At 38.4% G+C, this 60,948-nt stretch overlaps 1 protein-coding gene and 1 long non-coding RNA gene across 2 annotated transcripts; both read left to right on the plus strand.

The window, feature by feature from the left end:
- The first annotated feature begins 6,728 nt into the window (after positions 1-6,728).
- LOC117591264 (flightin) lies at positions 6,729-9,754 on the plus strand. The gene is made up of 4 exons (XM_034284454.1): positions 6,729-6,821; positions 7,863-8,129; positions 8,610-8,765; positions 9,543-9,754. The coding sequence occupies exons 2-4, from the start codon at positions 7,867-7,869 to the stop codon at positions 9,676-9,678; spliced, it is 555 nt and encodes a 184-aa protein (XP_034140345.1). The 5' UTR covers positions 6,729-6,821; positions 7,863-7,866; the 3' UTR covers positions 9,679-9,754.
- A 21,402-nt stretch (positions 9,755-31,156) lies between these two features.
- Positions 31,157-56,704, plus strand: LOC117591247. Its single transcript, XR_004574368.1, has 3 exons — positions 31,157-31,255; positions 50,582-50,588; positions 56,692-56,704. It is a non-coding gene; the product is annotated as an uncharacterized LOC117591247 (long non-coding RNA).
- Positions 56,705-60,948: the final 4,244 nt, after the last annotated feature.

Consider the following 60,948-nt stretch of genomic DNA (forward strand, 5'->3'; position numbering starts at 1 on the left):
GAGTGACTTACGATTATAAATATCGAGTCATGCCGCGAACTAAACCTGGAATGCAGATTTCAGTTGTAGATGGGTTGCCCCACTTCCTTTCCCTTCCGTTCCCTTAACCACTGCAATACGATCTTATAATTTATTCCTACCTAAAGGCTCCTTAGTTATTTTTTAATTTATCTACATATATCTCTTTATTTTGATTTTGTTTTCTTGTGATTTTTTTCTAATATTTTTTTTTGTAATATTGCTTTCTTATTGGTTTATTTCTATTATTGAGTATATAACTTTTTGTGTTATCGATATGGTGGATACGGGGAAGCATTGTCAAATTTGTACAGAAGTTATTGTTTATTAGGCAAAATTATTATCGGCAAGTTGTGGGCATAGTTTTCATAGAGCGTGCTTCACCTCCAAAGTATCTAATAAAAAGGAGTGTCCTACTTGGCCACAAGACCTGAAGATCATATCAGCTTCTACTTCCAGCTCCCGGATTCCCTCTGTTCTTCAGTCTCTCCAGACTAGAAGCCAAAGGAAAAAATCGGAAGCTACCAGTCATACCGAGATGTCCAATTTGAAGGATGCCAATATGTCTCAAATCTCTGGCGAAACTCAACAGAGCCAGCCAACAATGGCCGAAGCCATCCAGCAGTCTATCGCTGAAGCAATTAAAGTAGCTATAGTAGAACAGTCTCGAATTCTGGCGACCAGCATGGCTGATCAAACTAATCGGCTAGTTCAAGCCATCTCTGATGGACTCCGATCTACTCCCTCCGTTCCGTCAACAACCATAAACACAGCTCGGAGACCACCAGTCCACCAGTGGCCAGATACCAGTTTCGGGGCATAATCCGTCGGGAACTAATTTGTCACCGATCATACCCGGACTCTCGACCTTGGGGCAAACTAGCAATGTTTGTTCAGGAGTTTCTTCAGCTTCGACAGCTTCATCTCTACGTGTAGATCGTGTTAGCCAGATAATGTCTAATTGGAAACTGAGATTTACGGGAAAGGCTAGTATGTCCATTAAAGACTTTATTTATCGTATTGAGGCATTGACAAAGCAAACTTTGGACGGAAATTTCGAGATAACAGCTCGGTACGCTAGTAACCTTTTTGGTGGAAGCGCCAGCGAATGGTTTTGGCGCTATCATAAAAGTGTCCCTGAAGTCCGATGGTTGGAGTTATGCGAAGCGCTGCGTGGTCAATTTAAAGATGACCGAACTGATAGAAACATCCGAACGGAGATAGAATTAAGGAAGCAGCGACCTAACGAATCCTTTGATGATTTTTATGGAGCTATTGCCGCTTTAGCAGACAAACTCTCTGAGCCTATATCTGAGGCAGCCTTGGTTGAGACACTGCGAGCAAATCTGTTGGCTGATATTCAGCATGAGATTTTGTATGAGTCGGATGCGAATGTTAAATCCTTGCGTCATCTTGTCCGAACACGAGAAATATTCATGCAGTCCGTAGCGAAACCAAAGATTCCCCTTGCTGCTCCCGTGCTTTACCACGCCGCCAAGTTAACGCTATATCAGACGAATCAATAACCACCGATAATGAAGAATTATCTGCAGAAGAGGATCTTGAGGTTTCCGCTGTAGAGTTTATCAGTTGGAATTGCGCTGGCAAGGCCATCGCTATCAAGAATGCCTAGAAGAACGTAGAATATTCTGCTACGATTGCGGCAGGGCCGATACGTATAAACCCAGCTGTAGAAAGTTCAACCCCAGCACTGCAAAAAACTCGCTGTTGCGTGCACCACCGAAAAGTGCACGCAAACTGATAAGACCTCTAGGCCGATCTCAGCGCCGAAGAACCGAATTTAAAAGAAAATGTAAACTTGAACGAAATTTGCTTCTATCTTCTGTAGTTGGAAATCCTTATGACTTACGACCTCATGCTCAGATTATGCTTTTTGGTAAACCAGTAGTAGGTTTGATGGATACTGGAGCTTCAGTCAGCTGCATCGGAGGAAATTGTGCTTCAGATGTTCTTCGATGCAATATTAAATATAAGCCCCTTTTTCTGAAGGTAAAAACTGCAGACGGCAAAAGCCAAAGTATAATTGGTAAGGTTTATACAAAAGTAACGTACAGAGACGTATCGAAGGAACTTTGCTTCTATATTCCCTGATTAGTTATCTTTATCAAGGAATTGATTTTTGGACAATCTTTGACCTTTTACCCTTGCATCTTATGACAAAGAATTTGAATATTGAAACTTTGGAAGACCCCACAATGGTGACTCTCCTACTTTCCCAACAAATATTACTCCAGGAGGTAGTAAATTTGTTTCCATCCTACTCCAAGAAAGGTTTGGGAAAGACTACTATTATCACTCATGCGATAGATGTGGCCGATGCAAAGCCTACCAAACAAAGACACTATGCAGTGTCACCTGCCCCTGAAAAATGAATGTACGGAGAATTAGACCGCATGATCAAACTTGGCGCAATACAAGAATCAACAAGCTCGTGGTCTTCGCCAGTTGTGTTGGTTAAGAAGCCTGGAAAAGTTAGGCTGTGTATCGACCGCAGGAAGGTAAACTCAGTTACCGTAAAGGATGCTTATCCAATGCCTCTTATAGATGGAATCCTGAGCCGACTACCGAAAGCTGAATTCGGCACTAGCTTTGATCTAAAGGACGCTTTTTGACCTCTAGATCCAGGTAGTCGAGACAAGACAGCCTTCACGGTGCCAGGCCGTCCTTTATATGAATTTGTAGTTATGCCATTCGGTCTCACCAACGCTCCCTGTACCATGTCGCGACTTATGGATAAACTTATTCCAGCTCATCTAAGGAATGAAATCTTTATATATTTAGATGATATATCTATATATTTGCCGAAAAGAGGTTAAATACTTAGGGCACGTTATTGGAGGTGGAAACATTAGCACCGATCCCGACAAAATAGACTCCGTTAGGAACTTCCCGGTACCCCAGTCGATAGTTCGAAGGTTTCTCGGAATGACGGGCTGGTACAAAAAGTTCATTCACAATTATGCAGCTATCAGTGCACCAATATCAGATACTTTGAGATCTAAAAGCAAGTTCAACTGGACTGACGGTAAACAATTTGATGGTAAACAATTTTTCTTATAATTTTCTCTTTATATACATACATACCCATATATTCGGAATGAACTCTCATTATTTATAATAAATATATCATTAATTTGTTGAAAATTAATTGCTAGAGATTTTTGTATTAAGGAGCCATGCAACGTTCACCGTGTGGAATATAGAATAACCATGACTAAAAAGGGATCATTCGAAACTAATATATCTCTTGGAATTTTTAGGATGATTATGGTTGGGTGGGCAAGGACTGCCGCAACAAGACCAGCGCAGCCGTCAATCATGGTGGATATGTATTTCGGTGGTTAAGTTTTCCCCTTCCGGTTACTTCACCTTTTCCTAAGTCATCCCCCTATCCCCCTCATTCCCTTCCCTACGGTCTAGCATAGGTCTGCACGCGAAAAAAATGAATAAGAAATAGCATCAATGCGAGCACGTAACAATAAGCAATTATCGGAAAGCCCCCTTCTACCGATCATACAGCCGGAGTCAGCGCGTGCACCCTCCTTATTGGTTACACCTCCGACCAGCTCGAGTGGCACAGCTACAACAACTATTGTTATAGGTGACATGCTACAGTATTTTTAGAGGTAGCGGTTGTTTTTTTCACAGAACTTAGGTACATCTTACATCTGTTTGTAATGAACCTAACCATTCTATAAAGCTGATGAATGCATCTTTAATGTATCCCCAACCCCGTTTGAGGTTTTGGCTTACAACATTTTGACATTAAAAAGTCGAAAATATATATATCCTGCATCCTCCTCTTGGTTTTTAGGTGCATTTATTCGGCGATTTAAATATAAAGTAATGCTCGGCTGAGTTAAAATTGCGCAACCAACCGCAAAACAATGAAAAATGTCAAAAAAGTACCTGTTGGAGGTTTGTGCGCCCAACCGCCAGAGTATTTCTGGCTTTAGTACTTGAAAAAATTAGTACAAAATACTAAAATTATTGAAAAAGCACGTGTGAGGCGGTATACCCGGTACTCATTGGTACACCTGTACCACAGCAGTTTTTTTAAATTTTAAATTTTACATTTAACACCTTTTCTACGTCTGTCATCTACATCATCTACGCCCCTCCCCTAGAGCCATAAACCATAAACACGAAGAAGAGTGTTTATGTAAGAATGTGCAAAAAATAAATTTAAAAAACCCCTCGACAGGGTTGGTTTTGCCACTTCAAATTAATTTCTTCATTCTGGCTATAATTATGGGCCTCCCATATTGAATGGCGTTTTTAGTTTTCTTTTATCTTCAAAATTGTGAACACATCAGATTTTCGCGGTTTGCGTGTGAGCATACAGAAGTCTGGATGCAATATTTGCTGGCTCTAGCTTTTATAGTCTCTGAGATCCAGGCGCTCAGCAAGACGGACGGACGGACAGAGGGACGGACAGACAAACATGGCTATATCGACTCGGCTATTGATGCTGATCAAGAATATATATACTTTGTGGGATCGGAAACGTTTCCTTCTCTGCCTTACATACATTACTGGGTGTTGAAAGTAGCAGCAGCGAGTTAGCAGCGGACTGTTGCTAACAGCTAACAGTTGCGCTCTCGCTCTCGCTCTCCCTCTTTTCTGCTCGCTCTCGAGCCGTTTTCACTGCAATAAGAACCCCACCAGCGAATTGTGGACGATCCATTATATAAGTGGTGAACTTGTGGACGAAAATTTCATTATCGGATTTCTGATATTGAATGGAGAAATGGTTCCTTAGTTTTCTGAAATCTTAGGGACAGTAACTCAAGGATTCTGGGTATAATCTCAAGGCAGAAATTCATGCATAATAGTGTACTCAGGCCATGCAGACGGTTCTAAAGCTTTGGATTCAAGAGAATCGGGAAGAAGAATTTTGCAAGATGAGATATTACGCTTATGTGTATAATTAAATGTAGTTAAAATAAAGTTATCAGGCGGCGATTGAAGATAAGAGCTTAGATGTAGTTTGACATCATCCGGTGTGGCTTCGGGAATAAGACGGAGACAAAGATTGCTTTGCGGGGAACTCCCGAATACCGAGCTGGTGCAGCTACTCCTAAAAGTCTCAGTGCGGGAGCTGAGGAGCTAGAAGAGGCTAGAAGAGACCGGAAAAACATTTGCAAGCTGGAAGCTGGTTGCTGTTGTGGATGCCAGCACTGGCAATGGAGTTAAATTGACAGGGGTATGGATTTTTGAGGCACTACTATGTTTTAAGGCGTGAGAAAGGCTGGATCCTTCCATGGCGGATGGACAATCGGTGAAGGTTGGCCACTAGGAGTTTCTACTCCTCCATGACTTGGAGAAATGGAGAAAAGCCGCCGCTCTTGGAAAGGAGATTTGAGTAACTCCGAGTCGGATCTCAGATAGGGTACGTCTGAGGTAGACCATCGACAACTTAAACTTTTCCACGTCTGTGTCGGAGAGATGGTTGTCGGTTATATTGTAGAGTAAAGTACGTTTTTTATTATACCCGGTACTCAAAGAGTAAATAGGGTATATTGTATTTGTGCGAATAACGGTTGTATGGAACGCACGGAAGGAAACGTTTCCGACCCCATAAAGTATCTATATTCTTGATAAGCATCAATAGCCGAGTCGATTGAGCCATTTCTGTCTGTCCGCCTGTCCGTCCGTCCGTCTTGTTTGTCGGCTAGTTCTCAGAGACTATAAGAGCTATAGATTGGTATTAGCCCCGCCCCCCTTACGCCAGCGCAAAACGGCGAAAACCTCCCAAATCTACAATTTTAAAGATAACAGAAAACTGTTAAACGCCATTCTGTAGGCAATGACCATATCTATCAGATCACCAAATAGGGATCCGAATCATTCCGATCATTATTATAGCCACAATGAAGAAATTAAATGAAAATAAATTTCAGTGGATAAACCCACCCCGTCCGTCAGCTTATATTTGTTTTTTCAAATTCTCTCATTCACACTCTGCTTCTCGCAGTGTGCGGCATCTGCCGTTCCTATGCCTCTGCCTCAGCCTTCGCTAAACCCATGAAGAACTATATAAGGAGGTCTCGTCGGCTAAGATAAGGGAGGCTAACAATGCTGTCAATAAGTGAGAGGAAAGGGCTCTCGCTGTAAGTGTGAGTGAAACGACAATGGAATGAGTGCCCAATCTTCCGCGTCGGCAAGCAAATTTTAGGAAATAAGACGAGAAACGCTGACGCCGACGAGACCGCCTTATAGTTGCTTCATGGCTTAACCCACCCCGTCCCGCCGCTTATATTTGTTTTTTTTTCACATTCTCCCATTCACACTCTGCTTCTGCAGTGTGCCTCTGCCTCTAGCGTTCCTATGCCTCTGCCGGGACCCTGCAGTGTGTGGCTCTAGGAAAGGGGGCGAGCTAAAGGAGCGTGTTGGCGTGAGAAGTGTTGTAGATGTAGATGACGGATGAAGAAAAAATGTAAAATTGTACAAAAAAAAACGCTAAGGTACAGATGTAGTACTAAGTGCCGGGTATGAAAGTTGTGACGCGCAAGAAGTGTCTCACACGGCCCTTCTCGTTTTAATTAATTTCAGTTTCAAAGACAATATGTGGACAAACTATGCGACATTTTATGGAGACGGAATAATATAGGTGTTAATAATATTGGCAACATATAGAATTTGTGTGTAAGCAAGTATATATGTTCCACTTTTCTTTGTATATTTAGATTGTTAGATAGTTTCTTAATGCCTTATATCCAAACAGCAAGAAAATAATTTAGTCTTTTTTCTTTTATATTAGTATAAACACTATAGTAAAGGTATTTAACTAACTTCTTTATTCACTAATAATCCTAGTCATGTTGACCTGATTGTACCTACCTAGTTTTATTTTTGTGAATATGCAGAATCGGATACTAAAAATGATTATGTTACCCCATTTACTCTTCGAGTACCGGGTATAACAATACAAAATTACAAAAAAATCGAATTCTTTTAACTCAACGGTAAGTTGAGTCAACTGTATGTACAAAATGCACACTGCAAGGGGTGTCAGAAGGGATCCACATCAAATCAATATCTTCGTTCTTGCTATGACATTAATCCAAACTGACCCCAATCTAACCAGGATTGACATGGCCATTCTTTACGGAAGCTTTAAGCTACAGCAACAGATTTTTTAGATTTCGGATCCGCCCCTTCCGACCACGCAAACGGAGAAAATCTGTGGCATCTACAATTTTAAAGATGCGATAAAAAACAAAAACCGCCGTAGAGAATGGCCATTTCAATCAGATTTAGGATCGGATCGGATCATTATGAGCATTGTAGCCACAACTACAAAATTAATTTGCTGTGGTTACCCCCCACGCGGTCCAGCAACTCGACCTATGCTTGCTAATTTTCTTTCACTTTCTTTTGCCTTGTGCTGTGTGCTGCTCTGTCGAATTGGGAGCGAGCTATAGAAGCGGTTTGGTGTGAAAGGTGATGGATATGTAGATGGAAGATGTAGAAGAAATGAAAATTTAAATTTATAAGGTTACATCATAAGGTTACATGAATACATAAGTATGTATGTATTCACTTACTGAGTACCGGATATTAAAGCTGTGACGCGTACTAATGCGTCTTACAGCGTTCCTCCTCGCTTAAAGTAAATATTTTTATAAAAACCATCTAAGCAAAATTATTAATTTGGAATTTTAACAAATACTGGACGATGAAGCTTGAATACGTTTAGGTACAAATCATAATCATCGTTATTGTTTTAGATTTCTTAAATCGTCAGTGCTTATAGTATATAGTATTATAAATAAACATTCATGCAGAATATTTATAAAACCACAACAACAATATTTCAGCAATATGGCAGACGAAGAAGATCCATGGGGAGATGACGCTGGTGGTGATACGGAGGAAGTACCAGTAGCTACTCCAGCCACTGAAGCTGCACCTTCGAAAGCAGGGAGTGTGATTTCTGATCATAAATCAGAGAGTATTGTTTTAGCAGAGACCCCAGCAAACGAAGCAAGCATTGTCGAGGACGAAATAGAGTTAAAAGCCCCCCCACTTCCGCCAGAAGATGATGGTTACAGGAAACCAGTTCAGTTGTATCGACATTGGGTGAGGTAAGTCTTATTGTTTTGGTTACACGACCCCATCAAGTATTATGAAGGATATATATAAGTCAGTCGATATAGCCGTCAGTCCTTCTGCGCGTCCGGCACGGTGAGCATCTAGATCTCAGAGATTATAAGCTAGAGCAAAAATATTTTGCTTCCAGAATGCTGTTAAAAGTGTATTCCAAATAACCCCACCGATCCCACAATTTTGAAGTTACGAGAAGAAGAACCAGAAACTCATTTACATAGAGAATGGCCATATCTATCAGATTTTTGAATCGCAATCAGATCCGATTATTACTATAGCCAGAATGAAGAAATTAATACGCATTGGCCAGTCGTGTTCGTCTCTGGAGGAGACGAGCTAAAACTGCGAGTTGGTGTGAGAAGAGATGAAGATTTAAATGACAGATGTAGCAAAAATGTAGCAAATGTACCTCCGCATTTTTGTTTCAAAATAATTTATTGTAATTTTTACTGTTGCAGGCCAAAGTTTTTACAATACAAATATATGTATAACTACAGAACCAATTATTATGATGATGTAATTGACTATATTGATAAGAAGCAAGTTGGAGTGGCACGTGACATACCAAGACCACAGACATGGGCGGAACGTGTTCTTCGTACACGAAATATCAGGTATGAATCGCTTGAATAGTTTTAATGTGTTTGCAAATATACGCCGACCGGCGATGCAATTTGTGTAATTGTGGTGGTCTCGTCGGCAAAAGTAGTTAACTATCTATATTGTTAATAGGCGCGAGTGAAAGGGTTCTGCGTAGTCAGTGATAATATAATTAGCTTATTAGTTCGATTTTTAATAGTACTTAAAAGTAGTCGTTATTTTTGTTTTTGAATATTAATTATTTATTTTATATATATATTAACATGTATAATTCAGTTATATTTCAACACATCCAATATCAGCTTGTTACCTTCCATTTTTGAGTATGCGTGTGTCTTCTGTTGACAGGAGATAGAAACATTATTTTTTTCGCATCACGATGCTCGTATTTAATCAGCTGGTTTTTTGGTATATTTTGCGCTGATCTGAGTACTCAAATGCAAAAAGTTGGCTGGGAAAAGAAAAAAAGGGATGATTTCTTATCGTTTGCATAGGAATTTCATCCCTGATTCGGAAGACAGAAAATTAAGCTAGGTTTTTAAAAGACTAGCATTATTATTTACGAGTTTGAGTTTTGCTTGGCATGAGAGACAAAGAGATAGGGTTGCACCAAACCAAAAATACGCGAAGTGTAACGAGGAAGATCAAAACTCGGAAATAGGTTTAAATGTTTCATGGTTTTTACAAACAAATAAAAACAATAAAATTTTACAAACATCGTTTATCTGTAAGTTCTATCTGATAGTTGTATATCTATATGTAAAATCGCTAACATTTATATATTTTTTTAGTGGCAGCGGGATTGATTCATTTGAACCATCTACAAAGAGGGACAAACAATTAATTCAAACATTGGCGGCCTCAATAAGAACCTACAATTACCATACCAAAGCTTATATTAACCAAAAGTATGCTAGTGTTCTCTAGTGGGCGTAACCTTCGCTTCTATAGTATACACATGGAAATATTATAAAAGATTAGTTCACCTCATTTCATACACAAATACAAACTTCTAGAAAGACGTTTGGCGTTTGTATGCTTGCGCATGTTTATAATTCCTGTTACCACTACAGGCGTACAGCTTTTCAAGCAAATACCTTGAATAATCAAATTTTAAATTTTGTATATTATTTTTAAAAGTGTAATTTCTGTTAATATATATTAGAGTACATATGTATAGGTATATTTATTTATATATAATGTCTACATACATATATTAACAAAACTTACCTTCTTATAATACAGAGATATAATACTTAATAATTGTAAGACTATTTAAATTATTTTTAGAGAGGAATATTAATCAATTTATATTTTAAAGCTGAAATAGAGTACTGTGCAATAAATATAAACATCCAAAAAACGAAAACCAAATTGAACATCTAAACTTTTTATTTTACACAAAACAGGTAAAAAGAGAATTACGTGGTGGCCTAGTTATACCCTCTACTCGAAGAGTTAAAGGGGAACATACAATTGTAAGCCTAGTACTCAGATCGAAAAAAAACTTGCTAAAAAAATGCACAATATTTTTTCCTAGAAGCAGAGTGTGACCAGAGGTGAAAACTGCATTCCGTACGGTTACACTTCTCAGGCAGCTGTGTTGTTTTGTTTACCTTTTTGAAAATGTGTAAAAATTGAATAAGAGGTTAATAAAACAATGAATGCAAAATGGATCCATGCAGGAAATTACTTTTAGTGGGATAGGCGGCTCTTGCATTACCGGAGGAGCAGAACACTCAACGAAATAAGCCACGACAACTTTGATTAAACCCATATCTGCAGGAAAGAAACCAGAACGGTCGTTTTTCTGTACATTATATTATAACTCATATAAATGTGTGTACATTTATGGAAACCCATGAAACGATACCCTTTGCATATGGCTGGGAATAACATCTACAGACTTCTTTGATTGGTAGAGCAGCAAGGCCTTTGTAAAAATCAAAGTTGTAAAACGGCGCCCTTCCTATTCAAAATTGAATAGTTTTGAGTCCAAATCGCCGCCTTCGCCCCTTGGCACGACCCTGTGGAGCAGTACTTAGTCCAAAAGGAAATCAACTTAAAAGATTTTGTTAACAGTCCAGCCGGGACTGTGTCTTGGCAACATAAATAAATTAAACAAATTAGAAATGCAAATAAATTCAATATAATCTCATTAATCTATAATAATTGTTTCCTTTTTTGCCGTTTGATGGCCTGAAGCTCTTTTAGAAGCACGGTGGTCATTTATCTTTCAACATCCACTGTTGCCTCCATTTCATTGAGACTATACTCTCTTTTTGCTAGGAACCCTCTCGGAAATTAAAACAGATCTTTATTTTTCGAGCTGCTAGCAACATACCAACGAATACCACACAAATACTATCGATACCAAAAAGTACTATCGTCTGACTTTCTATATTATTTCGGCCCCTTTTTTCGATCCTCAGATCGAATTGTGAGTACTATTCTTTATGGTTGAAACGTTTGTGACCCTGGAAATGCCACAGATATGGGTCAGAAATGGTCTGATGACAATTCTTTTCTGCGCAGTACTTTTTTTTAAAGAATTTTTTAAATCAGGTAGGGTTTTTTTTCAGTTTATTCGGTCCGCTGGCTAACTCGCTGCTGCTACTTTCAACAAAAATATTTTTAGTGTCCACCATTTACATTCCTATTAAGAAATAAATTCTTATAGGATCTGTTACTTCATGTTAAAACACATACTTTAAGAATATTTATTAACATTACATTTTGAATATATGTAAATGATTTCAGGGTCTAATATTTAGCCAATCATTTGGAAATATTATGTAAAATCGTGGTTTTTAAATGGCTACATGGATGATTGCATGGTAAGAGCTCACATCAAGAATGAAGTCGTAAAGGATGAGAAGACAAAAATTAATCAATTCGACTTATGGTAAATATACTACACTCCTATATCGAATGCTACTTTGTTGCGAGTCTAACCAATGCGGTCAAGATGTGAACTAACGTTGTCAAAAAATCCATGATCAATAATCCATCAAATCCATCAAACTACTATCCCTCTCTCTGCTTATGTGATTGGTTCCCTGCAACGAATCAAACATCCCTCAAGCAAGTGTCTCATCCCGTCCCTTTAAAATGAATCTGCGCCACTATTTTATTTTGGGATCGTTTATCTCTTTTGGTTTTATGGTTTAATGGTGCTAATGGTTTTTTCTGTAAATTTTATATATATAATATATAATAAATACAATATAAATTTAAAACAATATTTATTTATTTATTATTATTATTATTATATTTATTATTAAATTTCACTCCACCAAGAGACTCATAGGATTCGTTTCCAACATGCTTTTTTCTAAGGGAGGATTACACAAAAAGAATAAGTAGATTTTAGGTAGAATGCTGGTACTATTGAATGTATTGTTTGAATTTCACCATATTTCACCAGTGAAATGTACATATTTATTTTATTTCTTAATATTTTATTCATTGTGTAATTGTTTTGAATATTCGTTATGCTTTGATAAAACATGCGTATTGAAGTCAAATCTCAGACAAAACTTTATAGCGCCGGGACATAAGTAACATTGGTAAAATTATGATTTTGATTTTTAATAACTGAAGTTATGAATTTTTAATACGTGATGTTTCAGTCCATTGCGGGACCTAAAACTACTTTTCATATAACACAACTCGCAATGAAATTCACTCATTTCGAATAGCAAATAAAGTAAAGTATCTTAAGAGTTAGATGTTTTTATAGAGCATATATAATGTTTTCATTTGAATGGTATATGTACATACGTATACATGTATGTATGTATATAAAGACAGAAAATATAATATTTGAAATCCTATTCTCACATCTTTTACATGATTACAACTATATACCTACCGCAAGAACCAATCAGCCAATATATCTCATTTTAGAAGAAAAGACGAATGAGAGTATAAAAGATCATGTAATCATGATTATATAATTTAGTATAAAACATTGTTTAGTTTGAATAGTTTCATTTTTATAACGGTATGTAAGCATTTTTGATATATAAAAGGATAATCAAAATTTCATTAAACATGTACATGCATAGGCGTTCCTAGAAACACTTAACGAGATAAAACTGGCGATTGGATACACCAAGGTTGAAGATCTATGTATAGGATTTGCGTACAAGATCAATGGATGTAAACTTAAAAAAACATTATTTGGAACAAAGGTAGTCCTTTATTTAAGCGATAAGGACAATGAGCCGCTTTGGATATTTTTACCTAAAAGTTATGTAACCAAATTTTCCACAAAAACACCCTTTAAGATGCTAAAGGAACATGGAATTTCACATCTTATATATAAAGGAAAAGAGATGACTAGCACTCCCCATTTCCAATTTGTAGTAAAGAATAAATAAAGAATTCAAGGGATTCAATTCTTATACATAAGAGAAAAGAGACAACTTGATATTCATGTAAATAAAAAAAAGGAACCAGGTTAAAACATAAATACATTTGCGAGTTAGAAAGAGATAAATGGTATAGCACGGTTTATTTATTTTATGTTATTATTGTTTATTATTTATGAATGATACAATCAAATACAACTTTTTATACCCGGTACTCGAAGAGTAAATAGGGTATATTGTATTTGTGTCGAATAACGGTTGTATGTAACACACTGAAGGAAGCGTTTCCGACCCCATAAAGTATATATATTCTTGATCAGCATCAATAGCCGAGTCGATAGAGCCATGTCTGTCTGTTCGTCTGTCCGTCTTGTTTGTCGGCTAGTTCTCAGAGACTATAAGAGCTAGAGCCAACAAATGTTGGCTCCAGACTGCTGTATGCTCACACTGAAACCAGTGTATTTCCAAAATGAGCCACGCCCCCCTTCCGCCCCCGAAAAAGGGCGAAAACCTTCCAAATCTACAATTTTGAAGATAAAAGAAAACTAAAACCATTCCGTAGGGAATGACCATATCTATCGGATCACCAAATTGGGATCCGATTGGATCATTATTATAGCCACAATGGAGAAATTAATTTCCAGTGGCTAAACTCACCCTGTCCCGCAGCTTTTGTTGTTCTTTTTACATTCTCTCATTCACACTGTGCTTCTGCTTCACTCGGCCCCTGCCTCTGCCCTCCCCCTGCCGATGTCTATTCCGACTTTTAACCCACCCCAGCTTATATTTGTTTTTTTTGTGTGTGCGGGCGCTGCCTCTGCCGCGAGTCTGCAGTGTGTGGGTCTAGGGAAGGGCGGCGAGCTAACGGAGCGTGTTGGTGTGAGAAGTGTTGTAGATGAAGATGATAGATGAAGAAAAAATTTAAACTTTGACAAAACACCGCTAAGGTGCAGATGTAGTCCTGAGTGCCGGGTATAAAAGTTGTGACGCGTAAGAAGCTTCTCACACGTCCCTTCTCGTTCTTAGTCAATTCGAAGAGATGATTTTCGATGAGCATTTTAAAATCCTGGAAAACCTCATGGTTATTTTGGAGGATCTGGAGGAAAAGGAGCTTCAATACTAAAAGTTCGTGTTTCACTATAAGCTGTGCCCCTGGAGCAACGACGATGCTACCGATGGACATGACACGTGCCTTTGTCATACGTTACCGGCAAAGAAAGCCCAAGCTATAGACCTCATGCTTAAATATGATAGATTAAATAATAGAATGAATCCCACTAAAAAAAATAAAATATTTACTTGAAAATATAAATATTATAATATAATATATATAAATATTATAATATAATATATATAAATATTATAATATAATATATATAAATATTATAAATATATATTAGCTTATCATTATAATTAAAATCAGTTTTCTTAAATTGTTTTAATAACAAATTTAATGTTTTCTTTTTGCTTTTAAAAACTCTATATTGGATACAGTAATGATCACATGTACTTGAAAAATATCCTTGAAGTAGTTGTTTATTGAATGTAAACTTTAATGAAATATTCCTTAATAATTTTAAAAATTCTTTCTTTTGAGGATATTGACCATACGAGTAAAAAAAATTCAAATTATCGATTTGCGATGTATTCATTTTTACAGAAGAACACGTATATTTCGATGTTTATAAATATCAATCATTGAGTCATATTCACAGTACACCAGACAAGTAACTGCTTCTGTAAGAGGCTCAGAAAAACGTCCTTCAAATCGGATGGATCCTTGAGAAATCTAATTTGAGCATACAGTTGAATTATGATGATCTGCTGTTAAGTCAAATGATAATATAAAACTGTTTTTATCAAACATTTCCTTTGTGATTTGCAAGCCTCGATCATAATGTCTTATGCCACTTGATCTGAATAACATGTTATATCCTCTAGAGCTTTGAGCATTTTCAGAATTGGAGAAATCAAATTCAAGTGCCTGCGATGATACTTGCACTCCATTTACCATTAGTTTAAAGCGTTGAATTTTAAAATGATCAAAGTTGAAGGGATTTAATGTCCGATTTCCTGAATATGATTTGTTTTTTACCATGCAAAAGGCCAAGAAATTAGGTAGCTGTCCAATAACTGCGTTGTCAATTGATAGCTTATTATTTCCTGGATATATTGTAAATGCAAGAACTTCAAGAAAATTCACACCAATAATCTGGATACAACAAAGCAAAAACAATTTCATTGGACTAGACAAAGATGAATGGATGCAGTTGATTACCTACAAGGAGTATATTCAAAGCTTGATCAGTATGATTTCTTGATGCCTAGGGGATGATCAGGGGAAAGCAACATTTCGGCTGCCCGATCCCTAGAGGGGGAAGCTGGGCCATAGACCAACGCCGAAGCTAAACGGTTCACATACGCCGAAAAGAGGAGTGCAGGGCACATACTCCGTCGGCAGTACGCGAGCACAGAAGCCAGCCCCTCAGAGGACTTGCTGGGGCCGCTTGTCCCCCATCAAACCGAGAGGGAAAAAGAAACCCCCCTGGTGGTCGAAGAACATTGAAATCCTACGTAAAAGCTGCAGAAATAATTTTAATAAAGCCAAAAACAGCAACGAGGACGATCTATGGGCAGACTACAAGACCAGCCTTGACCTATACAAAAAAGAAACTAGGAGAGCAAAAAGAGCCTCCTGCCAAAAATTCTGTACCGAAATCGAAGAAACGGCAGAAGCCGCAAGGCTGCGCAAGATCCTCTCGAAAACGAATACCTCTGTGTGATACATCAGGAGTACAGATGGTGCATGGACCAACTCCAGCAATTAGTCCCTACATATCCTACTCGATACCCACTTTAAAGGGTGCACAACCGAACCACCGGAACGCCCCGGTGAAGGCCCAGCCACATCGATGGCGCACCTACTCACAAAACGGAACATTTTCTGGGCGGTGAACAGCTTCAAACCGTTCAAATCGCCAGGTCCAGACAAGGTGATCCCAGCTCAACTTCAGAGAGCTGGGGACCGCTGGCTACAATGTATATTCAAAAGGATACTAAAGGTAGGAAAGGTTCCTAAAGCATGACTCAAGGCAGAAATTGTCTTCATCCCGAAATCGGGAAAAGCCTCCTACTCGACGGCAAAGGACTTCAGACCAATTAGTCTGACCTCCTTCCTCCTAAAAATATTTGAAAGAATAGTCGGTCTACATATGAGGACCTTCAGATGCTGTCAGACTCACAACACGCATACCGGAAAGGTAAATCCACAGAAACGGCCCTACACGAAGTCATTTCAGGTATAGAGAAAGCTCTACACCTTAAGGAATACACCCTAGCGGCCTTCCTCGATATTGAGGGAGCCTTCAACAACGTCGAGATAGGAGCCATGACTGACCTGGGGGTGGACTGCCACTTGGTGATGCTCATCGATCAATTGCTCACATGAAGGACGGTGAAATCATCAAAGGATTCGTGCACTCAGACAAGGTATGTGAAAAGAGGTCCCCCGCAAGGATGTGTAATGTCTCCCCTCCTATGGAACATTGCAGTCAATAAGATTCTATATGACTTGGAGGGGGGTGGTTGCAAAGTAGTGACATATGTAGACGACGTTGTCCTTATGAACATAAGGGAAAATTCCCCCAAACAATCTGTGATCTTATGACCACAAAACTTGCTCGATTGTCAGAATGGACAAGATTGGCGAATTTGGCGTTAATGCCTCGAAAACGGAACTTGTGCTATTCACTAACAAGTGCAAAGCTAAACAAATGTAGGTTAACCTTTAGCGACAGTGCCAGTTACCTTGGGTTGGTGATAGACAGGAAGTTAAATTGGAACCTAAACACGAAAGAAAGAGTGAAGATGGCCACTATGGCCCTATACACCTGCAAAAAAGCCAACGGACTAAAATGGGGCATGAACCCACGTATTGCCACGTCCATTGCCAGACATCTGGAAAAAACGCACCGCTGAACTATGCAAACTAAGCAGACATATGTGCAGCGTAGTCATTCGCTCTCTTGCAGGGCACTGGCTAATAGGCAACCATGCAAATAGACTGGGTGCCCCCCATAACGACTTTTGTCGTAGCTGTAGAGACGAGGACGAGGAGGAGACAGTACAAAATCTGTTCTGTTCCTGCCCGGCTCTCAGTAGAAGGAGGTTGTAATATGTGGGCTCACCTTTTCTTAACGACATTTCAGAAATGGCTACTATAGGCCCCAGGAAGATAGCAACCTTTTTGAGAGCATCTGGATGGGAGCACAGTTGATACCCTGACAAACGGGAGGATAACCTAACCTTAACCTAACCTAACCTATGGTTTGATGAAACACACAATTCCTGGATAGATAAAAAAAGTATATTAAAATAATTAAACAGAAAGAAACAATTTTTTTATAGCGTTATATTTTTTTATAATATTAAAAATAGTTTAAATTACATAATAATTATAAATATTTATAATTTCAATTTTTCTATAATATATGCTCATTATTACTATGATCTATAATATTTACAATTTCAAAGTGATTATGAGCTAACGTTGAAATATTATCGGATAATATAAATCTTTTGTCATCCTTATAATTTAGACTTATCTTATTTACAATTTCAGTATACATTTTATGACCTCTACTTCTACTTTTAATGCATTCAATGCATCAAATGCCTATCAAAATGCTCGCGGCTTACGTAGTAAGCTGAGCACTCTTTTTATGGATATTTTCCCATTTTCATCCCATGTTATTGTGTTTAGCGAAACCTGGTTAAATCCGGATATTCTTAGTTCCGAAGTTTTGGCAGATCGGTACACAATTTATAGGAATGATCGTTCGTCTCGACGTGGAGGAGGGGTTCTGATTGCAGTCTCACAAGACCTGGAATTTCTCTGTGTTAGACTGATTCTTCCCGGCCAGTCTATTTATGTCACTTGCTCGTATATTCCACCGACTTCGGATGTACCAATATACGAGAAGCACTTGTCTGCCTTAAAAGCTGTTTCTTCCTCGCTATATGATAAAGACCATTTAATAGTTCTTGGTGATTTCAACCTGCCAGGTACTGTCTGGTCTTCGGTTAACGATTCAAAGAACCTTGTGCCCATGTCACGACATGAGTTTATTGATGGCTTATTAGACCTGTCCCTCTCTCAAGTCAACCATGTAAAAAACTCCTTGGGTGATTGCTTGATCTGTGCTTTGTCTTGGATCCGACCGTAGCGTTGTTAACACGAGCACTCCCGCTCACTATACCTGAAGACCTACTTTCGAAGTGTCGGTAAATATTGGACCTACTGTATCGGATCGTGCGGGTAGGCTATCTGAACGCGTCCGCTGCTTTCGTAAAGCCGAGTTTACGAAGCTCAATAACTTAATTAGAAATTTTGATTGGTCCGCTCTGTACTCGTGCACTGACGTCATTAAAGGCACAAACATTTTTTAAAATGTACTTTTACAACATTTTTGACACCTGTGTCCCACTTTCATGTCCGACTAGATCTGCGAAACCTGCTTGGTTCACCAAAGAGTTATTCAGTCTAAAGAACCTAAAATCAAGACTATTTAAAAAATCTCAAGAAGTTGCTCCCTCTTCTCTTTTTAATTACTTAATAGCTCGGTCAAATTTCACTGTTCTTAATGCTCAATGCTATAGGAACTACCTCCTTCGATGCAGGATACGTTTGTCACAGGACCCTAAACAGTTATACAGCTTTGTAAACAGTAAGCGTAGAACGTCCGCACATCCATCCTCGCTATCATTTTTGAATATGTCGGCAAACAATGATCAGGCAATCGCCGATCTTTTTCACAATTTTTTCAAACCACCTATTCCCAGGAAAGCTACCCAGGTCATATGTATCCATATAGTTTACCAAGGTCGAATGGCATTTTCTGCCCATTGTTTAATGAAGGCTCCTTACTTCATGAACTTCAATTAATTAAGCCGGTATTTTCACCGGGCCCTGATGGAGTTCCCGGCTGTGTACTCAGGTACTGTGCCGAATCTCTGTGCGGACCTTTGCTTAAACTATTCACTCTATCCATCCATTCTTCTAGTTTTCCCCCCATCTGGAAGGAATCCTTTATAATTCCTCTCCATAAGAAAGGTAGCAAGTCAGACGCTAAAAACGATAGAGGTATATCTAAGTTATCCGCTATTCCAAAAATGTTTGAGAAACTTTTAACTACGCACTTGCAGCATCTCTGCAAATCACTTATATCTCCAGCTCAGCACGGATTTATACGGCGACGATCAACAACCACTAATCTTTTAGAGTTCACCTCATTTGTCATTAAAGGATTCAAAGATAACTTGCAGACGGATGTTATTTACTTATTATTTATTTTATGAAGTCAGTCAGCAAGGCATTCGATTCTGTAAACCATTCTCTTCTTGCACAAAAGCTCGACCTTCTAGGGTCTCTGCCCAATCTGTTGAGATTGATTTCTAGATACCTGTGTTCTAGGTGTCAAAGGATCCTTTTCAAAAACTCTTTATCTTTACCTGTTATGGTTACTTCAGGAGTACCACAGGATAGCCATTTAGGACCCTTACTTTTCACACTTTTTATTAATGACCTGTCTTCTGTATTAACAAATTCTCGAGTACTTATGTATGCGGATGATGTTAAACTCTGTGTCCAGTATAAGGTCATTTCNTTTCTGCCCTTTGTTTAATGAAGGCTCCTTACTTCATGAACTTCAATTAGTTAAGCCGGTATTTTCACCGGGCCCTGACGGAGTTCCCGGCTGTGTACTCAGGTACTGTGCCGAGTCTCTGTGCGGACCTTTGCTTAAACTATTCACTCTATCTATCCATTCTTCTAGCTTTCCCCCCATCTGGAAGGAATCCTTTATAATTCCTCTCCATAAGAAAGGTAGCAAGTCTGACGCTAAAAACTATAGAGGTATATCTAAGTTATCCGCTATTCCAAAAATGTTCGAGAAACTTTTAACTACGCACTTGCAGCATCTCTGCAAATCACTTATATCTCCAGCTCAGCACGGATTTATACGGCGACGATCAACAACCACTAATCTTTTAGAGTTCACCTCATTTGTCATTAAAGGATTCAAAGATAACTTGCAGACGGATGTTATTTACTTATTATTTATTTTATGAAGTCAGTCAGCAAGGCATTCGATTCTGTAAACCATTCTCTTCTTGCACAAAAGCTCGACCTTCTAGGGTCTCTGCCCAATCTGTTGAGATTGATTTCTAGATACCTGTGTTCTAGGTGTCAAAGGATCCTTTTCAAAAACTCTTTATCTTTACCTGTTATGGTTACTTCAGGAGTACCACAGGATAGCCATTTAGGACCCTTACTTTTCACACTTTTTATTAATGACCTGTCTTCTGTATTAACAAATTCTCGAGTACTTATGTATGCGGATGATGTTAAACTCTGTGTCCAGTATAAGGTCATTTCATTTCACTTTCGCTTGCAATCAGATCTCAAAAGCTTTCAGTCATGGTGCTGTGCAAATATGTTACAACTTAATGCCTCGAAGTGCAATGTAATGACTTTTTATCGCTCCAGCCCCTTCCTGGCTCCTTACACCCTCTGCGGTAGTTCTCCTGAGAGAATTACATTGGTTGATGATCTAGGTGTTAAACTAGACCCCAAGTTAAAGTTTTCTGAACACATTTCTAAAATGGTAAATAAAGCCATGGGTGGGCTTGTGTTTATAAAGAGGTGGTCAAAGGAATTTGAGGACCCCTATATAACGAAGACTCTCTATATCTCGCTTGTTCTGCCGATTTTAGAATACGGCTCATGTGTATGGTGCCCTCAGTACAACATACATCAGGACCGTAGTGAATCAGTACAGAAAAACTTTTTATTATTTGCCCTACGGGGCCTCAACTGGGATGCAACTGTGAGACTGCCATCCTACCGTAGTAGACTTCTTTTAATAAATCTTCCATCCTTAGTTAGTCGTAGAAAAATGCTTGGTGTAATTGTTATGCACAACTTGATCAAGGGAGATGTAGACAGCCCTGACTTGCTGAGCCGCATAAGCTTTACGATTCCCATTAGACCCACTAGAAACTTTATTCCTTTGTTCCTTCCACTATGTAGATCGAATTTAGCCTCACACGAACCCTTTAGGGTTTTAGGCTCGGATTATAATTCCCTTTACCACATTATATCCTCAATTAACTCCCTTCCTCTTCTTAAATCTCGTATACTAGCCTACCTCTCCCGTAGTTAGTTTCACTTCAGTTTTGTCTTGTTTCTGATTTTGGTAATTTTTGCTTGCTTAGCTATAGTAGCTCTAGTCTAGTTGTGTTTAGCTCTATTTTTCCAAGAATATTAGCCTAACATCTATCTTTCCTGCATGCTCGCGACCGGTTCGGTTAATCGCGCCGCACGTCATGCGGCAGCGCCCCTCGGTCGGTTGGGCGGGAAATATCGTAAATCTTAATGTTTTAACAGTTTTCCTACCTTTAGATTGTGATAATATTTACCTCGATATGTCCACATCTAATTTAAATGATGATTATATATATGTACAACATAAAATGACACTGCACATGCCGTATGCTTCTGAGCCATAGTGGTAGATGATTTTAAGGGATCATTCAGATTCCTATGAAAACTTTCCAATACAGCCTCGATATCAGCATAAATGAAGACAGGGGGATATAGATTTTTGATGAAACTTTTAAAAACCGTTTTGGTATTTGGAGTAGGATATTGGGCAGCAACTTTTCCGCACTCTTTATTGTCATGGGTGGTATTTGTGGTAGTATAAAATTGTAAACAATTTTCACAAAAATATGCCGAGCAATGGGATTTATTATGTTAAGAATAGCAAAATTTTTCATGCACGTTATATAGGCTTTAATCTCTAATAGGTTGATGTGATGTCTTCGAATTGCTTTAGTCCTCACTGTTGGTCCTAAAACGTTCTTTCCATTGTCATCGATTTCATACACATTTATGCTAATAGTAGCATTGGATAATTCGAATCTCTTTATTCCTTTGTTTGTGATTGGAAACTCAATCCCAGAAAAATCCAGTCTCACTCCTTCATAGAAAATAATGTCTTGCCTGATGTCTATCATTCGATAGTATGCAGGGTTTGTTAAGTTATCTCGTGCTTTTTTTATACCCGGTACTCGAAGAGTAAATAGGGTATATTGTATTTGCGGGGAATAACGGTTGTATGTAACGCACAGAAGGAAACGTTTCCGACCCCATAAAGTACCCATAAAGTGCCCTCCCCCTGCCAATGTCTATTCCGACTTTTAACCCACCCCGTCCCGCAGCTTATATTTGTTTGTTTTGTGTGTGCGGGCACTGCCTCTGCCGCGAGTCTGCAGTGTGTGGGTCTAGGGAAGGGCGGCGAGCTAACGGAGCGTGTTGGCGTGAGTAGTGTTGTAGATGTATATGACAGATGAAGAAAAAATGTTAAATTTGACAAAACACCGCTAAGGTGCAGATGTAGTGCCGGGTATAAAAGTTGTGACGCGTAAGAAGCACGTCCCTTCTCGTTTAGCATTTATAAAGGGCAGATGACAAGTGTAAGCTGTACCTATAATATATAAAAATTACTCTCTATATGACTATAGTGCGCCTTTCACTTTACCTCTATGGTGTAGTGGAAAAGAGTTACAAAGATACATACTTTAACAGATTTCCTCTCCTAAATACATATCAGCGAGCGACGCCGCGTGGGGCTTGCTAGTATATATATATTTTTTTGTTCAGCATAAATAGTATAGCCATGTCTGGATTTCAGACATTAAAAAAGCTAGAGGCACCAAATTTCACATCCAGATGGCTAGGATGTCACAATGTTCCAAGTGTATTTAAAAATTTCCACCCATTCCACCTTGATTTGTTTTGCGAAGACACTAGAATTGTATACATATATAAAGATTTTAAACATCCTCCGTTACCAAAAATAAACATATCCAATCCATATCGTACAAAATCCCAAAGGAATTCTTTGACCATTTAGGGGCTAATTTATCGTATTTAAACATATTTTTTGGCTATTCGCCAAGTCATGTCGCAGGCTCGGTGTCATGAAACTAGTGTGTAGGTTCTGAACGCGGCTAAATGTATAGACTCGGCTAGTTTGTTGACTCGGCTAAGAGCCGCGGTTCGGGTCCAAATTGTTATCCGTCCATGTGGGATAGTTTCGATAGTTTTGTACGATGAAAAGGTATTATTTTGTATTTTGGTACAAACGTAATGGTACTTTTCATGTGTTTAAACCTAAACTTTAAAGCAATATACGTAACGCACAGAAGGAATAGTTCTAACATATTCTGACATTCTGACGTTGAGGGCGAGTTGCCTCATGTAATGGTAATCAATTGCCGTTAGGGTGGTGCTAAATTAGCTTAAGCTAAACACACTACATCTCCATTTTTATAAGAATAACGTAATCTATGTATATATAAATGGAGTTATTCCTATATGTAAATAAGGTATAAATGGTGTGTATTGTGTTTTAACAATGCGAGTATGCTTACATAAGAGAACGTCGTTCTCGTTCGCTTTCGTAGTGACCAGACGTGTTTTTGTTTTGCGCTCCGTATTTTCCTTTATATTTTGGATAAACACTGGGTTTTTTTCGAAATAATTATTCTTATAATTATTGAATAGCTTGCCGCTTTTCTTAACTATCCTAATACGCGAGTGCATGCCTATTATTTTGTTTAAAATTAAAATCGTATTCATTTCAATCTTCTGGACGTTGACATGCAATGACTGCACCATCAAGTGGCCCATGCGACACCAAGCCAAAGCCTGTTACGCGCGGAACCTAGCAGAACGCAGCCCTCCTCCCGCCCAACCGACCGAGGGGCGCTGCCGCACGACGAGCTGCGCGATTAACCGAACCGGTCGCGAGCATGCAGGAAAGATAGATGTTAGGCTAATATTCGAGGAAAATTGAAGTTAAACACAACTAGACTAGAACTACTATAGCTAAGCAAGCAAAAATTACCAAAATCAGAAACAAGACAAAACTAAAATGAATCTAAGTACGGGAGAGGTAGGCTAGTATAAGAGATTTAAGAAGAGGAAGGGAGTTAATTGATGATATAATGTGGTAGAGGGAATTATAATCCGAGCATAAAACCCTAAACGGTTCGTGTGAGGCATAATTCGATCTAAATAGTGGAAGGAACAAAGGAATAAAGTTTCTAGTGGGTCTAATGGAAATCGTAAAGTTTATGCGGCTCAGCAAGTCAGGGCTATCTACATCCCCCTTGATCAAGTTGTGCATAAAAATTACACCAAGCATTATTCTACGACTAACTAAGGATGGAAGATGTATTAAAAGAAGTCTACTACGGTAGGATGGCAGTCTCACAGTTGCATCCCAGTTGAGGCCCCGTAGGGCAAATAAAAAAAAGTTTTTCTGTACTGATTCAATACGGTCCTGAAGTATGTTGTACTGAGGGCACCATACACATGAGCCGTATTCTAAAATCGGACGAACAAGCGAGATATAGAAAGTCTTCGTTATATAGGGGTCCTCAAATTCCTTTGACCACCTCTTTATAAACCCAAGCACACCCATGGCTTTATTTAGCATGGTAGAAATGTGTTCAGAAAACTTTAACTTGGGGTCTAGTTTAACACCTAGATCATCAACCAATGTAATTCTCTCAGGAGAACTACCGCAGAGGGTGTAAGGAGCCAGGAAGGGGCTGGAGCGATAAAAAGTCATTACATTGCACTTCGAGGCATTAAGTTGTAACATATTTGCACAGCACCATGACTGAAAGCTTTTGAGATCTGATTGCAAGCGAAAGTGAAATGAAATGACCTTATACTGGACACAGAGTTTAACATCATCCGCATACATAAGTACTCGAGAATTTGTTAATACAGAAGACAGGTCATTAATAAAAAGTGTGAAAAGTAAGGGTCCTAAATGGCTATCCTGTGGTACTCCTGAAGTAACCATAACAGGTAAAGATAAAGAGTTTTTGAAAAGGATCCTTTGACACCTAGAACACAGGTATCTAGAAATCAATCTCAACAGATTGGGCAGAGACCCTAGAAGGTCGAGCTTTTGTGCAAGAAGAGAATGGTTTACAGAATCGAATGCCTTGCTGACTGACTTCATAAAATAAATAATAAGTAAATAACATCCGTCTGCAAGTTATCTTTGAATCCTTTAATGACAAATGAGGTGAACTCTAAAAGATTAGTGGTTGTTGATCGTCGCCGTATAAATCCGTGCTGAGCTGGAGATATAAGTGATTTGCAGAGATGCTGCAAGTGCGTAGTTAAAAGTTTCTCGAACATTTTTGGAATAGCGGATAACTTAGATATACCTCTATAGTTTTTAGCGTCAGACTTGCTACCTTTCTTATGGAGAGGAATTATAAAGGATTCCTTCCAGATGGGGGGAAAGCTAGAAGAATGGATGGATAAAGTGAATAGTTGAAGCAAAGGTCCGCACAGAGACTCTGCACAGTACCTGAGTACACAGCCGGGAACTCCATCAGGGCCCGGTGAAAATACCGGCNCATCATCCGCATACATAAGTACTCGAGAATTTGTTAATACAGAAGGCAGGTCATTAATAAAGAGTGTGAAAAGTAAGGGGCCTAAATGGCTACCCTGTGGTACTCCAGAAGTAACCATAACAGGTAAAGATAAGGAGTTTTTGAAAAGGACCCTTTGAGACCTAGAACACAGGTAGCTAGAAATCCATCTCAACAGATTGGGCGGAAACCCTAGAAGGTCGAGCTTTTGTGCAAGAAGAGAATGGTTTACAGAATCGAATGCCTTGCTGACTGACTTCATAAAATAAATAATAAGTAAATAACATCCGTCTGCAAGTTATCTTTGAATCCTTTAATGACAAATGAGGTGAACTCTAAAAGATTAGTGGTTGTTGATCGTCGCCGTATAAATCCGTGCTGAGCTGGAGATATAAGTGATTTGCAGAGATGCTGCAAGTGCGTAGTTAAAAGTTTCTCGAACATTTTTGGAATAGCGGATAACTTAGATATACCTCTATCGTTTTTAGCGTCTGACTTGCTACCTTTCTTATGGAGAGGAATTATAAAGGATTCCTTCCAGATGGGGGGAAAACTAGAAGAATGGATGGATAGAGTGAATAGTTTAAGCAAAGGTCCGCACAGAGACTCGGCCAGTACCTGAGTACACAGCCGGGAACTCCGTCAGGGCCCGGTGAAAATACCGGCTTAACTAATTGAAGTTCATGAAGTAAGGAGCCTTCATTAAACAAAGGGCAGAAATGCCATTCGACCTTGGTAAACTATATGGATACATATGACCTGGGTAGCTTTCCTGGGAATAGGTGGTTTGAAAAAATTGTGAAAAAAGATCGGCGATTGCCTGATCATTGTTTGCCGACATATTCAAGAATGATAGCGAGGATGGATGTGCGGACGTTCTACGCTTACTGTCTACAAAGCTGTAAAACTGTTTGCGGTCCTGTGAAAAACGTATCCTGCATCGAAGGAGGTAGTTCCTATAGCATTGAGCATTAAGAATAGTGAAATTTGACCGAGCTATTAGGTAATTAAAAAGAGAAGAGGGAGAACCAACTTCTTGAGATTTTTTAAATAGTCTTGATTTTAGATTTTTTAGACTGGATAACTTTTTGGTGAACCAAGCAGGTTTCGCAGATCTAGTCGGACATGAAAGTGGACACACGTGTCAAAAATTGTGTCAAGTACATTGTAAACGAGAGGGGACGTGTTAGACGCTTCTTACGCGTCACAACGTTTATACCCGGCACTCCGTACTACATCTGCACCTTAGCGGTGTTTTGTCAAATTTTACATATTTTCTTCATCTGTCATCTACATCTACATCTCACACCAACACGCTCCGTTAGCTCGCCGCCCTTCCCTAGACGGACACACTGCAGACTCGAGGCAGAGGCAAAGGCACCGTCCGCACACAAAAAAAAAACAAATAAAAGCTGTGGGACGGGGTGGATGAGGCATTGGTAGGGGGAGGGCAGAGGCAGGGGCCGAGTGAAGCAGAAGCAGAGTGTGAATGTGAGAATGTAAAAAGAACAACAAAAGCTGCGGGACAGGGTAAGTTTAGCCACTGCAAATTAATTTCTCCATTGTGGCTATAATAATGATCCGATCTGATCCCAATTTAGTGATCTGATGGATATGGCAATTTCCTACGGAATGGCGTTTTTAGTTTTCTTTTATCTTCAAAATTGTAGATTGGGAGGTTTTCGCCCTTTTGCGGGGGCGGAAGGGGGCGTGGCTCATTTTTTAAATACACTTGTAACAGTGTGAGCATACAGCAGTCTGGATGCAAAATTTGGTGGCTCTAGATTTTATGGTCTTTGAGATCCAGGCGCTCAACAAGACGGACGGACAGACGGACGTACAGACAGACATGGCTCTATCGACTCGTCTATTGATGCTGATCAAGAATATATATACTTTATGGGGTCGGAAACGTTTCCTTCTGTGCGATAAATACAACCGTTATTCCCCACAAATACAATATACCCTATTTACTCTTCGAGTACCGGGTATAAAAATACAGAATTCGACAAAAACCACAAGGTGACATACACACAAGTATGAATACCATCAACATTTCACAACGTTTCTAATGGTTTAAATTATAATGACGCCCAGTTTTTGAGTCTTTATAACAATAAATAATAATTATTAAAATATTAGTTGTCTGTTTTCAGCAAAACGGGAAAGTAAAACGCTTCCAGGAAACTGTATATTTTATGAATTGGACAGTAGCTTCTGCACCGGACCCCCCAGCTGCCTGAAAACCTTATCATCCAATTAGTAACCACGAAAATAGGAATCCAGAGGACAAAGTTTGAGAAACAAACAATACTCCAAAATGAGAGTACACCTTCCTTTCGAGGAATGCTACTAGGGAAGCTGTCTGGTAGTAAGACATCAGCAGTTGCATTCGCAGCTGCAAAACGAAGACAATAAACCATAAAACTGGCCGAAAATGACAACCAGATAAAACGAATAGGATATGACCGCCCCTGGAGAGAAATGACCTTTGGGAATGGGCCTCTAATTTGTATAACTTGCCTACCCAACGGGCAGTCCATAATTAAGATGGAAGCAAAAGAGCATTCCATAAATTTTCCATGAATTTTAAGATTTTGCAGTCGATGTTTTTCTATGCTCGACATTGTGTCAAAATTTCTAAAGAGAGTTGGTTGCTCTCAGTTTCTTCATCTGGAAAACGCATGGAATGGATTCGAAATGTGCCCTGATCATTACACATTGTTCTCCTGCTTTGACAATGTCTTGTGTTTCCGGAGATTGTTTTCTTTTAACATACTCATGCAGGGTAAAAATCTAAAAAATCCATCATATATTATGATGATAGTACTTGAAGAGTAAATACATACTATCTCGTCTCACACTCTGCGTCGAACATCTGCAGCTCAGGTGGGCGAGCTAAAAGGGCGTGTTGGAGTGAGAAGTGATTTACATAGATGAGAGGTACAAAAAATGTGAAGTTCGAAAAAACATGAGGTAATTGCAATTCCTTGGTATTGGTACGAAACACTGTAAGGCACGAGTACGTGAGCGGCTAAAAATATCTATCAGATCAATGAATTGGACTTAGATTGCGTGCAGCAGATGATTTTCTATTTGGCTCGTTCTCTCATTCCACACTCTGCTTTGGCAGTGTGCGGCTGTAGGGGAAGGGGGCGAGCTAAAAGAGCGTACTGGCGTGAGAACTGATGAAGATGTAGATGACATTTCTAGAATATGTAAAATGTACAATTTTTAAAAACCACTAAGGTACAAAGTGCTACTGAGTACTGGGTAGAAAAGTTGTGACTCGTATTTACCACCCCCCCCCCCCCCCCCCGTTAACAGAGTCCTTATGCGGGATCCATTCGAATCCAGTTAGTGTATGCTTATTGATGTTTTGTTGTTGTGGAGCTGCTGTGGTATTATTTCACTAGCGTTTCCTCTTTTAGCTTTCTTTACTTTTACCCTTTGCCCAACCTTACACACCAAGACCGCAGACCTCCTCATTACTTCAATAGACTGAACAAACCGCACTATGTTCGGGTAGTTGTATTTCTTGTTTTTATATTTCGGTTTCTTTATCTCCACATTTGCTTTTCGCCTGACTCCTGAAAATCCCTTCACGATGCAATTAATTACGCGAAAATAGAATTTTAGCAGCACCATCCGCAGTAGCCACACAGCGCTAAATTTTCCTCTGGCTTTCACGAAATATATCCAGTTCTTTAGCTCTACGCCCCTCATGACTAGGTCGCCGAATTAAAGTGCTAAGCTCCCCGCAACGCAATCAATTGATTTCTTAAATGTTGCACAGCATCCCAACCCAAAACTTCTCCTGGTACTGCTCCCATTAAATATTTTAGACCTAGCTTTCCTTTTTTGTCCCTTGGGTTCATTTTGTCTCTCTTTGTCCTCTTTCCTGTGTCATTTTAAGAAACTGCGTTGTTGTGGTCTTCATTGAAATGTTTGTGGTTACTTTTCTGATTGTTGCTTTTATTTCGAAATAAAAACAAACTAGAGAAAGGACGTGCGAGACGCTTCTTACTCGTCACAACTTTTATACCCGGCACTCAGTAAAACATCTGTATCTTATTTGGTACATTTTTAAATTTTTTTCTCATCTGTCCTCTACATCTTCAACAATTTTCACGCCAACACGCTCCCCTTCCCTAGACCCACACACTGCAGACTCGCTGCAGAGGCAGAGGTAGCGCCCGCACAAAAAAAAACAAATATAAGCTGCGGGACGGGGTGGGTTAAAAGTCGGCAGAGGCAGACGGACGGCAGACGCAGAGGCCGAGTGAAGCAGAAGCAGAGTGTGAATGAGAGAATGTGAACAAAACAACAAAAGCTGCCCAATTTGGTGATCTGATAGATATTGCCATTCCCTACGAAATGGCGTTTTTATGCCGTTTTCTTTTATCTTCAAAATTGTAGATTTGGGAGGTTTCGCCCTTTTTCGGGTGCGGAAAGGGGCGTGGCTCATTTTTTAAATACACTTGTAACAGTGTGAGTATACAGAAGTCGGGATGCACAATTTGGAGGCTCAACAAGACGGACGGACAGACAGACATAGCTTTATCGACTCGGCTATTGATGCTGATCACGAATATATATATTTTATGGGGTCGGAAACGCTTCCTTCTGTGCGTTACATACCACTGTTATTCGCACAAATAAAATATACCCTATTTACTCTTCGAGTACCGGGTATAAAAAAGACCCAACACAAAAAGTTCCGCATAAAACTGTCAATTATGATGTTGTGTGAATTCTACTTTTTACGAGTTTGATTTTCTTCTACATCGGTCGTATCGGGGTTCTCTGAAAAATTCATGGGCTTCGTTTCAGGTTGTGTTTAAATACGGTCTGCTTATGATTTTCAAACTGAAATTTTTGTTTGGCGGCTCTTTCAATTTTTTTTATAATTTATAGTCCATGAAATGTCAATGGGTTGATGAATATGCAGAAGATCGAGACGTGATTCGGAAACTCCCAAGCACCTTTAGATACTCCAAATTATTAAAAGCAAAGGTTAAAACCATCAATCTCAATCTCAAGATTTTCGTTTCATTTGAGAATGCCAAGACAGGAAAACATCTAACATTCCTAGTGGATACAGGAGCGAACATATCGCTAATAAAAGAAACTTCAGATGTCTTCAGCGACATACAAATAGATAATAAAATAGATATTCAAGGTATAGGTGAAGGTATTATAAAATCCCTAGGCCTTGCCCCAATAGAGCTACAGACAGATAAATACATAATTCCACACAATTTCCATTTAGTAAACAAAAATTATGATGGAATAATCGGGATTGATTTCATAAAAGAATTTAATTGTCAAATTGATCTGAAACCTGCAGAAGACTGGTTTATAATACGACCAAACAATATAGACATTCGCATTTATGAACCAATAACATACAGTTCTGGTAACAATACAATACTTCTACCAGCCAGATCACAAGTTGTCCGAAAAATATAACTAACACTAAGTGAAGAAAGTGAGCTAATCCCAAACCAGGAAATTCAAACTGGTATTTATGTTGCAAATACCGTTGCAACCACTCGAAACGCATTTGTCCGATTACTAAATACAAACAATAACGACCAGTTATTAATATAAATAATTTAAAATATGAACCACTTTCGAATTACAATGTAGTTCAAACAACTGCTAAAATCAGGGAACAAACTGCCATGGCTCAGCTTACAAACAATTTTCCAGAGCCATTCAAACAAAAATGATGTCAAATATAATGACATATTCGGACTTTTTTTTCAAAAAAAAAAGAGAGAGAAATATAAATGTTAGACAAAAATTTGTTATTCATTTAACATATTAATTATAAGTTAATTGTCTTTATCGTCAAAAGGTTACTCGGGACGATAATATATATTGTAGAAAAATCAAACAACCTAAATAGATAATCCCTATAGCTCTTACACCATAGTCATAGTCACCATAGAAAAGTCAGAAGATACTGTTAGGCTATTGTCTAATAGACTTAAGGCTAAATTATTTTCGTGGTTGTGGAGTCTGTCGATGTATTTCTTACTAGTTTTCTTTATTTCTTCTTTAATTTTTGGAATATTCAGATCTTTGTGGATGTTTGCATTAGATACGTAAAACGGAGCATTGACAATGTGTCTCAAAGTTTTTGATTGGTAACGCTGAAGTATCTCAATATTTGAGTTGCTAGCAGTTCCCCAAAGCTGTATAGCGTAGGTCCAAACAGGCTTCAGTATGGATTTGTAGAGGCGAATTTTGTTTTGGTTTCACCAAAGACTAAAAGCTGAATAGTCGGTCCTGTAAAAATCACAAAATTCAGATTCAACAACTGTAAAACGATTAATGTGGTTTTTCCATGTTAATCTGCGGTCGAGATGCAAGCCGAGATACTTCACACAGGTACTTTGTGCAATTGGTGAGCCGTTAAGTGTAACATTTGGGCAGTTACCTGGTCTTAATGACCAGGACTTGGTTTATTCGGACTTGAAACCGAATCGATAACAACTAATAATTTTTATAAACATAAATTGAGATTGAAGGATAATGAACCTATTTATATAAAAAACTATCGAAGCCCGCATAGTCAAGTTGAGGAAATCAAGAACCAAGTAGGAAAATGAATAGACTACAAAATAGTCAAACCACCCGTGTCAGAGTACAACAGCCCGCTTTGGCGAATAGTAGTTGACTATCGTCAAATAAACAAAAAAATCCTTTCAGATAAATTTCCATTACCTAGGATTGGTGATATTTTGGATCAACTAGGTAGAGCAAAATACTTCTCATGCCTTGATTTAATGTCAGGTTTTCATCAAATATAACTAGAAGAAAGTGCACGTAATATAACGTCTTTTTTAACAAGCAATGGCTCATATCGCTTCCCGCGACTACCATTTGGTTTAAAAATAGCGCCAAATTAATTTCAAAGAATGATGACTATTGCATTCTCTGGACTTGAAGCTTCGCAAGCATTCCTAAATATGGACGATCTTATAATCATTGGTTGTTCCGAAAAAAATATGCTCAAAAACTTACAAGATATTTTTGAAGTATGTAGGAAACACAACCTGAAATTACACCCACAAAAATGTTAATTTTTTTTGGATAAGTGACCTTTCTCGGTCATAAATGCACGGAAAAAGGAATCTTGCCAGATGACAAGAAATATGACGTCATTAAAAACTATACAGTCCCCCATGACGCAGACAGCGCTAGATTCGAAGCCTTTTGCAATTATTACAGGCGTTTTATTAAAAACTTTGCCGACTATTCCCGGCATATAACTAGATTATGTAAAAAGAATGTTCCATTTGAGTGTTCAGATGAATGTCAAAATGCATTCCAATACTTGAAAGATAAACTAATCGAGCCCACTCTGTTACAATACACAGATTTTGAAAAAGACTTTTGCATAATTACAGATGCTAGTAAACAAGCATGTGGTGCGGTTTTAACTCAAAACCATAATGAACTCCAACTTCCAATAGCATATGCATCACGTTCATTCACAAAGGGTGAAAACAACAAAAGCACAACAGAACAGGAATTGGAAGCAATTCATTGGGCAATTTCTCATTTTCGACCATATATTTATGGAAAACACTTCACAGTGAAAACAGATCACAGACCACTAACATACCTATTTTCAATGGTCAATCCTAGCTCAAACCTCACACGCATGCCGCTTGAATTAGAAGATATACTGAAATGTCAGCTCATAGATTTCCCATTTCAGTTAAAGCTCCGTCTACGTGACAGTGCTTATTGTTATTCCCTTAATTTTTTGTATTGTCGTTTATATAATTTTCAGTGATGTTCTGTCTGTTCATCTGTTTTTAGGACGTGTCCTTTATTTTTTTATCTTAACGGATCCGTTAGAGATGTTTGTCGAAGTTTCTCCAACGTATATGAAGTCATCACCAATGACGAAGTACGCAAAGTAGTGACCTTGCATGTAAAAAATAATTTATGTTTTTTCAAACATGGTAAAAAAATTACAGCAAGATATCAAGTTAGCGATTTGTATACTAATGGAACCCTTGACTTAGGTCAGTTCTTCCAAAGGCTTGAATTGCAAGCCGGTTAACGAAGAATCAGCCAACTCAAAGTGGCACAGTGGGAAAATATCTTTGAAATCGTTTCAATAGATCAACCCGGTAACCCTAATAACAAATATTAAAGAAAAAGAAGCAATCTTGTCTACGTTACATGATGATCCAATTCAAAGAGGACATACAGGCATAACAAAAACCTTGGACAAGGACTAAAGATATTATTTTTAGGAAAGGACCAAAGAGATTTACATACGTAAATGTCAACAAAATAAACATACCAAAACTCCTTTAACAATTACGGAAACCCGATACGATACGATCGAAATACGATCGGTCCACTTCCTAAATCAGAACAGGGAAATTAATATGCAGTCACTTTAATATGTGACTTGACGAAATATCTAGTTGCCACCCCAAATAAAAATAAAAGCGCAAACACAGTAGCAAAAGCTATCTTTGAAGAATTTATTCTGAAGTACGGTCCAATGAAGACATTCATTACGGACATGGGAACAGAATATAAAAATTAACGACTTATGTAAATATCTAAAAATAGAAAACATAACGTCAACAGCGCACCACCACCAGACAGTATGAACAGTAGAAAGAAGTCATAGAACATTTAATGAGTACATACGTTCATATATATCAGTCGATAAAACTGATTGGGACGTATGGCTTAAGTACTTTGTTTTCTGTTTCAACACAACACCATCTATGGCACATAATTATTGTATGTATGAATTAGTATTTGGTAAAACGTTTTGATGTTACCAATTCATTTTTATAGTATAGCACCCGTATATAATATAGAAGATTACTCTAAAGAGAGTAAATATAGATTAGAAACAGCACATAAAAGAGCAAGGATTATGCTCGAGGAGCATAAAATAATCAGCTATTTGATTTAAAAATAAACAATTTAGTAATAGCAGTAGGAGATAAGGTTATATTAAAAAACGAATCAGGACATAAGCTAGATTCTAAATATACAGGCCCCTATACAGTAGAAAACATCATCATAATCTCTGATGATAGGAAAAAGAAACAGAAAGTGCATAAAGATAGGATAAAGATTTTTAACCCTTAATCATTTGTAGCATGGTCATGCATAGAAAAAAATACTTCGAAATTGTATAACATTTGAAATTTCATTACCCATTCATGAGCGTATCAATTTTAAACTAAGCAATATTATTTCCAAATTCAATAATCAGTTTTCGATACATTTTCAATTATTTTGAAAATAATTCCCAACGTCGAACGGAGCTGCTCGTAGGAGCAACATCTAGGAGAGAAAGTGAAAATAAAATTTCGGAAATAAAAGTAAATTTTTGAGCCGAAGTTGCCCTAGCAAAAACTTTCAGTTCGTAAATATAAAGCAAAAGTACTATTCGATTCACAAAACAAAAGCAAACAAAATAGTGGTTACTGATAAGCAATAACAAAGTGTTGTTGTTATCTACACGACGACGAAGACGACACAACGGTTTGGAACTGGCAGAGAGTAAAATTGAAGTCAAAGGCAGTCAAGAGACAAAACCAAGTCTCTCCTATTCTACTAAAGAAAAAAATCCGAGACCTGAATCGTGGGTCTTGGTCGAGGTTAGTTATACGGGAGGATTCGCTGTCGTGCGGTTTATTGCCTTTACTTCTACTTTTGCTAGCACTGGACATGATAACTGAAGATAACTTAACTGAATCTGCCAAGCCGCCACCTATATTCTTATCTGAAGTCAGTGATATAAAAGGAATGCTAGTTTACCTCGAGACTAAAATTAAAAAAAGAGCTTTTCTTTTATAAAGTACAACGCGATGGTCATGTGAGAGTTATGGTAAAGTCTATTGAAGAATACAGGAAACTTGTTAAAACTCTTACTAAAGATTCTGTCAAATTTCACACATACCAAATTAAACATGAGAGGGCATTCAGAGTTGTTATTAAGAATTTGCACTTCTCAACGGATATCGACTTAATCAAACAAGATGTGGAGTCCAAAGGTCACGCTGTTAGAAACATTAGTAATATTAAAAGTCGTGTAACCAAGCCATTGAATTTTTTCTACTTAGACATTGAGCCCAACAATAAGAACTTAGATATATACAAAGTTAAACTCATTGGTAACGCAGTTGTTAATATAGAACCACCCCGTAAAACTAAAGAAATCGTTCAGTGTTATCGTTGCCAGGAATTTGGACACACAAAGTCATATTGTGCCAAAACTCACAGATGTGTGAAATGCTCTCTTAACCATCCCAGCAACGTTTGCCCAAAAGATAAAGAGCAACCAGAAAAATGTGCCAACTGCAACGAAGATCATGCTGCTAGTTACAAAGGGTGTAAAGTCTATCAGGATCTTATATAAAAAATAGTAAGCGGACGCAACCACCAGAGAAACACCAAAGATGACAATAATAAAAATGACCATGGTACATATCAATTATTTGCTCCGTCTAATAATTCGACCCAACAACCCAAAGATTACCAATCATACGCTCAAGTTGCTGCAGGAAATTCATTGAGCTTGTTCAGAGATCTTTCTTATCTTGTCGAAGATCTTTTTGTTAGAGTTGAATGGTTATTAAATGAATTGTACTATTACAATGAACATTTATTCGATACGTTTATTTAGATTTGAATCGAATATGGAATGCCAATGGGCTTTCCAACCATGTAAATGAAATAGCTTTATTTTTAAAAACGAATGCCATTGATGTCATGCTTATTTCAGAAACACACTTCACTAGCAAATCTTTTTTTAAAGTTACTGGATACGACACAGTAAGAGCTGACCATCCATCAGATAGAGCTCATGGAGGTGCTGCAATTCTTGTCAAGCAGGGCCTTAAATTTCAAATCATGGACAGTACTAGGGAAAACGCTATGCAAGCTGCCACAATTCAGATAAAATGTATGCACGCAGATGTATCAATAACAGCGATTTATCTCCCACCAAGATTCACAATAAAAGAACTCGATTTTAAAAACTTTTTCCAAGGACTGGGAACAAAGTTTATCGTGGGAGGCGACTTCAATGCCAAACATCCATGGTGGGGATCCTGATTAACTAACCCGAAGGGATCGGAGTTATACAAATGCATACGAAACAATAACATAACGACTTTGTCAACTGGTGTGCCCACATACTGGCCAACTGATAGTCGAAAAATTCCAGATTTGATTGATTTCATAGTATTCTCTGGAATCCCACAATCACACATGCGAGTAATGGAGAGCTTTGACCTTAACTCAGATCATTCTCCAATAATAGCAACTTACAGCACAATAGCCCATATGTTGGAAAAGCCCTATAAAGTAATAACAGCCTCTACAGACATTAACGCATTTAAAAGCCATTTAGATTCAGCTATAAGCCTGGACNTCATGCTTATTTCAGAAACACACTTCACTAGCAAATCTTTTTTTAAAGTTACTGGATACGACACAGTAAGAGCTGACCATCCATCAGATAGAGCTCATGGAGGTGCTGCAATTCTTGTCAAGCAGGGCCTTAAATTTCAAATCATGGACAGTACTAGGGAAAACGCTATGCAAGCTGCCACAATTCAGATAAAATGTATGCACGCAGATGTATCAATAACAGCGATTTATCTCCCACCAAGATTCACAATAAAAGAACTCGATTTTAAAAACTTTTTCCAAGGACTGGGAACAAAGTTTATCGTGGGAGGCGACTTCAATGCCAAACATCCATGGTGGGGATCCAGATTAACTAACCCGAAGGGATCGGAGTTATAAAAATGCATACGAAACAATAACATAACGACTTTGTCAACTGGTGTGCCCACATACTGGACAACTGATAGTCGAAAAATTCCAGATTTGATTGATTTCATAGTATTCTCTGGAATCCCACAATCACACATGCGAGTAATGGAGAGCTTTGACCTTAACTCAGATCATTCTCCAATAATAGCAACTTACAGCACAATAGCCCATATGTTGGAAAAGCCCTATAAAGTAATAACAGCCTCTACAGACATTAACGCATTTAAAAGCATTTAACATTTAGATTCAGCTATAAGCCTGGACATTCCGTTAAAAACAGGAGAGGAGATAGACTATGCTGTGGAGCTTTTCACAAATACAATTCATAATGCGAGCTACAGAAACACGAATCATGCTCTTAATCATCAACAACCAAACCAATTGAACCTTTCAACCGATCTTCGACAAAAAATACAAAATAAAAGGAATCTGCGAAAACGCTGGCAAGAAACTCACTACCCTGCTGACAAAAGATTATACAACAAGGCTGCATCTGAGCTCTAGCTCTAGCTGCGTATCTGAGAAACTTAGACCCTAATTCAAGCAACAATGAATACAACCTATGGAGGGCGACTAAATACCTAAAGAAACCAGCTAAAAAAAACATAAATATTCGTAAAAACAACGGAACTTGGTGTAGGTCTAATAATGAACAAGCGGAAGCATTTGCACAACATCTGCACTCTGTGTTTCAGCCAAACGATATAAATAATTATACAACAGAGACTGAAGTAGAAAAATTCCTTGAGTCACCCTGCCAAATGAGCTTGCCTATTAAAAGCATTAAATATGAAGAAGTTGTGACAGAAATCAAATGCTTGAACAATAAAAAAGCACCAGGCCCTGATAAAATAGACGGTATCACCCTAAAAAGTTTACCACCAAAATGCATTCGGTTTCTCACTCTTATATATAACGCGATTCTCAGACTAGACCACTTTCCAAGTCAATGGAAATGTGCAGAGATCGTTATGATCCTAAAACCAAACAAAATAGAAACGGAATTGACATCATACCGTCCCATTAGTCTGTTGACAATTTTCTCGAAAGTGTTTGAAAAAATACTATTGAAGAGAATGTTACCAATTTTAGACGAACTTTCCATCATTCCTGAATACCAATTCGGATTCAGGAGGGGTCACGGGACCCCTGAGCAATGTCACAGGGTTATTAATGATATAGTTTCGGCATTTGAAAACAAAAAATACTGCACTGCTGCATTTCTTGATGTTNCTATAAAGTAATAACAGCCTCTACAGACATTAACGCATTTAAAAGCCATTTAGATTCAGCTATAAGCCTGGACATTCCGTTAAAAACAGGAGAGGAGATAGACTATGCTGTGGAGCTTTTCACAAATACAATTCATAATGCGAGCTACAGAAACACGAATCATGCTCTTAATCATCAACAACCAAACCAATTGAACCTTTCAACCGATCTTCGACAAAAAATACAAAATAAAAGGAATCTGCGAAAACGCTGGCAAGAAACTCACTACCCTGCTGACAAAAGATTATACAACAAGGCTGCATCTGAGCTTAGACAACTGCTGTCGAACTTACGCAATGAATCTCTAGCTGCGTATCTGAGAAACTTAGACCCTAATTCAAGCAACAATGAATACAACCTATGGAGGGCGACTAAATACCTAAAGAAACCAGCTAAAAGAAACATAAATATTCGCAAAAACAACGGAACTTGGTGTAGGTCTAATAATGAACAAGCGGAAGCATTTGCACAACATCTGCACTCTGTGTTTCAGCCAAACGATATAAATAATTATACAACAGAGACTGAAGTAGAAAAATTCCTTGAGTCACCCTGCCAAATGAGCTTGCCTATTAAAAGCATACAATATGAAGAAGTTGTGACAGAAATCAAATACTTGAACAATAGAAAGCACCAGGCCCTGATAAAATAGACGGTTTCACCCTAAAAAGTTTACCACCAAAATGCAGTCGGTTTCTCACTCTTATATATAACGCGATTCTCAGACTAGACCACTTTCCAAGTCAATGGAAATGTGCAGAGATCGTTATGATCCTAAAACCAAACAAAATAGAAACGGAATTGACATCATACCGTCCCATTAGTCTGTTGACAATTTTCTCGAAAGTGTTTGAAAAAATACTATTGAAGAGAATGTTACCAATTTTGGACGAACTTTCCATCATTCCTGAATACCAATTCGGATTCAGGAGGGGTCATGGGACCCCTGAGCAATGTCACAGGGTTATTAATGATATAGTTTCGGCATTTGAAAACAAAAAATACTGCACTGCTGCATTTCTTGATATTCAACAAGCGTTCGATCGAGTCTGGCACAAAGGTTTGTTGTACAAGATAAAGAAATGGCTACCTGCTCCGTACTATTTATTAATCAAATCATATCTGGCTAAAAGATGCTTTTGCGTGCAGCAGAAAACCGATAGTTCATCACTACTTCTCATCAGCTCAGGCGTCCCACATCCTTCGCATAACCCTGGTTAAGAGATGTGGGATATATGCCGGCTGTACGGTCAATGTTTGTTGACGTGACAACGTTGTATACGACTACTATGTCGGCAAAATCGGTGTTCGTGTAGATATTTACTTCGAAGACTTGAGGACGTCTCACTCGATTCGGATTAACTTCTGACCAAGGAAGCTACCAAAATTAGAATAAACCGTCCAAATAACGTTTTCATTAAGACCAGGTAACTGCCCAAATGTTACACTTAACGGCTCACCAATTGCACAAAGTACCTGTGTGAAGTATCTCGGCTTGCATCTCGACCGCAGATTAACATGGAAAAACCACATTAAAGCAAAATGTCAACAACTTAGACTTAAAACACTAAAAATGTCCTGGCTGATAAGTCGAAAATCAGAAACCACTTTGGAAAACAAAATTCGCCTCTACAAATCCATACTGAAGCCTGTTTGGACCTACGCTATACAGCTTTGGGGAACTGCTAGCAACTCAAATATTGAGATACTTCAGCGTTACCAATCAAAAACTTTGCGACACATTGTCAATGCTCCGTTTTACGTATCTAATGCAAACATCCACAAAGATCTGAATATTCCAACCATTAAAGAAGAAATAAAGAAAACTAGTAAGAAATACATCGAAATACTCCACAACCACGAAAATAATTTAGCCTTAAGTCTATTAGACAATAGCCTAACAGTAAGAAGACTGAAAAGATACCACATTCTTGATATCCCTGATAGATAAATCCAACAAACTAAAAAGATGTTATATATAAAAGCAGGGCTCATTGGAAAACTGCTATTTCTGTTAATTGAATATTAATTATACAATTTACTTATTGTTTAAAAACAGATTGTAAATATAAAGAGAGAGAACAAAAAAAAAAAATTCAATAATTCATGAACAATTAAAAATGTAAGAAAGAAAGAAAAAGGAAAAAAAGGACAAATAAAATGTAACAAAAGCAATATATACCATTATTTCATTACAATTTCATTACATTTAAAAAATACATAATAATAAGAATTAATTTTAATTTTTAAAATAACTTTATTTATTACGTTATTTTTTAAAAGGAGGGAGATGTAGTAATGCACACATAGGCAATACCCACTGTACCAAGAGTACTTAAGGGACAACACACTGTAACACTTTGTTGCAGTGTTTATGTAATCATAAATATCTTGAGTGCGACGGTAATACGATCGCACAAATATGCCTCGCGGACAAGAGTGCAACGTCGGCGTCTTTCACGTAACCGACGGCACCCAAACATGATCCGTTTTAATGTGCATGCATGCCCCTCGCGCCCCATATATATTAAACACATAAATGCGGCCGCTCCGCTGCCAGTGTTGCCGGCAGCGCGGCTACGCTGCCCTAAGCTAAGTAGAATTTAAAAAAAAAAAAACTTGGAGACATTCAATAAAACCAACTCAAGAAAGACGGATGTCTTTTAAAATTGATTAGAAGTATAACGTGTCCACAGTGTATACTTTATGGGGTCGGAAACGTTTCCTTTTGTGCATTACATAATCATACTTTGTATGATTATACATACACTTTGTACACAAATACAATATATCCTAATTACTTTTCGAGTACCGGGTAAAAGAATTCGAATATATGTACATAATGCCATTCTTTTGGTTGTAAGAATTCACATGCTTGACCGGAAATTTGAGTGGTGTCCCTGCCCACGCAACCTTTCATATCATTCCATAGCTTCCATGTTAACTGCACATATGGCCAGAGGGCCCCTGCATATTTACCACTTTTTAGTCGAATTGTGTTTGCGTGCTTGGGGGTCTTTCCCCATGCATGTTCGGTTTTTATACCCGGTACTCAAAGAGTAAATAGGGTATATTGTATTTGTGCGAATAGAGGTTAAATGTAACGCACAGAAGGAAGCGTTTCCGACCCCATAAAGTATATATATTCTTGATCAGCATCAATAGCCGAGTCGATAGAGCCATTCCTGTCTGTACGTCTGTCCGTCTTGTTTGTCGGCTCGTTCTCAGAGACTATAAGTGCTAGAGATACCAAATTTTGGCTCCGGACTGCTGTATGCTCACACGCCCCCGAAAAGGGCGAAAACCCCCCAAATCTACAGTTTTGAAGATACAAGAAAACTAAAAACGCCATTCCGTAGGAAATGGCCATATCTATCAGATCACCAAATTGGGATCCGATCGGATCATTATTATAGCCGCAATGGAGAAATTAATTTCCAGTGGCTAAACCCACCCTGCCCCGCAGCTTTTGTTGCTCTTTTTACATTCTCTCATTCACACTCTGCTTCTGCTTCACTCGGCCCCTGCCTCTGCCCTCCCCCTGGCGATGACTCTTCCGACTTTTAACCCACCCCGTCCCGCAGCTTATATTTGTTTTTTTTGTGTGAGGGCGCTACCTCTGCCTCTACCGCAAGTCTACCGCAGTATGTGGGCACTAACCAAATAGGTTAGGTTATATAGGTAGGGAAGGTACGGAAGGGCGGCGAGCGTGTTGGTGTTAGAAGTGTTGTAGATGTAGATGACTTTGTAGCATTAAGCTACTGTGAATATGTGAATACGATAGAGAAAGAGGAAGAAAATGCATTTAATAGGTGAATATCGAAATTGAAAAGAAGAAGAGATTAAATTGATTTGAATTCCGACTCGGCCGAACAGCAGCACTTGGCTTTTTATTTCGAGATTTTGATTCTGAACTGGTTGCGAGGAGTTGCGGAAACAGTGGCCAAAAGCTAATTTTTAAAAGTTAAAACCAAGACTAGGTTTTTAACGCTCTGTATTAGAAAAAGAGTGACCATCAAAGTTGCGTATAAGAAATTTTCATAGATGGCGCCACTTTCGAAAAATNGAACATGCATTTAATAGGTGAATATCGAAATTGAAAAGAAGAAGAGATTAAATTGATTTGAATTCCGACTCGGCCGAACAGCAGCACTTGGCTTTTTATTTCGAGATTTTGATTCTGAACTGGTTGCGAGGAGTTGCGGAAACAGTGGCCAAAAGCTAATTTTTAAAAGTTAAAACCAAGACTAGGTTTTTAACGCTCTGTATTAGAAAAAGAGTGACCATCAAAGTTGCGTATAAGAAATTTTCATAGATGGCGCCACTTTTGAGAAATCTGCTGTGAAACCTAGCGGTCATTATTTCACAGAATGTGCAGGGAAAAAGTACCAATTTTATTGCTGTTTTAAATATCTCATAAATTGGAAAATACGATTAACTGATCCAATATTTTTGATGCATTTTATTTAGTAGGCTTTTTACTTCGTGTTCTGTAATGTGAACGATATCTAGTGGTTGGCGATGTCTTCTACATCTAGATGTAGTCCTGAGTGCCGGGTATAAAAGTTGTGACGCGTAAGAAGCGTCTCACACGTCCCTTCTCGTTGAATATAAGGACGAAAAATTATTTGTTTGTGTTTTTATGGCTTCTTTGGGATTTACTCAATTCTCAATTGTTCAATGTAGAACAGATGTCAGAGTAAGACACAAATGTTAAATTTCGTGATTTAACATATTTTTAAACTGTGATTTGCCAGCATCGTTAATCTAACATGTTAGAATTCTAGGAATGTAAGGCTCAAACTCATACATTCTGATATAGAATGTTTCATGCCCAGTAGCCCCAAAGCCCTTTGATAAAGTTTTGTTTGTTAGTTTATCCTTTTGGGAATCCGATTATTTAGTCGATGCTGGGAGTAGAGTTTCAGGGGACACTCTGGTGCATATATATTAAGGCAGTCAAAATTTGTAATTGAGCGGAATACGCCTTAAATATTTTCGGGAGACCAACTGTAGTCAGAGTATCATGTATCAAGGGCCCAGGCATCATGATCGATATCCTTTTGGTTTTGTGTTACACAAGTCGCTCAAGTCACCTCTTTCTCTCAATGTGCAGCTCCTTTTGCGCTGGCTCATCACTAATGAGGCTATGAAATAGCCGCACATGTGTAACAATTTCCAGTAAAACATTACAAATTTTTATTTTTCCCAGCTAACGCTTTGTGCTCCTTGTACCTGAAATTCACATTCACTAGTGCTTCACACATTTATGGATCACGGATTATTCCTTTAAAAAATCTTACAGTTTGTGCTCTTACAGGACATTTGATGGTGTTGAGAGATGTAAGGTAGTTTACATTGTGGCAATAGTCTTAGCTGCGCCGTTCTAATAAAAAATAAAAAAATCGAACAGCAAAGCGAACCCTCACGGTCCTTTTTTCTTTTTCAGACCATTTTAGAAATGTACTCAGGAAATAATTGAATTGCATTGGACAATTTTGACGACAAAAAGGAATCCATTTAGCCCACCAATTCATCCATTTAAATCTAACAATTTACGAATAATTTGATTGAATTTGAATTTTGACTGTTTTACGTTAGCAGGCTAGACATATCGGCCATTGGATAAAAATCAAGAATACGAACCCAAAAGAACAACTGGGGATATTGTTAGGCCCTGCACTCAGTCACTACATTTGTACCTAATGGTTTTTTGGTTTTTGTCGAATCTAAAATTTATTGGATATATGTATTTAAATTGTTTGGGTAACGTTTTGGCATAAACGTTAACAAATAGCCGGAATATCTGAGGTTGCATTTTTTCTACTCAATAATTTGAGAGAGTGAGAACTGAGCAGGTAGTGAATGCGAAACCGAGATACTTGAACAAAGACAGTGTGAAACAGGTCCAACAGCTTCTTGGGCGATAACACCATTATAAGGAAAATAGGATTTATAATTTGAACAATGTTGCAATGTGTTATTTTTGAGATTTCTAAACATCCAAAGGCTGAGAGTGAATGATATTTCGAAATTTCTTTGCACTTACTGCGTATATTGTTGGAGTGCTCAGTGTAGAGTGTTGGTTATGTATTCTTTAATTTCGGTCTCTTAGAGATTTCGTTAAAGATGGAGGTGAATTTTACTCTGAAGAGGGAAAATGAAATTTGGCTGTGCTTATACTAGCTGTCATATCTGGAAGAGTCCTAAATGTCGAGCAGCCAATTCAAAAGCCAGTTTGAAGAAATGAAACAGTTTTGACTTGACAGCACTCCCAAAGGACTCCGACCTGGAGCTGAAATGGATGAGTCATCTCTTGTGTGAATTTGATGCATGAAATAACAACGACTTTGGAATAATAATCTCTAGTACTGCTGGACGGGGTGTGGGTAACCACTGCAAATTAATTTCTTCATTCTGGCTATAGTAATGATCCAATCTAATTCCTATTCAGTGATCTAATAGATATGATAATTTCCTATGGAATTGCGCTTTTCTCATATCTTAAAAAATTTAAATACAGCAGATTTTTTCCAGATCAAGAATTTAATTACTTTATAGTGTCGGAAACGTTTCCTTCTGTGCGTTACATACATACATCCTATTTACTCTTCGAGTACCGGGTATAAAAAGTTGACCAACAGACAAACCAAAACAATTGCTTTATTCTTTAGTAGTCTATGATGCTAAATTATTGGCCCATGTGCAAATCAGGAGAAAAGTTTGAACAAAGGGAAACGGCCTTACCTCGCACCACAGAGAGAGGAGAAATGGAAGGAAGGCGATACGTGGATGAGCGATATGTGGGTGCGACTCCGAATCCCGACAATGACTCGGCAAATGTTGTACAGGTAAGCAGCGTCCAAGCTGCTTAAGAGGTCCAACACCAAAAACAACGACAACTTATGTCTGCTGACATGCAAAATAGGGTGAGTGAGTGACAGGACAAAGCGATTCGGGTGTTGTACCAAGTGGGGTTATCATTTCCTTCTTCCTCTTTGCACCCTTCATCCCTTTCACGTTGCTTCCGGGCGGACAAACAAGCAAGCGACTGTTTTTGCCACCTCTTTTGTTCTTATGCCTTGTCCACCCTCTAAACAGTCTTGTCAAATGCCATGACAATTGCTATAATTGTCCGCTGTCAAATGGCATAAACCTTTTTCGCTGCAGTTGTTCTTTGCCTTTGCTTGCACGCTTAATTTTCTGGGACTAGGTGTGAACATTTCTGTACTGGAAAATGGCAAAAAAATCAGTATAGATTATACGAAGGGAAAAGTGACACAGAAATATAGAAATGACTGTGGCAGATAAAAAATTAAAAGAAACTCAGGTTAAAAATATGTAATGCTGACCAAAAAAAAGGTGTAACGTTGATTTCCATCTACACTAAACTAAATTAGACACCCCAGTCAGTGCCGTTCATTTATAAACAGCTAGCATATCTCGTAAACAAATCTTCTCCCATCTCGTTTCGAATTCCTTTACGTGGCCATCTTGTTTGCACTTCGTGCTTTTGCATTCAAATTGCGTTTATTCAAATATAACGAAAGTCGCCGTACATATTTATACCCGGTACTCGAAGAGTAAACATGGTATTGTAATTGTGGGGAATTACGGATGTTTGTAACGCTCAGAAGGAAACGTTTCTGACCCCATAGAGTATATATATAAATTCTTGATCAGCATCAATAGCCGAGTCGATTGAGCCATGTCTGTCTGTCCGTCTGCCTGTCCGTCTTGTTTGTCGGCTAGTTCTCAGAGACTATAAGAGCTAGAGGCACCAAAGAAAATTAAAAACGCCATTCCGTAGGGAATGACTACATTTATCAGATCACCGAATTCCGGGAAGATCCGATTGGATCAATATTATAGCCAGAATGAAGAAACTAATTTGCAGTGACTGCGCCCATTCCGTCCCGCAGCATTTTGTTTTGTTTTTTTGCACATTCTCTTATCTACACTCTGCTTCGCGCAGTGTGCGGCTTTAGGGGAGGGGTGCGAGCTAAAAGAGCGGGTTGGCATGAAAATTTATGTAGATGTAGAAGACAGATGAAGAAAAAATGTAAAATTTGAAGAAAAAATTTCAGTACAGTGATTCAAAAAATGTAGCTGCCCATACTCATTGCAACCAATGCATTGCAGTGGTTTCTCTTATGACGACTCTTGAATGTCACACGTGAGAAAGAACGCCACGACTGATCATTTAACAAAGACCTCTGTGCTTAAATTGACAATGATTGTTCGGAGTTAAAAAAGCGTGTTGGCGTGAGAAGTCTAAAATTTGAAAAAACTACTACTGTGAGTCTCACTCGTTAATGTTAGAAGACGCACATCTTTAATAATAACTAGTTTTTTATTCATAAAATTAAGAAAGATGTAAAATTAATAGGTTCCATCAATGGTTTCTAAACGAATTTTTAGGTTATGTTTACATTTTCTCAGGCCTGTTTATATAAACAATTTGGTTTCAGGACATTGGACTAATTTGTTATATATTGTTTTCATTGGGTATTGGTAAAATAATTGTGCAACAAAATATTTATATCCCCCTGCTCTTTAATATTATGGAACCACACAACACAAATGGACATACATATATATTTACCTATGTTTACGGGTTTGATGGGTTTGAAAGTTTACTTATACGTATAGACAATGTCGTTTAAAGAAAACTAGAATAGCAAAAAAGCCTTTTCGGATAATAAAATAATTTAGTTACGAGAAATTAAAACATGCCCCTTCCATGTGATTGGTATTTTCTTAGGCTGCACAACTGCAATACGTCGCGATGCGTCGGCATTATGTCCTTTCTTTGTGGTTATTTCTCGTACCCACGCTTTGAAAGGGAATCTCCCTTTTGTTATGTCACTTGAGAGAAAAGGTTAACGTGAGCATAGCCACAGGTGAATATGTGACAATTTTTATCAAATACATGTGTTTTAAAATTTTTACGGTCTTTGTATAATTTGGTGTATATTGCGTCTGTCTTTTGTGGTTGGTCAAAACGAAAATGATAAGTCATGAGGCAGAGACTATACCAGATAATTGCACTGCCGTCTGAACTTATGTAAGTTATAGCTTAAATAAAAATAAAGTTAATTTTAAATATACCAAAAAAGTACCACAGAAACAAAGAAAGAAAGAAAGAAGTAAGAGCAAGAAGTTCTGGAATCTTAATAAAGGTTAGTTTGTCTGCTTCATTTTTTATACCCTGAAAGAAAGCTTTATGAGCTTAGACAAAGTCCAGTATGTTCGTATCTGGCCTTCAATTCTCAAAAATACTTTAAAGCCAAAAATAACTTAATTTTTTTTTTCTGTGGCTGTTATAAGAACAAAAGTACCTGTTACTTAAGATTCTTCTTTCGTTAGACAAACTAGCCAAGTTTCTTTTCTTGTTGTTAAGTAACTCTATCAAATATTTATATTTACATACATATGTATGTAAGCACCCAGCAAGCAATGATTTAGTAGTAGAGGCGTTTTTTCGGAAAATTGACATGGGCAAATTCCCATTTGAAAAATTTAAAAATTAAAAGGGCTGCGTTCTGCTAGGTTCCGCGCGTAACAGGCTTTGGCTTGGTGTCGCATGGGCCACTTGATGGTGCAGTCATTGCATATCAACGTCCAGAATAGAAAATTGCATTTTCTTGTTGGATGGGGTAGGTCAATGTCGAGTCAGGTCAGACGAGGCTATGCTCAAAAATAAATGAGTGACTAAGACAAAATGCGAAAAAGGGTATATCTCAAAACTCTTAACCTGAGCTAAACAAAATATATTTGAGTAATAGGTAGGTGCAGTCTTTGTATAATAGCCGAGTCGATAAAGCCAGGCCTCTTCTAGCTTTTCACACTCCCACAGTGACGCACACTGCATGAGACAGAGTTTGCGAAAGATAAAGATTGAGTAACAAAAAAGAATAACAAGCAAAGCTGCGGGACTTGGTGGGCGCAGCCACGGCAAATATATTTCTTCATTCTGGCTATAATAATGATCAAATCGGATCCCAATTCGGTGTTTTAAGTTTTCTTTTATCTTCAAAATTGTGGCTGAGGGAGATTTTCGGCCTTTGCGGGTGTCGGAAGGGGGCGGGGCTCATTTTTAAACTACACTTGTAACAGTGTGCGCATACAGAAGTCTGGATGCACAATTTGGTGCCCCTAGCTCTTATAGTCTCTGAGAACTAGCCGACAAACAAGACGGACTGGCGGACGGATAGACAGACATGGCTCAATCGACTCGGCTATTGATGCTGATCAAGAAACGTTTCCTTCTGAGCGTTACAAACATCCTTTATTCCCCACAAATACAATATACCCTATTTACTCCTCGAGTACCGGGTATAAAAAGTAAGTACTAGGTATAAAAGCTGTGACGCGTACAAGCGTTACACACATTCCTACTCGTTTAATGTAAATATATTGAAATAAACATGAGAACAATATATGGACAATATATTATATATATATGTATATATATACTATGTGAGGATGACTTAAATACCGAGAAAATACTAGTTCTTTAATCAGAATTTGGGATGGAGTGCAATGAAACGGGTAGGTTCATGCCGAAACGTAGCACAGTGGAACCTAGTGTGAAAGAATTTCATGAATCCCAGTGTGCGTCGGCACACTTTTGCTCTAATGGACTTTGATACGGTGGTAAAAGAGAAAACCTGCACCATTAGGCTAAGGGTATGCAAATCCGGCTTTGACCTAAACTACCATTTTTTATATCCTCCTTTTCATTTCATCTCATAAAACCACCCAAAAAACTTACAACCAACACTTTTTCCTATTAGTAGTCAAATTTCGAGCAGCGATAAGAAACTCATAAAAATTGCGTGTCCTTGCTGTCACTTGCATGTTGAGAGCACGTAACGTAGCCGGGTGCTATTCTAATTCAACTCTTAGAGCAACTTTCGTTTGGCGTGTAACGAAGCTCAAACAAGAAGGGACGTGTGAGACGCTTCTTACTCGTCACAACTTTTATACCCGGCACTCAGTACTACATCAACATCTTAGTGGTGTTTTGTCAAATTTTAAATTTTTTCTTCATCTGTCATCTGTCATCTACATCTACAACACTTCTCACACCAACACGCTCCTTTAGCCCGCCGCCCTTCTCTAGACCCACACACTGCAGACTCGCGGCAGAGGCAGAGGCAGCGCCCGCACACGAAAAAAACAAATATAAGCTGCGGGACGGGGTGGGTTAAAAGTCAGCAGAGGCAGAGGGACGGCAGAGGTAGAGGCCGAGTGAAGCAGAAGCAGAGTGGGAATGAGAGAATGTAAAAAGAACAACAAAAGCTGCGTAGCATATAGCAGTCTGGATGCAAAATTTGGAGGCTCTAGCTCTTATAGTCTCTGAGAACTAGCCGACAAACAGCCGGACAGACGGAAGGACAGACATGGCTCAATCGACTCGGCTATTGATGCTGATCAAAAGTATATATACTCTATGGGGTCGGAAACGTCTCCTTCTGTGCGTTACATACAACCGTTATTCCCCACAAATACAATATACCCTATTTACTCTTCGAGTACCGGGTATAAAAATTATAAAATAACACATAATGAACTAATTACACTTTAAAGCTAAGTACACAAATGAAAAATAGAAAGAAATACATATATATACATCAGCAGAATATGATGCAGTCACAAAACACAATACACATACACTTTAAAAATATATTATGTAAGCATATTCGCATTGTTAAAACACAAAACACGCCATTTATTCCTTATTTACATATAGGAATAATTCCATTTATATATACATAGATTACGTTATTCTTATAAAAAGGGAGGTGTAGTGTATTTATGCAGAGTGCTAATATGGCACCACCCTAACGGCAAATTGCTACATAAGCATACATATAAGCAATTACATCGCCAAGGTAACACCTGCAAATTGCAATAAAAAGCAATGCAGCCGCGGCGTCCGCTACCGCCTCCGCAAAATGTGATCCATCTAGCATTGGGAACAATTGCCACCGTCCGAATTATAACGTATATAATTATAACATTTGGCAACTCGCCCTCTTTATTTTGATATAAATATTAGTTCGATTTTAAAATAAAAACGAGAAAAACGTCACAACTTTTATAATAATTAAAATAAATATAATTATAATATAAAATACAACTTCTTGAGATTAAATAGTCTGGATTTTGGGTTATTTAGACTGGATAACTCTTTTGTGAACCAAGGAGGCTTCCCAGATCTAGTCGGACAAGAGAGTGGGACACACATATCAACAATTGTGTCAAGTACATTGTAAACGAGAAGGGACGTAGTGGGCGTAGTCCTGTGTTCGAATTGCTCACAGAGCACACAGAGCGCAGACAAGGAGCAGCAGACAACGACCGTCTGGATGAGGGAGGCCGCATCGCCGTGGCGAGGAGAGCAGGCTCCTACACTTATGCGCCCAGCGCATCACAAAGGTGCACCCAAGAGGCACTAAAAGAAGGCCCAGAATTCATCCATACCATGAGAAATCGACGCACAACGTCCCCAGCCAACAGGAGAGCCTCGAAAACCCGGATAGCGGGTGGAGAGTAGGGGTCAAGAAGGCGAGGACAGTGTACCGCGCAAAACATTGGACAAGTCAAAGCATCTCAAAATCAGGCGACTTTGAAAACCCGCAAAAAATGTATGGTACTCCTTAAATCTTATTCTATCTTGATATTCAGGAATCAAAAAATTTAAGTCGCATTCAAATATTTAACCAAAAAAAAATTACATTAATGCCAAAAATTCGAGCTTTTTATCCATACTGCAATGGCTTAACTTTACATCTTAAATTCTGTGTTACTTCGCCACCGTTATTGTGAATTACCACTAAGCAAACAACACATAGAGACTACTAGTCGACTAAAAACTGGCTGCCTAATAATAGGGGATTGGCTCCCAGTGCCTTCGGCTCTTGGGAGAGAGAGAGTTTGGCGTTGGCTCTCTTGAGCATTGAACGCAAAGCGACTCGCAAAAACAAAGTTTTGTTTTTCCTTTTCAAGTCGGCTTCGTAATTTCATGTGTGCGGTGACACATCCATACATGATGGCAATGCGTGTATCTATTCTCGACTTCATATGCGTTTTCACTTTTAGCGCTTGAGACGTTTGGCACTTTTGTGTTGCTTCTGAGCTCACATACTTACCCTTCCTTCAAACTTAAGACTTTCAGCTTGCCCCAAAAATTAAATAAATTGACTTTGTGTATCCTTTCTACGCATATATATTTCTTAAATACAGTTTGGACGAAAGGGATAAACGGTTATAAACATCTAAATATGTATACAAATAATGAATAACCGCAATCCCCTATACTGATTAGGCAGCAAGTTTTTAGTCGATTTGCAGTCGCTATGTGTTGTTTGCTTAGTGAAATTACTTAACGTCGTAAAATTTAGAGAGTAACACAATTGCTATTTTACGTTTTGACAGTAAAATAAAAAGCAAAAATGATTAGCAGGAAAGTGGCTCGTGTAAGTTGGATTTTAATTTCAATTAGGGCCCGCAGGGATCTGTATGAATTTATATTGAGACCTATTAGCTTTAATTTACAAGATTTTAAATCGTTTGGCGACGTTTCTTTAAATAGTTTAAAAATATTATCACGCTTCGTTGACGGCTTGCAATATATGTACATATGTACGAACATATGTAGTTCTATGACGCTTTTGATAAGCAAAAAACCGCAATGAATTGCATCGAAACGACAGCAAGACTAGCAACGTCTGAAAAAGCTGCATCAGAACTCAATTGCTGATAAGACTCTGTGGACACGGTCTGGTCGCTCTGAACTATCCAGGAGAGTTGCAACCATCGACTGCAGCTAAAATGCCGCAGGGAGTTGAGTCTCTTTCTTTGGCCGTGTCCACCAAGCTGTTATTAATGGCTTGTTTTTACTCAATTTATTGCTTTCTATTTATTAATTTATTGACTTTTAACGCAATTAGATAAGAGGAAAGTGCAGTTCGGTGTTCATCATAGTATTTTATTGCTTTTTCGGTTAATTGATATGTACATATTGATATACATATATGCTATACCTTGCTATATGTGCAGTATTCACTAATATTGCACGATAAGACAATTATTTAAATAAGGCCACAAATGGTGTGTATCTTATTACTTACGATAGTATGCTTTCATTAAACGCGGTACTCGAAGAGTAAATAGGGTATATTGTATTTCTGCACAAAGTGAATGTATGTAACGAAGGAAACGTTTCTGACCCCATAAAGTATATATATATTTTTGATCAGCATCAATAGCCGAGTCGATAAAGCCATGTCTGTCTGTGCGTCTGTCCGTCTTGTTGAGCGCCTGGATCTCAGGGAGTATAAAAGCTAGAGCCACCAGTATGCTCACACTGTTGCAAGTGTATTTCAAAAATTATCCCCGCCCCCTTCCACCTCCGCAAAAGGGCGAAAACCTCCCAAAGGTACACTTTTGAAGATAATAGAAAACTAACGAGAAGGGACGTGTGAGACGCTTCTAACGCGTCACAACTTTTATAGGCGGCACTCAGTACTACATCTGTCATCTACATCAACAACACTACTCACGCCAACACGCTCCTTTAGCTCGCCACCCTCCCCTAGAGCCACACACTGCAGAGTCAGGCCAGAGACGCGGGGGAGACTCGCAGAGGCAGAGACGTGTCTGCGCGAAGCAGAGTGTGAATTTGTCAGAGAGAATGTGAAAAAAACAAATATAAGCTGCGGGACGGGGTGGGTTTAGCCACTGGAAATTAATTTCTTCATTGTGGCTATAATAATGATCCAATCGGATCCCAATGTTGGTGATCTGATAGATCTGGTCATTCCCTACGGAATTTAGTTTTTAGCTTTCTTTTATTTTCAAAATTGTAGCTTTGGGAGGTTTTCGCCCTTTTGCGGGAGCGGAAGGGGGCTGGTCTCAATTTTGAAATACACTGGTTTCAGTGTGAGCATACAGCAGTCTGGAGCCAAAATTTGGTGGCTCTAGGTCTTATAGTCTCTGAGAACTAGCCGACAAACAAGACGGACAGACAGACATGGCTCTATCGACTCGGCTATTGATGCTGATCAAGAATATATATACTTTATGGGGTCGGAAACTTTTCCTTCTGTGCGTTACATACAACCGTTATTCCACACAAATACAAAATACCCTATTTACTCTTCGAGTACCGGCTATAAAAACCGCTAAGGTACAGATGTAGTACTGAATACCGGGTATTACAGTTGTGACGCGTAAGAAGCGTCTCACACGTCCCTTCTCGTTTAAAGTAGACTTGTATCAGTGTAATATCACATCAGTCTAGAGGAAAAATATGTTGGCTCTTGCTCTTTTAGTCTCTGAGAACAAGCTGACAAACAAGACGGAAGGACGGACGAAAGAACAGACAGATGCTATTGATGCTAATCAAGAATAATATATGGCAACAACTGTCCGCAAGTAAAAAACACATCAGCACCAACGAAAGCTGCAGAAAAACATTGAACTTAATGTGAAAATTCTCGACTTGATATACAAAACCTCAAGATAACACAACAGGACAGGACAGCGAGGGAAGGCAAAGGGCGCACTCTGATACAGGATATCAAGATGTAGTTCAGAGCGAGGTAGAGAAAGGGAGCAAATGGAAGGATGGGAAATACATTTATAAAAGATAAATATTGCATTGCAGCTAACATCACTGAAAACCCAGAAACAAACAGTATGCGATAAGCGCCTAGACCGATTCATTTAAAATGTTTGCATATTAAGTAGGTCTGCGGATCAGATTTTTACACTATTTTTCATCTCGATATAACACCTCATTAGCTTTTAATCGCGGTTTTAGTGTTTTTCATCTACAGCTCTACCGATTCTATTTTTTATTTCCATGTAACCACTCATTAGCTATTTAATAGCGGTTTTAGTGGTTATTGTCGAGTTTCCTTTACGCGAGAAATACATTTTTAACATAATATAATATTCGTCTTTGAGTACAAGTATTTTGTATTCATTTTTATTTAAATTGTTAAATTGGTTTATTGTTGTGGAAACATTTCCAGCAAGGTGCGGGAATGGATGCTTTAAACGGAATGTGTTGTGACTCAGGAAAGTGCAACTAACTGGAACCCAATGGGTGCACCAGCTTGAAAGGTATCCTTAAGTAGCAGTGGGAGACGGAATCACGATGAACATATGCTGACAATTGCACGAGACACGTGCCAAAGTAGAAGGCGTAGTAGAGTAGTGGAGTAGAAGGCCAAACGTTTGCCAACTTGTGTTTACAGCCATTTATCGGGGAAGTGGCGGTCTTGGTATATCTATTGTATCGTACACTTCGGAGTTATAGTCATATATAGTTAGATGTCATGATAGTACTTTCGTTAAATTATATATTTATCATTAAATAACTATCCATGCATCATAACCGTATTTTTGTTATGCAAAAATCACTTAGACGCAAAGGAGAAATTTTGTCTTTAGATCGCTCTTCAGATGCGAATTGCTTATGCACTAATATACTACCGACTTATTAATAGTTTCATCTGAATCTGTCCTGGTATACCCCACAATCGGTCATAGATATATTACTATTATGTACTACACATACATAGATATATTACCATGAACCTCCTGCACAGGCACAGACGTGTCAACATATACACAAGCCTAGGCTCTTGCAACCCAAGCCCTGCATACTCGTATTTATTGATTGACATCATATGGTTATTTTTTTTGTTGCCAGCCTTGGTAGGTCCAGTGGATAAAACCCAATTCCCGCTAATAACACGCTTCAACGTGCTCACATTGATTTAGCTTTGCGTGCATGTTATTTATTACTGTTTATCCAGCTGTTTTACTAAAAGAAAAATCAGCACAGTCCACTTTATGCATAGGAAACTAATTATGTTAAATCCATTTTCACGAATATTTCGTCTTAATTTACGAATATTAAATAGTTATTATATTGTAAATCAGCGTTTGTGTGTAAGAATTAATTAGGTTATTAACTAATATGTATAACTCAGAAGAGAACCATAAGAGCTTTCTTTGATGGTTAATTCTAAGACTAACTGGGCTAGGCCTACAAAAACCTATATCGAACATTAGGTTTACAAATAGAAAATTAATTGAAATTTAGACTGACATTTCCCTTGACATTAATTAAGACAACAAAACCAGCACCCAACCCTGTTTTAATTAAAATAATTCCCACACACCTGCGAAATCCCTCGACGCAATGCTGTATCTAGCGGCGACAAAACAACGACAAAGTTATATATAAAAGGGAACAAACCGTAGTACTTTACACTTACTTTATCTGTGTGGGGCTAAGAGCTCGACTGGTATTTCACATACAGTCCTCGTACATAAACGAGGAGGGAAGTGTAAATCGCTTCTTATGCGTCACCATTTTTATACCCGGTACTCAGTTGTACATCTTTACCTTAGTGTTTTTTCACGATTTACATATTTTACACACCTACCATCTACATCTACATCTACTCAAGCCAACATGCTCTTTTATCTCGCCCCCTAGAGCCGCACACTGCACGAAGCAGAGTGTGAATTGAGAGAATGCGCAAAAAATAAAAAAAGCTACAAGTTTATTTATTCATTCAGGCTATAATAATAATTCAATCTGATCCCAATCCGATAATCTAAATGAAGTGGTCCTTCCCTACAGAATATTTTTAGTTATCTTTTTTCTTCGAAATTTTGGACACACTGTGTGAGCATACAGCAATATGGATGCAAAATGTTGTGGCTCTAGCTGTTAGTCTCTAAGATAGTCTCCAGGCGCTCAACAATACGGACGTACAGACATGGATATCGACTCTCCGATTGATGCTGATCAAGAATATATATACTTAATGGGGTCGGAAACGTTTCCTGCCCTGAGTTAATTAAATCCACGTTTCCCCACAAACAGATACATATATATATGAAAACCTATTTTCGAATTGACTTCAGGAAGACGTTTGAATCTGAGTGTACCATGTATAAAAGCATTGTCGAGTTTGATCGTTCACAACGTTTTTCCTCATTTTTGAGTTCAATTGTAATATTTCTTACTATTCCCGAGCCGTTCAATCAAACACAATGTACCTATTTACTCTTCGAGTATCGGGTATAATAAGTGAATTTTAATTAATCAAAAGCCTTTATTAACGGCCTTGGCTTAGAAGTACTGCATTATATCTTTACCCGGTAATCGACTTGTTGCTGAAACCGGAGAAAATGACTTTAGTTGAAAATAAAATGTTTGTGAGAATCGAAAACAATACTAGCGTTTGACAGCCCAGGAAAATCCTACTTCCTTATACAACAATACTTAATTAGCGACTTTCCAAGCTTCGGTCGCTTGTATTGATATAAAAAGTTGATTAAAATCAAGCTCAAATCTGACTCAATTGTGTTTTTAAATTTGGGCTTAAAAGGCTCAGTACTTTTCGAATGTACATATATATGTTGGAGAAACAACCACAACAATTTTATAAATGATTGAAAAATGAATTTTCTGAAGTTCAGCTCTTTTGCCCTTAGTTTAGCGCTTCTCCCTTAGTCTATGTGAGAAATACGCCACTTTAATAATCCAACGTTGCGCACTAGGTGGTCCTCTATGCAAAACATTTCTCTGCACTTCACTATCTCATCTAGTTGTTGAAGGTGCAGTGGTGTGGATTAAATGAGACCCGCCGAAGGGCCGACAAGAGCTGGGCAGCTGTTGCAGGAAGCGAGTCTGTGGCAATACAGCGCTAGAGAGCCTGATTCTTGCTATATATGTCCTTGCAATTCAACACACTCACCAATTGTAAGAAGTTCTAGGCAAAAGCATAAAAGCGAACGTGCCGCCAAACTCATTTAAAGGATTACATTCAGAACACCGCTAGGTGTGGATGAAAATGTGCACAATAAACAAGATTAAATTCAGTGGAAAGCATTGCGACAAGGAGCAAAAAAAAGTAAGCATGGTAAGCACTTTGTACATACACCCTTGAATTATACCAAAATGTATCAGTTTGAATAATATTCTTTGATAATGACGCATAGAATAAAACATTTTCGACCGAAAATATTTGTCGTTTTTAAGCATGATATGAATTATCGAATTGACTTCAGGAAAACGTTTGAATCTGGGTGTACCATGTATGCAAGCAGCGACGAGTTTCAATGCGTCTCACAGCGTTTATCCTCGTTTTTGAGTTGCTTTGTATTACTTCTTACTATTCCCGAGCCGTTCAATCAACGGTTATCCAATATTTAAATAATACCATCTTTAATTTATTCAACTGGTGACCAGCTGGACGCTGTTACTTTCCGTGAAAATTATCTAATCGCCATTTTTACCATTTTAATAAAACAAATCAACTACAAGATGAGAAAAATTGTTTGAAGTTAATATTAACGAGAAGGGACGTGTGAGACGCTTATTACGCGTCACAACTTTTATACCCGGCACTCAGTACTACATCTGCACCTTAGCGGTGTTTTGTCAAATTTTAAATTTTTTCTTCATCTGTCATCTACATCTACAACACTTCTCAAACCAACACGCTCCGCTAGCTCGCGCCCTTCCCTAGACCCACACACTGCAGACTCGAGGCAGAGGCAGCAGCACCGTTCGCACACAAAAAAAAACAAATAAAAGCTGTGGGACGGGGTGGGTTGAAAGTCGGCAGAGGCAGAGGGTCGGCAGAGGGACGGCAGGGGGAGGGCAGAGGCAGAGGCCGCGTGAATGAGAGAATGTGAAAATAACAAAAAAAGCTGCGGGACAGGGTGGGTTTATCCACTGCAAATTAATTTCTCCATTCTGGCTATAATATTGATACAATCGGATCCCAATTAGGTGATCTGATAGATATGACCATTCCCTACGGAATGGCGTTTTTAGTCTTCTTTTGCCTTCAAAAGTGTAGGTTTTGGAGGTTTTTGCCCTTTTGCGGGGGCGGAAGGGGGCGGGGCTCATTTTTGAAATACACTGTTTTCAGTGTGAGCATACAGCAGTCTGGAGCCAAAATTTGGTGGCTCAAGGTCTTATAGTCTCTGGAAACTAGCCGACAAACAAGACGGACGGACGGACAGACGACATGGCTCAATCGACTCGGCTATTGATGCTGATCAAGAATATATATACTTTATGGGGTCGGAAAAGTTTCCTTCTGTGCGTTACATACAACCGTTATTCACACAAATACAATATACCCTATTTACTCTTCGAGTACCGGGTATAAAAAGTAAGCAAGTGATTCGCACTGCAATTATCGAAAAAGATGTGTGTGTTTGCCTTGGGCAGCTATTTCGTCAGCAATAACCGTAAATTATAATTTTATATTAAAATTATTAATTAAAAGCCTTAGTCAAAACCACATTAAACCCACCTCTCTGGTCTTCTTAGAAGATCTGGGGCTTATCATAAGAATTTATATGCAAATAACATAATTATCAACTGTTCACCCTCTTAGGAGGAAACTTGTCCTGTAAACGCCGTTGATTCCTAATTTTTGCCTTTATCGCCTTTTGAGACCTTGCCGTTTGTCTGTTCTTCTCAGCCTTTGGGAGTTGTGCTTTTTGCGTGGCATGCCATCTCATCTTAATTTTTGCTTGCTCAGCAGAGACCGAGCAGAATCGGTCAAATTTATTTGGCCACGAACTAGGTACTAGCCATTTTCGCTATTGTTGATGCTTGTGGTCTTAAGCAGTGAAATTATATTTTATGTTTTTAGGTTTGTATCGGAACATCTGTCAACTACTTCTGCAACTTGTAACCGCCATAGTCGTTATTGAGTTAATATTCTGTATATGATATAAGTTTCCACACTTTATAAGGTAAGTCTAACTGTAACATTTTGATTTTTTATGTATTATTCGAGTGGACACATAACTTAATCAATAAAAACTGTTTCTGATCCGCTTAGACATATAAACATCAATTTAATGTGTAGTTGTGTACTCAGAAACACAATTACCAAAGACTATTTTATATGTACTGTTTAGTATATGTTATGTCTAAGCGGATCAGAAACAATTTTTATACCTGGTACTCGAAGAGTAAATAGGGTATATTGTATTTGTGCACAAAGTGGATGTATGTAACGCAGAGAAGGAAACGTTTCCGACCCCACAAAGTATATATATTCTTGATCAGCATCAATAGCCGAGTCGATACAGCCATGTCTGTCTGTCCGTCCGTCTGTCCGTCCGTCCGTCCGTATGTCCGTCTGTCCGTCCGTCTTGTTGAGTGCCTGGATCTCAGAGACTAAAAAAGCTAGAGCCACAAAATTTTGCATCCAGACTATTGTATGCTCACACTGTTACAAGTGTATTTCAAAAACGAGGCCCGCCCCGCAAAAGAGCGAAAAGCTCCCAAAGCTACAATTTTGAAGATAAAAGAAAGCTAAAAACGCCATTCCGTAGGGAATAACCATGTCTATTACCAAATTGGGATCCAATTGGATCAGTATTATATCCAGGAACCGGTCGCGAGCATGCAGAAAAGATAGATGTTAGGCTAGGTTAGGATAGGTTAGGTTCAGGCGGTCATCGGGACTTCACAGTCCCGACACACCTAGGCCGGTTTCGGCCCGTTGTGATTCCGATTGGAATGTTAGGCTGTTAGGCTAATATTCGAGGAAAATTAGAGCTAAACACAACTAAACTAGAGAAACTATAGCTAAGCAAGCAAAATTACCAACATCAGAAACAAGACAACCCTAAAATGAAACTAACTACGGGAGAGGTAGACTAGTATAAGAGATTTAGGAAGAGGAAGGGTGAAGTTAGAAGTTAGTGATAGAGGGAATTATAAATCCATAAATCCCTAAAGGGTTCGTGTAAGGCATAATTCGATCTATATAGTGCAAGGAACAAAGGAATAAAGTTTCTAGTGGGTCTAATGGGAATCGTTTATGCGTCTTAACAAGTCAGGGCTGTCTACATCCCCCTTGATCAAGTTGTGAATAAAAATTACACCAAGCATTCTTCTACGACTAACTAAGGATGGAAGGTTTATTAGAAGTAGTCTACTACGGTACGATGACAGTCTTACAGTTGCATCCCAGTTGAGGACACTCAGGGCAAAAAATAACGAGAGGGGACGTGTGAGACGCTTCTTACGCGTCACAACTTTTATACCCGGCACTCAGTACTACATCTGTACCTTAGCGGTTTTTTGTCAAATTTTTAATTA

Source organism: Drosophila guanche, unplaced genomic scaffold, assembly GCF_900245975.1.
Source record: "Drosophila guanche unplaced genomic scaffold, DGUA_6, whole genome shotgun sequence".
Lineage (NCBI taxonomy): Eukaryota > Metazoa > Arthropoda > Insecta > Diptera > Drosophilidae > Drosophila > Drosophila guanche.

Coding starts and splice junctions, on each gene's coding strand:
- LOC117591264 (XM_034284454.1), top strand. CDS start 7,867: ATGGCAGACGAAGAAGATCCATGGGGAGATGACGCTGGTGGTGATACG. Junction 8,130..8,609: donor TTGTATCGACATTGGGTGAG/GTAAGTCTTATT, acceptor TTACTGTTGCAG/GCCAAAGTTTTTACAATACA. Junction 8,766..9,542: donor CTTCGTACACGAAATATCAG/GTATGAATCGCT, acceptor ATATTTTTTTAG/TGGCAGCGGGATTGATTCAT.